This window comes from Pelophylax lessonae (genome assembly GCF_965119305.1).
Source record: "Pelophylax lessonae genome assembly, chromosome: 1".
Classification (NCBI taxonomy): Eukaryota; Metazoa; Chordata; class Amphibia; order Anura; family Ranidae; genus Pelophylax; species Pelophylax lessonae.
This window is the reverse complement of record NC_138768.1, coordinates 291,617,892-291,689,980: the sequence shown is the minus strand read 5'-3', so window position 1 is coordinate 291,689,980 and position 72,089 is coordinate 291,617,892. Positions and strand designations below refer to the sequence as shown.

The 72,089-nt window shown below is 42.0% G+C and overlaps 1 protein-coding gene across 1 annotated transcript; it reads left to right on the top strand.

Moving 5' to 3' along the window:
• Positions 1 to 31,132: 31,132 nt before the first annotated feature.
• Positions 31,133 to 60,603, top strand: CRYBA4 (crystallin beta A4; the record flags this gene model as incomplete). The annotated part of the gene is given in 7 exon segments (XM_082243370.1): positions 31,133 to 31,209; positions 31,211 to 31,223; positions 41,265 to 41,315; positions 46,453 to 46,571; positions 48,314 to 48,455; positions 59,205 to 59,347; positions 60,456 to 60,603. Coding segments are annotated over 7 exon segments (693 nt in total).
• Positions 60,604 to 72,089: the final 11,486 nt, after the last annotated feature.

Here is a 72,089-nt window from a genome sequence, read left to right as displayed (position 1 = left end):
AGGAGGAACACAGAATTGCCCAAACAGGATGCCCACAAGTTTGGATATGAAGTAGCAAAACGTCACTCCTCTCACAAATCTGAGGGTCCAAAAGATATCCACCATAAAGGAAAGGATAAAGGCTCCATAGCGTAAATCAGTAAAACAATTTATTAAATAAAAAGAAAGACACTTACAAATGCGTAGAAAGATATGCGCTTAAAATCAACAAAAGCCGGCCGGCTTCTTGCTCAGCTCGTCCTTCCAGGTTGCGTTGGTGACATCAGCACGCCGAGACCCGGCGCGTTTCGTCAAAACTGATGTCTTCCTGGGATGTGGACGGCGTGCTGACTCCCCAATATTTATAATAGACATAAGAACAAACTCCACCTCGGTCTGAACCGCGGAATTACTCGGCAACCGCCATGTTAGTAATGGGATCAGTTGCCAGTACTAAAGAAAACAAAGGAAACACAAAATACAAAAAGGCAGTGCTCCACTCCTAAACAGAAGAACTAGAGAACTAAAACCCCGTAATAGATTATCTTTAGGTGATTGACCCCAAAGGAATCAGTATGCTATTACTATGGCTAGCGAGATGTTACTAACAATACGCAGCCACTAAATAGCAGATTGCTCACCAAAATGTAAAAAAAAATATAAAAAATAAGATTAAGTATAAATCAAAGAGCCAAAGACTAACACTGCAGCAACAAACAGACTGCAACTATGGCTCTATCAATTATGGGATTATTCATGTAAAAAACAAAAAACAAAAAGGAAGCAAATCAACAACATGACTAATGTATGTAAATCCGCGGCTCAAACGGAGTTCACAAAAAATCAGATAATATAAAAAAATAAAATATAGAAAATATAATAAATAATAATGGATAAAATGAAAAAATAAAAACAGTATAAACTTCAATCAAGAATTATCGATAAAAGCGTTGACATCAACATCTACATTCAAACCAAAAGGCGCAAATGTTTTGACCCTATGGATCCAAGACATCTCAAGCCTGGACAACGCTCTCAGCAATATCCTGCCTATATAATGCAACCTGCAAGAACACTGCAGGAGATACACAACCCCTGCACTGGAGCAGGACAAAAAAGGCTTAATGGCGTGTACTGCACCAGTGCTGGTAGAGGTGAACGCTCTAATATTCCTGTTTGCACTTGTTGAGTAAATAAACCTGACATCTGTTACATCTATAATAACCAGTGAGGTTGAACTGAAAGCTAGGCTTAGCAACAGAGGGATCTAAAACATTAGGGGCCAACCTGTCGCGAAGAGTAGACGCTCCCCTAAAAATAACAAAAGGGTTTAGCAGGTAAAACCTTGTTTGAAATTCTATCATTACTCAAAATGTGCCAATGACGTTCAACCAAATGCTTAATACCTTTGTATTGAGTAGAGAAAGTGGTTATAAATGGTAATGTGGAAAAAGAGTTCTCATTAGTAGAGCACACTCTACTTTGGAGTAAGTCTGACCTATCAGTCCGTACAACCCCTTTAAGGGTGTTTCGCAGAAAAGTGTCATCATACCCTTTTTCCAAAAACCTACCAATAAGGGTTTGGGCTTGGGAAATGAAATCTTGAGAATCAGTGCAGTTCCTTTTGAGTCTTAAATATTGTCCCTTAGGGACCGCACGTGACAATGAATTACGGTGACAGCTGTCATTTGGAATATATGAATTTCTGTCTGTGGACTTAAAATATGTAGTGGTGGTAAATCTATCACCACTAATGGAAATAGTCAAGTCCAAAAAGTTAATGGTGACCTGACTGGCCTCATAATTAAGGCAAATGCCTCTGGTGTTGGAGTTAAGGTGTTCCATGAAGGATTCCAACTCTGTCTTGGCCCCATCCCAGAGGAGGAGGACGTCATTTATATACCTAGCCCACAATAGTATCTGGGGTCTGTCACGGGCATAGATGACGTCCTCCCCCCACTGGGCCATAAACAGATTTGCCAAGCTTGGGGCGTACTTCGCCCCCATGGCTACACCCCTGTCTTGGCAATAAAATTGGTCATTGAACCAGAAGTAATTATGTCTGGTTGCAAATTGTAAAAGTTCCATAATGAAAGATATTTGCAACCTTGGGACATCCAAATCTCTTTCTAGAAACAGTTTAACAGCTTCCAAACCCAACTCATGAGGAATTATAGTATAAAGCGATGTGACATCAGCTGTCACCATCCATAGTCCATCTGTAGGGATTATATTAGATAGTAAATTAATCACATGCCTGGTATCCTTAATATAGGATGGGGTTTGTTGAACCAGGGGCTGAAGGAAAGAGTCAATGTATTTCCCCACCCGGGAAGTCACAGAGTCAATGCCACTGACTATGGGACGACCCAGGGGGGGGAATCAGAATCTTGTGCACCTTGGGAAGGTAATAAATAATCAGTGTGCGGGGGCGTTTAGGCACCAAAAAATGTTTTTCTTTTTTATTTAGTATATTCAAATGGAAACCCTTAGTGACAATAGCTTCCAGTTCTTTTTTATATTGAAACATAGGATCACGTGAGAGGGGGGTATATGTATGTCTATTGTCCAGAATGCATTGCATTTCAGCTAGATAATTGCACCTGTCCAATATAACAATACCCCCCCACCTTCTTATCAGCAGGCCTGATAACCAGCTCCCTATTGTTACATATTATCTAGATCTCTCAAGACAACATCATGGAAAACTTTAAAGGATGGTGCCAAAGAGCCTGGAGGGTTAAAGAGTGACGTATTTGCCAATCCCGAGTGCTGAAACTCAGTGGAGATAATGCGATTACTGATCATATATCTCTTAATATCTAATTTTCTTACCAATTTGTGCGTGTCCATGTGTGTCTGAAATGTATTCAAACATCTTGGCGGCGCAAATTTTAGGCCTTTGTCAAGGATACGTTTCTCTGAGTCACTCAGAACAGTTTGGCTAAGATTGAAAAAATAAAAATTCAAAATATAGTGAATAAAATTAAAAAAAAATCAATCACACCCAATTAATGCCAATAAACAAGTGTAAAGCAGTGATAAGTAACACAGCCCACAAAAAATAAATTGATCAATTACAAACGTGAAAGTTATTTTTATAATAAAAACAATTATTAAATATTAAATAATATAATACTCGTGCACAATAATCACATACAATGTCCATGAATAAATAAACTCATATCTTGTGCACATTAACTATGTGAAAAAAGTCCATAGTGGAATGAATATAAATATAAATAATATATAAATCTTGTCATTTAATAAAGCATCCTTCCGTGCCGTGCAATATTACATATAAAGAGCTGGTGCTCCAATCCACACACAAGTGCTCCATGTGTTTCAAATCAGTGCTTACTAGCAACTCACCTTACTCCCTGATCCATATATTCCAATGAGTCAGATAAGCTGTTACACCCAATGGTGTTAAAAGTATATTGGAATGACCTTCTCCTCCTTCCTCCTTTAGGACTCAGGATGGTACAGGCATGGGTTCAGTTTAATATGTAAAAACAAGAAAGATTCCTCTAGTGCTCTCTGAATCAAATTTATTAAGCCAAGATATAACAATTACCAGACTCACAAATCCAGGCACTTCAGCAGTGCAGGCTTTGACAGGCTCGTCTGTCTAGGTCTTCTGACCATCAACCTGGATACAGCGTACGTGCACAGGCTCCGCTCCCATACAAGTTGCGTCACTCAAATGACTTAGTCAGCAGGGGTCATGTTAAAGCCCAACTCTGCAAATTGTATTTTCCATTAAAGAGGAAGTAAACCCTCCTCTGACACTTTTACCTATAGGTAAGCCTATGATAAGGCTTACCTATAGGTACTGTAAATATGTCCTAAACATGTACCGTTTAGGAGATATTTACCTTACATGCAGCCAGTGACGTCACTGGCGCATGCGCTCTGAAGGAACTGCCGCTGTGTGAGATACACCGTTTTGTAAAATTTGTCCTATTCCGCTATTCAATATACACCCTGTTTGAGTGTGAAAAATTAAATTGCGGGATAGTCTGTATCGGTACATGTGAGATACACCTTTTTAAATTAGTTTGGCGCATCTCCTTCCACCGCCGAGGATTGCAGGGCGCTTCAGTTTGCCTCCTGTTCCCAACTCCTCCTACTCCTCTTCCTCATCCTGCCTTTAGGGTACAAAAAATTGCCCCGTGCCGTGACTGTCGGCTCCTGCGCGCATGTGCGGGAGTGACGTCACCGCGGCTCCGGCCAATCAGATGGCCGGATGCCGCGATCCCAGAAGACGGGCGACTGGACATGTCGCCCGTCATAGAGGTGAGCGGACGGCGCGGCGGGGGCTCATTCTAAGGTAAGTATTTCATAATGAGCTAGTATGCGATGCATACTAGCTCATTATGTCTTTCTCTTTCAGCTTGTAAAAAAAAAAAAAAAAAATTACTGAGTTTACAACCTCTTTAAATAGTTTCCTTGCCAGCATAAAGAAAACCAAAAATTCAGTTCACCCACAGTAACCGGTAAGTTTTTGTGTGGAAAACATTATTAACGAATACATGCAAAGTGTACATATACTGTATAACTGTGCATGTGCTGGTACCAGTCTTGTGATTAAAATAGGCTTCTATATCACTGCTGTGAGCTGAAGACGGGCAGTTAATTATTCTAAATGGCCCCGTACATGGGTAGCTATGCAGTGGGTGCTGACTACTAGGAGAATTGTAACAGGCAATAAAAACGCATGGAGGTCTGCTTTTGAGGCCTGGCTAGCATTTAGAGGAATCAGTGCCTAGGTACCCTCACATACTGGGAAGTGCACTGATAATTTTCAAGAGGAATTCAGAGAAAAGGTGCTGCTTAGGCACAATTAACATTTTTTTTTATGTTACCTATAATAGAGCAAATCGTTAATTTTTATGTTCGGGACCATTTTAGCCACTTCACTACCACCCCATATTTAAAAATGGCGGAGTCGTAAATGTGGTGTTCTAAAGCACTTTTTACATCTTGTGCATGTTTCAGTCGTAGATCAAACACAATATTCACAGAATCAGAATTGTTTTATGCATTTTGATTGCTGTGTTGGCTAATTGTTAGAGTGCATTGTGCATGTAGTTTTGTACAACAATTACAGATATATTCTTCAGCCAGTAGATGGCATTGTTTATAGGTTTGTAGCTGCTCTATGGTTAAACTCTATGTCTTTTCTCTGTATAATAAAAGTCTCCTGATCCTGTCTGCAGTAAAGCAGCAAAGCCCATGTGGTCTGTGCAGTGGCGTCACTATTGTTGGTGTCACCTGGTGCGGTAAAACATGGTGTCAACCCCTCCCTATTTTCAGGCCAGCAGCCCAGCATTGGAGCTCGTTGGCATGTGTTGCAGTTGGTCAGTAAGGCCTGCAGGCAGTTATTAGGGCTGAAGAATAGCGGGTTAGACAGTTCCTAGTGGCCTAGTCCCTGGCTTAGTCCGTAAGAGCAGTAATGGATAATGGCCGACAGTTAAACTGTAGAAGTAATCCCTCAGGCTAGACGTTCGCTCACTCTGGGTTGCTCGGGGCGACTCTGGTCAGTAGTGTAGCACATCTGCACTCTGGCAGTGGCTCAGTCTTTCTCTCTATGGCAGTGCTGGGCAGCCTGGATCTCTCTCTGGTAGTGCTGGGCAGTGTGACTCTCTCTCTGGTGATACTGGGCAGTGGTGTGGCTTTCCCTCTGGTGTGCTAGGCAGTGTGGCTCTCTCTCTGTTGGTAATGGGCAGCAGCATGGTTCTCTCTCTGGTGGTGCTGGGCAGCTTGGCTCTCTTCCTGGTGGTATTTCCAAAAAGTGCAGCGCTACAAATACATGAAAAAATCTAGATATTTTTGAAACAAGTGGAAAAACCACAAAGCCGTAAAAGGGGTAGTGTCCAAAATAATGAATAAAGTCCCAGAAAATGGTGCAAATAAAATAAATCCACATGCAGGATGTTGGGAAAAATATTCCTTCCGGTGACACCAGGGAAAAGTGCAAAATGGGGACATGTGCATAAGTATGGCAAGCAGCTTACCAGAACTCCGTGGCTACTCAAATGAATGAGACAGCCTCTCTCAGCAAGTTGTTATACCAGTGTAGTCAGTAGATGTCAAACTCAGGCACTTCTTAGTTACTCCGTCATACATAAATGGATAAGTAGAAAGACATAGAGGCCCATAGCAGAACTCCGTGGCTACTCAAATGAATGAGACAGCCTCTCTCAGCAAGTTGTTATACCAGTGTAGTCAGTAGATGTCAAACTCAGGCACTTCTTAGTTACTCCGTCATACATAAATGGATATGTAGAAAGAAATAGAGGCCCATAGCGTAATCCCGTAAAACATATAGGTAAAATTTATTAAAAAGAACTACTCACAATATGAAGGCATATAACAGGCATAGACAATAGGCTGTTCATGGATCAAAATGCGACATCCCGCGGGTGTCCGAAACAGCGTGGAACAATAAGCAGCCGGCTCTGTAAGGGGGCGTGTGGACGTTACATCTGGAGTCACCAACGTTTCATCATCAAAAGACGTCGTCTGGGCGTGACGTCTCTTCCTGGTGGCACTAGGCAGCGTGGCTCTCTTTCTGGTAGCACATGGCAGCGTAGATTTCTTTCTAGTGACGCTGGGCAGCGTGGCCATCTTTCTGGTGGTGCTGGGCAGCATTACCCTCTTTCTGGTGGCACTGGGCAGCGTGGCTCTCTTTCTGGTGGCACTGGGCAGCGTGGCTTTCTTTCTGGTGATGCCGAGCAGCGTTGCTCCCTTTCTGGTGGTACTAGGCAGCGTTGCTCTCTTTTTGGTGATGCTGGGCAGCGTGGCTCTCTTTATGGTGCCACTGGTCAGCTTGGCTCTCTTTCTGGTGGCACTGGGCAGCATGACTCTCTTTTTTGTGGTGATGGGCCATGTTGCTCTCTTTTAGGTGGCACTGGATAGCATGGCTCTCTTTCTGGTGGCCCTGGGCAGGGTTGCTCTCTTTCTAGTGGCTCTGGGCAGCGTTGTTCTCTGGTGGCACTGGGCAGCATTGTTCTCTGGTGGCACTGGGCAGCATTGCTCTCTTTCTGGTTGCGGAAGGGCAGTGAGGCTCTCTTTCTGGTGATGCTGGGCAGCGTGGCTCTCTTTCTGGTGGCGTTGGGTAGCTTGGCTCTCTTTCTAGTGACACTGGGTAGCGTGGCTCTCTTTCTGGCTTCCATCCAGCACAGTCCTCTCTTTCTTTTTCCTGTAGCACTCACTCCCTCAGCTTTTTCCAGGGTTCCAGTCTCTCTCTCTCTCTCTTCCCAGCAGAGTGCATGCTGGGAGCTGTAGTCTGCTCCCTGTGGACAACAATGAGGCAACCAATCCTCCGGAACTATATGTCCAATGATGCTCCCATGGTCTCTTTTGATTGGCCCTCTGCTGTTGTCAAGGGGGAGGGGAATAGAGCGGTCAGGAAGCTGGACAAGGAACCTGATGAGAGCTGCTTTCACTTCTCCCACACTGCTGACTGGAGAAAGGGGTGGCGAGTGGGGGAAACACTCTGACAGCCCACAGCTCACCTCTTCCCTGTCACAGCGCCGCTGCTAAGTTTTCTGATGGACTGAGCGAGGGAAAAGAGCCTGCAGTCACCTTTCACTGGTGGGGGGCCCCGACAGTACCTTGATGGTGTCACCCCTCTGGCGGGTGTCACCCCGGTGCGGGCCGCACTCCCCCCCCAATAGTGACGCTACTGAGCCTGTGCAGTAACTATCTGTTCTGTAGGGCTATATACAGAATTTCTAACAGTTTATGGGCCCAGGCATAGCCCACACACCCACTCAGAGAAAAGCTGAAAATCCAGTCATAGCCCAGTTATAGCCAGCTACAGCAGATAAGAGCAAGATACAACAACATGAATAAGACTGCAAAAGAATAATAGATCCAATCCATACATTAATTATACAAATGTAAATATTATGAAATTAATAACATATCAAAACAAACCATCCGCAGCATGAAAGTCCATATATGTCGAGGGATGACCAAACACCGTGCTCCTTTACAAGCAATCAAATCCTCCAAATATTGTGCTCCACCAGATTAAAAAATGTATGTATATGTGCTCACCAGAACCTTTTGGCCACCAGGTGACCATCAAGCAGAAAATAAACAGAGTCTATTTCCTGATGACGTGTGCATGTGTGAAATGCATAGAAATACGAGCCTCTTACTAAATTTGCACAGATTTGTCCCAGAGTACCCAAATGGCGGAATATACGCTGGATTGTAGCACAACTAATGAACAGTGCGAAACTGCTGAGAGCTGCACATGCTGAACCTGTGATTTTTACTGCTAATATGTTAGTACATTTGCTTAACTTTAAATGTTTTTTTTTTACCATATTAAAGCATACTACACTATATATAACTCTCTTGTGGTCCCTCCTGGAGCATTTATTTTTGTGGTGGCCCAAATTGGGAGTGAGGAGAGAGAAGTTTGCTGGAGAAGTGAAAACTGTTCCATTGAGAAGTGGATCTGTTTATTTTTCTGCTTGATGGTCATCTGGTGGCCAAAAGGTTCTGGTGAGCACACACATATATATATATATATATATATATATATATATATATACTTTTTTAAATTCAGATCTTTGTGGCCCAATGGAAAAATTGACTCCAGGAAAGAAGAGGTATTTTATCACTCTGTGGAGGCCAGTCAACTTCTTCCACCCCAACTTTGCTCATCCATGTCTTTATGGACCTGGTCCAAATAATTTGGTGGAGGGGGGATTATGGTGTGGGGTTGTTTTTCAGGGATTGGGTTTGGCCCCTTAGTTTCAATGAAGGGAACTCTTAAGGCATCAGCAAAGCAAGACATTTTGGACAATTTCATGCTCCCAACTTCTTGGGAACAGTTTGGGGATGGCACCAGTGCACAAACAAGGTCCATAAAGACATGGATAAGCGAGTTTTGGGTGAAGAAACTTAACTGGCCTGCACAGAGTCCTGACCTCAACCTAATAGAACACCTTTACGATGAATTAGAGAGGCAACTGCGAGCCAGGCCATCTCGTCCAACATCAGTGCCTGACCTTACAAATGTGCTTCTGGAAGAATGGTCAAACATTCCCATAGAAAGACTCCTAAACCTTGTGGACAGCCTTCCCAGATGATTGGAAGCTGTTATAGCTGCAAAGGGTGGGCTAACTCAATATTGACCCTACGGATTAAGACTGGGATGCCATTTAAGTTCATGTGCATGTGAAGGCAGGCGTTCCAATAATTTTGGTAATATTGTGTATATATAAATCAACTCTCCAGGACCTTTCACCAAGCATCTTCTGTTCAAATCAAATTTGTAGGGTTTTTTCTTTTTTCCTTACATTTACACATCATATTAATCATGTAGTCGTTAAGGATTAATGTTTTTTCGGTCTGCTTGAGTTGTCCTCTGTGACCTGAATTTGGCATTTGAACCACTGACCTAGGTATTGTATGTAGCTCCGTATTGTTTAAATCCTGACTACAATAGCACATGCCTGTGTGTGTGTGTTTGTGTAGGAAGGATTTATTGGCCAAAGCAATGCATAGAGGAAACAGTGTTAAAGATACTGTTACAGATCCCAGGCAAACCAACATATAAAGAAAAAACACACAAGCAAAAGATCCACAGATCTAGGCAGATTAATATTCTAAACTCAAATTTTCTGTAAAGGTTGAGGCTTAGTGCCATCCTGCTTCCTGAGCCTTCCCATTGGTACTTTAAAGTGATTGGATGCTTCACTGGCCAATAGAGAGATTCAAGAGGTGGGCAATGGAAGATATAAAGCTTGCCTAGGTGCCCCTGGCAAAAGTTAAAGCTGAATTCCAAGTATGCATACTTTTGCAGTTACATTGGTCCAGCTTGGACAAATGGAAGTATGCATGTTCTATGCCTGGCCGAGTCCCTTGAAAGCCTGAAAATTACTGTAGTAGGCACTGCTACTACAGTGGTTACTACTAGCTTCCTAGGGGCTTTCCCTCTGCTTAGTGAGTACAGGAGCAGGGTAGCAGCTACAGTAGTAAATATTGCACAGATGATAACAACTCTCCGTTACCTTGCCACAAGTGATTACAAGAACAGATGCTGCAAATACTCTACACTAGTGATGGGCCGAACACCCCCCTGTTCGGTTCGCACCAGTACATCTCGAACAGGCGAAAAGTTTTAGGGAACATGCAAACCCTATCAAAGTCTATGGGACATGAACATGAAAAATCAAAAGTCCTCATTTCAAAGGCTTATAAGCAAGTTATTGCCATAAAAGTATATAGGGACCCGGGTACTGCCCTGGGGGACATGCATCAATGCAAAAAGATGTTTTTAATGTTTTTTTCCAGGAGCAGTGATTTTAATAATGCTTAAAGTAAACAATAAAATGAAAAATAACATCTTGCCTGGGGGGGTCCCCTTAGTCTGCCTGTAAAGTGGCGCATTGGTACCATGTATAGATCTTGCTGCATCAATACCGACATTTCTAAAGGAAAACATGTAATTTAAACTTGCTCGCAGCTGTAATGTATTGTCGGCTCCCGGCAATACAGATACAATTTTTTTTTTAAAAACGGCGTCGGGTCCCCCCCCCAGTCCATACCATGCCAAGTAAAAAAAAAAAAAAAAACGGCGTAGGGTCTCCCCCCTAAATCTATGCTAGACCCTTATCCGAGCACCCCTCCTGAACCATACCAGGCCACATGCCCTCAACATGGGGGGTGGGTGCTTTGGGGCAAGGAGTACTGCCCATTCTCTATATAAGGAAAGTCAAAATGTGAATAGCCGGTCTGTGGGAAGCATTTTTTTTCCTTTCTTTCTGGTTGACGGGTGCGGCGGGCGGTGTGATTGACGATGGATTTACATCGGGGAACACAATATTTAAATAAAAGATTTGTCAAAAACTGTCTTGAAAGATTATTTTTTGAACACTTTTTTGGTGAATGGGTAGGGGTATGATGTACCTGATATCCATTCACATGGGCGGGGGGGGGGAATCTGGGGGCCCTCTTGTTAAAGGGGGCTTTCAGATTCCGATAAGCCCCCACCCGCAGACCCCCACAACCACAGCCTATTGTTGTCGGGAAGAGGCCCTTGTTCTCATCAACATGGGGACAAGGTGCTTTGGGGGGCACCCCAAAGCATCCTCCCCATGTTCAGGGCAAGCGGCCTGGTATGGTTCAGGAGGGGGGGCACTAATTCGTTCCCCCCCTTTCCTGGCCTGCCAGGCTGCATGCTTCGATAAGGGTTTGGTATGGATTCTGGGGAGTTCCCCTTTAAATCTATACTAGATCCAAAGGGCCTGATATAGATTTTGGGGGGAACCCCACGCTGCTTTTATTCTTAATTCTGTCATGGGGTTCCCCATAAAAGCCATACAAGACCCAAAGAGTCCCCAAGCTGTTTTTAACCCAATTTTTTTTAATTTACATTTTCTTTTTACAATTATTTTTTTAAATTCAGCTCTCAGCAGGGAAGCCTTAACAACCTATTGACGGCGGGCGAACATCCCGCTAAGTGCCGAGAGAGTTCAGGTGTTAGGCGAGTACCTAAACGGGCAATGTTCAGGCCAAAGTTATGCTCAGCCCAAACTGTTCACCCATCCCTAGAGATGCCTAAACACTGTAACCCCTCACAGTTACTCTTGCTGAGGGCAGGAACAGGCCCTGCTGTTAAACATTAGAAACACAAATTGAAATTAAATGCACCTGTCATACAGGTGCATAAAAATTGGGCCTTGGGTGTTTGTGGTGCCTGAACACTGTAACCCTTCACAGTTACTCTTGCTGGGCAGAGGAAAGGGTCCTGTTGTTAAAAAAAAAAAAAAAAAAGAAAATGAAAAATTACATGTACTTGTCATACAGGTGCAGAAAAATTGGGCCTTGGGTGTTGATGGTGCCTGGACACTGTAACCCTTCACAATTACTCTTGTTGGGCACAGGAACAGGCCCTGCTATTAAAAATTAGAAACAAAAATTGAAATTACATTTACTTTTCATACAGGTGCAGACAAATTGGACCTTGGGTGTTGGTGGTGCCTGAACACTGTAACCCCTCACAGTTACTCTTGCTGGGCACAGGAACTGCCCCTGCTGTTAAAAGTTAGAAACACAAGTTGAAATTACATGCACTTGTCTTACAGGTGCAGAAAAATTGGGCCTTGGGTGTTGGTGGTGCCGGAACACTGTAACCCCTCACAGTTACTCTTGCTGGGCGCAGGAGCGGGCCCTGCTGTTAGAAATTAGAAACAACAATTGAAATGACATGCACCTGTGACCTGTGGGTGTTGGTGGTGTCGTAAACCAAAAACATTGTTGGAAGCTAGCATAATCAAGATTCAGGAATAGGATAGGCAGCATAGGCAATCTTCGAGGGATCTGGAAAGGTGATACACAAATTTTTCTTCAAGGCGTCCTGAAGATGTTTCATCCTCTGTTCCCTCTGCGAAGGCAAGATGAGCTCTGCAACTTTACCCTTGTAACGTGGATCAAGAAGGGTTGCCAACCAGTAATGATCCCTCTCCTTAATACCATGAATCCTTGGGTCCTTTTGCAGGCTTTGCAGCATCAGGGAGCCCATGCAGCGTATGTTTGAGGAGGCATGAGATTCTGAGTCCTCTGGGTCACTAGGGATGACATTGTCAGGAGCAACCTCTCCCCAGCCACGTATAACTCCTGGGGTTTCTGGGGAATGAAAACCATCCCTCGAAGACTGCTTTATGTTATCCTCTACATCCATGCTGCCGCAATCCTCCTCCTCCTCTTTCTCCTGTGTGTTTTGTGGCCCTGCAGGAATGTTATCTGCATAAAGGGGGCCTTCTGAAGAAAGGAAGTTCTCCTCTTCCTCCTGCTGTTCTGCCTTAAATGCCCTGTCCATGATTCCACGAAGCGTGTGCTCCAGCAGGAAGACTAGAGGGTTGTCGCGGCTCACCATTCTTGTGGCCTCCTCAAATGGTGACAGAATAGTGCATGCATCCTTTATTAGCAGCCACTGGCGTGGAGAAAAAAAAGCCAAGCTTCCCTGAGCCTGTCCTTGTGCCATACTCACACAGGTACTCATTGATGGCCCTCTGCTGTATGTGCAGCTGCTGTAGCATTGCCAGTGTTGAGTTCCACCTGGTGGGCATGCTACGAATGTGGCGGTTGGTGGGCAGGTTGAATTCCCATTGAATGTCAGCCAGCCGAGCACTGGCATTGTATGAAATGGCCACAGACTTTTCTGACTTGCCTCAGAAGATTTTGTAAGCCCGGGTACCTGTTCAAGAAACGCTGCACCACCAAATTCAGGACGTGCCAAGCATGGAACATGTGTCAAGTGTCCCTGTCGGAGAGCAGAGAAAAGGTTGATGCCATTGTCGCATACAACCATTCCTGGCTCAAGTCGCCATGGTGTCAACCACCTCTCAGCCTGCCCCTGCAGAGCTGACAGAATCTGTGGCCCGTGTGGCTCCTGTCCCCTAGACAGACCAACTGAAGCACTGCATGGCATCTTTTCGCCTGACTGCTTGCATAGCCCCTTGAGCTCTTAGGGAGCACTGCCGGTTCAGGGCAGGATATAGAGGAAGAAGAGGAGGAGGGGTGGAGTAGATAGATGTGGCAGAATCACCACCAATGTTTTGGACGCGTGGTGGCGGAACAAGCTCCAGCACTGTACCCTGTCCTGCATCCTTCCCAGCTGCCAGCAGAGTTACCCAGTGCGCCGTGAAGGAAATGTGACGTCCCTGACCATGCCTGCTGGACCATTAATCAGCAGTAATGTGAACCTTCCTGCTGACCGCTCTGTCCAATGAGGCCACAACATTGCCTTCCAAATGATGGAACAGAGCTGGAATGGCCTTACGTGAAAATACATTTCTTTTTGGAACCTTTCACTCACTGGGGTACAGCACATTCCACAAATTCACGAAAGGGGGCAGTGTATACTAGATGAAAAGGCAGCAGTTGTAGTTCCATCAATTTGTTCAAGCCAGCATTTAGATTAGCATGTTGTGGCCCAATAACACGGCCAGCACCGGAAAAAAAGGACAAGTTTGTCCCGCATGCAGAGGTGTCCGTGACCACCACTTTTCACTGTAGACACAGAGGTTACTTGCCCTCTTTTAATGGCCTGTGAGCGTCTGCCTCTCCTAATGCAGAAGGAATAGCACCTGCGATGCAGAAGGCGGGACAGTAATTATACCCTAAATTTATTCGTGCTGCTGTGGCACGAAAAAACAAACAAAAAAACCCCCACTGCTGATGCAGAAGGAATAGCACCTACGACACAAAAGGGAGGACAACAATTATGCCCTAAATAAAATTGGTGCTGCTGTACCACAGCAACAAAAAAAAATCACTGCTGACGCAGAAGTAATAGCACTTACGACACAAAAGGAGGATGGCAATTATACCCTAAATAAAATTAGAGCTGCTGCGCCACAAAAAAATAAATCACTGCTGACGGAGAAGTAATAGCACCTGCCATGCCAAAGGATGGACAGCAATTATGCCCTAAATATTATTAGTCCTGCCATGCCACGAAAAAAAATTAAAACAAGAAACCCATTGCTAACGCAGAAGGAATAGCACCTACGACACAAAAGGGGGGACAGCAATTATGCCCTAAATAAAATGAGTGCTGTTGCGCCACAAAAAAGAAAAATCACTGCTGATGCAGAAGTAATATCACCTGTGATGCAGAAGGGGGGACAGCAATTATGTCCTAAAAATGATTAGTCCTGCTGTGCCAGGAAAAAAAACCCCACTGCTGACACAGAAGGAATAGCACCTATGACGCAAAAGGAGGGGAAAGCAATTATGCCCTAAATAAAATTAGTGCTGCTGCGCCACAAGAAAAAATCACTGCTGATGCAGAAGTAAAAGCACCAGCGACACAGAAGGGGGAGTACTAATATTGCAGCAACAGAACCTGATGGTGCAAAAAAAAAAAAATTGAAAAGAAAAACAAATATCAATGAAAAAAAAAAGGGATCAGTGGGGTGACACAGACAAGTTGTATACTCCAACACTTCAGTGGCCCACTACAATGTGTTACACAAGAATCACAGCACAGCACTACACTGACTGCACTACACTGACTACACTGTGTTACACAAGAATCAGCACAGTACTACACTAACTGGCTGCAGTACACTGTGTTACACAAGATGAATCAGCCCTACACTACACTGCACTGACTGCATTAAACATCAAAGCACAAACCACTAACAACCCTGCCTAATCTCCACTCCTAACACACTTACACACAGCTGCAGTGTAAGCAGCCTTATATAGTGTGGGGCGTGGACATAGCTCCTGAGCCATGATTGGCTAAAGGCACCCTGCCTTTGGCCAATCATGGCTCTGACAGGACATTGTAATGTGATTGGCCGAAGCATACAGGTCAGGTGCATGCTTTGGCCAGTCACAAACACTTAATGCACTGCAATAGCACAGTGCATTATGGGACGCTCATCGGTGGCAAATTTCCCGCTGAGCACCCCATTTGTTTGTGTGTTCAGCAAACACACAAGCACCCAATGTTCAAGTCAAACTTACATTCGACTCGAAGGTTAAGCCCATCATTACTCTACACACAAACCTTAGATGAATAGCAGGGTGCTGGATTTACCCTACATGCTTCCCTTATGCCATCAGAAAGATGTTTGGTAATTTCTACGAATGTGTTGCAGGAAGTAAAAGGAGAAATGAAACCATGCTTTGTTTTGGACTCAAAGTAATTTTAAAAAATATTGCTGTAGAATAATGTTACTGCTTAACATGTTCCTTATGATTTTTCTGCACTAATCCTACAGTTATTTGCAATTCAGCAATGCAACAGCATAGCAATGTTATGTGTTGTTCACCAAAAAAAATATTTATATATTTTCTATATATTTTCTAAAAGCAGAGGCCCTGTAGGATAAAAAAAGGTTGTTTTTTTGCTGCACTATATTTGTGCAAGTGGATACTAAATCTTTATTTTCAAGCATTAAAATTAATTTAATCCCCATTTGTTGTACAAAATAAAAGATAAGGTTGCGTCAAATAGATTTCAAATATATCAGGCCTCAAAACCGAGTGCGCCTGCACAATGGCAAAAAATTACAATATCCAGGTTTATAAATAGGCAACGATTTAAATGTCTTTACAGCTCATCACTTTAGAGTTAATTGTAAATGAGGAACCACAAAATATTTCTCTCATTCTGGTATACCCAATATGAGTTTTGCGATTGTTGTTTATATATTTTATTATATTTAAATCTTCAAATAAAAGTTAATCTTATCATAAGGGGGTCAACAAGCCCCCTATGTAACAACATTAGGTAGGTGACAGGTACTCTTTATGCAGCTTCCCTGCAATCTGTTAACAGCACTGGATTTTGACAGCTTGGAACGGGAAGTGCTCACATTAATGGGTTCACACTGCGTAGATTAGATTCGTGAATCGATGTTCCCTGATCTTCTGATTGCCATCCTCATTTAATTTGTTTTGGTCCCAGGAGGAGGAGTAGAAAGAGCCCAGGAAGCACCCAGCAGTGGGGGGGAGGTGGCACCAATTAGTCATGTAAAAGTGATCGGGTAGCTCTACTTGTAGGCAGGTGCAGTCTACTTTCTCTACTGTAGGTGATGCTTGTCGACAGCGGCTTGGAAAGGTAGACAAACATGGTTCCTCTATGGTTTCCTGGTTCACTGGGGAAGCTCTCGGATTGGATGCTGCCACCCTATGTGACTCTAACAGCCATCTTGGGTCAGGCAGAGGCTTTTTAAGGTCCTGGCTCCCAGGCTTGGCACAAATTTCACATGTGGGTAGTGTAGGGACAGGTCACCTGTCTGACAGGGACATTGATTAGCAGCAGGGAGATGTTCTAGACAAGTAGGGAAAGGACAGGGACATGCTATCCTTCCTGGACACTTCACCATTTAGGTACAGACGAGCCAGGCTGCACATCTACCCTCAAGTCATTCAGTGGGTGTTCCCCCGTCAGGTGCCTTCCCACTGGGCTTGTTGTAACTGCCAAACTTTTACATCTATATATGTAAATCCTGTTCTTTTCAACTGGACTGCAACTGGTTCTTTTACTGCCACTGTACGACGCTGCACTTCTCCACACACTACTGCCCAAATCACTTTTACAGCAGAGATCACAGCCAAAAAAAAATCAAGGCTGTTATCTGGGACAATAGCTATGACCCCTTGAGAAAGGAGCTGCACTAGAGCAGTGTGAAGGTCCATCAATCTTTGAATGGTTGTTGGCAAGCTTGAGAACATGAAGCAGGGTTTGCACATAGACTAAAATTCCAGTATCCAGAGCCTGGATACAACATCGTAGGCCCAAATGTTTGAGTTGTCCTGGAACTAGATGGATGTGAAGGCAGATAGATCTCCCCCCCCCCACTCTGACTAGGCCCCGACATTGTGAGAATGACTTTCTTGAGTACTTGGGGGTCCAGGAGTTCAAGGCTTTATCTTGGACCCGGAGGCCTAAGAAAAATGAAAAGGACTCTTTTTAGCCTCAGGATTAGAGGGTTTCCCAGATGATAGTTTTGCCTTCTTTTTCTGTGGCTCCTCTTCCCCATAGTGACTTTCCTAATGATGTTGTCCAGAGATTTGCAATCAAATGGTATGTGCAAGAGACTGTTTAAGTATTGTGCTCCGAAGACCCACATTTGAGCCAAAGGATGTGTACTGAAAAGTAGGACCGTTCCAGATGACATCCGTCTTGCAACGAAACACTTTGGGTGGGGCCTGGCCTATAACATCATCACACCCACTGGCTGGATAGCAGTGGGGTGAAACATGCTCATTCTCTCTGTTACACACCATTTGTGGCCCTACATGCTGAAGGTGTGCACGCACATCAATATCAACACATATATTCCTTATAGAAATACTCAGCATTATCTCAAGCTTAAGGGTTGCTTTTATAGGAGGCTTTAATGGCTTTATCTTTGCTGGAACCCACACAATATGGAGTTAATGACTATCCCAAATATATTATAACGTTTGCCCATACATAAAAGGACATAAAGATTGTAATAAAAATTGTGTGTTTTTTTGTGCTTGGTGACCAAGTTGGAATCAACATTTGATATAGAGGGTGTTTATATTATTCTGATGGTCTTGCCTGGCCTTTTGGGAATTTTTTGCCTTCCCCCTGTGATCCCTGCCCAGAGCTAGACCTGGGTTCCCTGGTGTCTTTGGTGGAAAGGAGGTATTCAAGTACACCACATGCTATAAAATCTACAGTATCTCACAAAAATTAATACACCCCGCACATTTTTGTAAATAGTTTATTATATCTTTTCATGTGACAACATTGAAGAAATGCCACTTTGCTACAATGTAAAGTAGTGAGTGTAAAGCTTGTATAACAGTGTAAAATTGCTGTCCCCTCAAAATAACTCAACACACAGCCATTATTGTCTAAACCGCTGGCAACAAAAGGTGAGCACACCCCTAAGTGAAAATGTCCAAATTGAGCCCAATTAGCCATTTTACCTCTCCTGGGTTATGTGACTCCTTAGTGTTACAAGGTCTCAGGTGGGAATGGGGAGCAGGTGTGTTCAATTTGGTGTTATCGCTCTTACTCTCTCATACTGGTTACTGGAAGTTCAACATGGCACCTCATGGCAAAGAACTCTCTGAGGATTTGAAAAAATTATTGTTGATCTACATAAAGATTGCCTAGGCTAAAAGAAGATTGCAAAGACCCTGAAACTGAGCTGCAGCACAGTGGCCAAGATCATACAGCGGTTTACCAGGACAGGTTCCACTCAGAACAGGCCTCACCATGGACGACCAAAGAAGTTGAGTGCACGTGCTCAGCGTCATATCCAGAGGTAGTCTTTGGGAAATAGACATATGAGTGCTGTCAGAATTGCTGCAGAGGTTAAAGGGGTGGGGGGCAGCCTATCAGTGCTCAGACCATATGCTGCATCTGTCGTCCCAGATGGAAGCTTCTTCTAAAGATGATGCACAAGAAAGCCCACAAACAGTTTGCTGAAGACAAGCAGACTAAGGACATGGGTTACTGGAACCATGTCCTGTGGTCTGATGAGACCAAGATAAACTTATTTGGTTCAGATGGTGTCAAGCGTGTATGGCAGCAACCAAGTGAGAAGTACAAAGACAAGTGTGTCCTGCCTACAGTCAAGCATGGTGGTGGGAGTGTCATAGTTTGGGGCTGCCGGAACTAAGGAGCTACAGTTCATTGAGGGAACCATGAATGCCAATATGTACTGTGACATACTGAACCAGAGCATGATACCCTCCCTTCGGAGACTGGGCCACAGGGCAGTATCCCAACATGATAACAACCCAAAACACACCTCCAAGGCTAACACTGCCTTGCTAAAGAAGCTGAGGGTAAAGGTGGTGGACTGGCCAAGCATGTCTCCAGACCTAAATCCTATTGAGCATCTGTGGGGCAACCCTCAAACCGAAGGTGGAGTAACGCAAGGTCTCTAACATCCACCAGCTCTGTGATGTCGTCATGGAGGAGTGGAAGAGGACTCCAGTGGCAACCTGTGAAGCTCTGGTGAACTCAATGCCCAAGAGGGTTAAGGCAGTGCTGGAAAATAATGGTGGCCACACAAAACATTGACACTTTGGGCCCTATTTGGACATTTTCACTTAGGGGTGTACTCACTTTTGTTGCCAGCGGTTTAGACATTAATGGCTATGTGTTGAATTATTTTGAGGGGACAGCAAATTTACACTGTTATACAAGCTGTACACTCACTACTTTACATTGTAGCAAAGTGTCATTTCTTCAGTTTTGTCACATGAAAAGATATAATAAAATATTTACAATAATCCGAGAAACGGGTTGAGCTTTACAATTGTACCAGCATCAAGAGAGTCTAAGAAAATACATACAGGTGTATAGGATAAGTTTGTTCACATGTAAACTGCTCTACTCTAGGCAGGTGATAGTTGATGTGAAGGGGGTCATGTTTTTAACAATCTTTTAAATACATTTGTAGTTTTGTACAACTTTGCATTTGATAACAGATGTATCGATAAAAATGTGTTTTTTGAAAAATTGGTGTTGCATAGTGCCCTTAAAGGTCCTGTCATTTTCTTATATTACTAGTTAGATGCTCTCAAAAAGGGATAAAGAACAATCTTCAACATCCTTAGCTGACTGTGCAGAAGCAATTGCAGCTTCAGCGAATTTAGGGACAAAATATGGAGGAGAAGGAGTGGAACTACACTTGCAGCCCCTGCATTCTGAGTCAGCTATCAAGGCTGCATTTATGTCCATGAACTCAGTCGCAGTAGCTGAGAATTTTTCCATAGAGAGTAATGAGGAAGAGGAAGAAATGAAGAAAGCAAGCCTCAGGGAAGTGCTGCGACTCAGGCAAGGGACAATGATCCCAGCTATCAGTATCAGGCCAAAATGAGGGGACAGCTTCTATGTATAAAACAAGATCTATGAATGAAGGAGGAACCGATAAATCATGTGCCCTTTCTTCATTTTTAGATCATATTTCACTCATAGAAGCTGTAGTACCGCTTATGATTGGCGGAGCTACGTCAAAAGGACGGACATAGTTGGGCTGTCTTGTTGAGAGCCTGCGACAACCCCTTATTTGTATTAATCCCCGGTGCACCAGAGGGGTGGGGATGGGGGTGGACATGGATAGGGGAGGATTTTAGCTAAAAGGAGGAAGCATTAGCAGAAGGGAGGCATCCTACTGACTGTAAGTAATGTCTCTTTTACTGATTTTTCTTTTGCCCTTTGGCTTTATTTTAAGGGTTTCAGCTAATTTCATTTTGGCATAATGTTTACTTTTCTGTTAGATCGTAGTTCCTCTCTAATATGTAGCACCCTCCTAGGTTGGTAAAAGCTTAGCGGTTCTAAATGCTTATCAGGGGAACCTGGTTGTTAGTTTTGCCTGTTGCATGTGTCCATGTTTGATTTGTCTGGTCTGAGGGAGTGTCCCCACTGTATCCAATAGGGGAGCATGTTGGACAGTGGAGGAAACCCAGCCAGTGACACACAGGCTTTTGTAGCTGTCCCAGTGGGTTGGCACAGAGAGTGGTGCATCCTGGGATTGGCTATAAAAGCCAGGGGCACATGTGACAGGGCGTCTTTGGGTGGGAAGCCTGGTCCCTGGAGGAGAGTGAGGGCTGTCTCTCCTCCTGTCAGCAAGTAAGGTGGTCACAGGCAGTCGGCCTAGTGGACCAAGTGTGTGATGCTGAGCCAGGAGGTCCAGGATACTAACGAGTGGAGCTGAAGGCAGAGCAACCCAGGGAAAAACAGTGTCCGTGAGTACTGGGAAGCTTGCCAGGAAGGGCACCACTCCAGTAGAGAGTCAGTGGACAAGGGCTAGCATGCATGGGAAGTGAGAAAGGGGGTGCCAGGTTAGGACCCTGAAGAGGAATTCATTCAGGAACATATCTGCTAATTCAGGAACATATCTTCTACTTCACTTCAGTGACAAATTAAAGCAGCGGCCTTGCCGCACACACTACAGTCAGTTGTCCTCAGAAATTGTGCATAGTTCAAGTTAGAGTATCCCACTCATCCCTTCTCCCATCCAAGTGCTAAAATAAAACACAAAAACCAAATCCCCTGGACTGTTCATTGTCTGAGCCAAGTCTTAAAACTGATAAGTTTTTCAGACTGTTGCTATGGGTAACCCAGGGGAATCCACACTCAGCAGCTCCCTAGGGGGCAGTGCTACAAATATATTCCTATTAAAGACCAATCAACTATCACTGTTCTGTCTCCTCTAAGCTGATGAAATTTGAAAGACTGATTGAGGAACTTAAAGCTTTATTAGCTAGAGTTTAGGAAACATTAAAGGGGTTGCAAAACCCTCTCTTTTTTTTTTTTTTTTAACAAAAATACCGAACATGCTCATACCTATCTGCTCTGTGCAATCATTTTGCACAGAGCAGCCCGATCCTCTTCTTCTGGGGTGCCCTGTTGGTGATCCAGGCCCCTCCTGGATCCAGAAGCCTAAAGCCTAACATGTTAGCTGGTGATGCTGTTCCCCTCTATTTGTGTTTTTGGACATGTTTTTATGGACTTCCTGTAATAAAGGTGATTTTACTGGACGAGCGGCCAACCAGAATTTTTTTTTGCTCATTGGAATCTGTGATGGACAGGGCCAGCACCTGGTCTGTGTGGTAGTGGAGATGGAGATGTCCCCACTGGAAAATGCATCCCTGGATCTCCTGCGAGACCATTTTTTGTCAGGTTCCTCAATTACAGGGACAGGATTCTGGTTGATGCCTGGCAGCACCCTACCTTGCCATATGAAAATACTGCGGTCCATCTGTATCCGGACTTCTAGGCGGAATTACAGAAGAAACGCAAGTCGATGTCCGATGGAGGCTCTGAGAGCACGGGGTGCAATATGGTATGTTGTACCCCAGTCGGCTCCGAGTTGCTCATAGGGGAGTGGTGCGCTTCTTTACGCCCCGGTTCACATTTGTGCGAGTGCCGGGTTCGCATGTAATATCGGAGCGCACTGCTCCGACATTACATGCGATCAGCTGTGCGGTGCGAGTTTAGCCATACAGTTTGTATGGCTAAATTCGCATCGCACCCGGAGCAAACACGCACAGGAGGCATTTTTGCAGCCGCATCAGGATCGGATCGCACAGCGGTTCACACTTGTGCGATCCGCTCCTGTGCGAACTGCACGATCGCACTGCGATATGCGATCAAACTGGGGGTGTCGTTAAGATTACATTGACACCCCCAGCGTATCGCATATGGCAGTGTGCCGGGGGTGCGTGTGCGATGCGGGAACAGGCTGCGAATTCGCAGCCTTCCCGCATCGCATAAATGTGAACCGAGCCTCAACCTGTTTTACCCTTAGCTCTCTTATGCCACAGCAAAGTACACCATTTCCAAATGTTCTGCTATTCGCTGTTCTTGACAGTTTTTCTATATGAGAGATAGATCTCACGGCCTAATCATACTCCTGTTCTTTTTTTTTTTGACATGTTAATTTTTCCCCATGGTGATCCAGCCTGGGAGCCCTATACTCCTGAGTGTGTTAGTTGAAAAGCATGCAAATCCTTTTATATGGTACAGTTCCCTTCAAGACTCAGAAGTTCTACAGTTCATTGAAACGACATCCCCCCTAGTTTTTACACTGCTGTCGATGGACTGTTGAGGCCTTTTTGGAAGAAGAGGACCTGCTGGTTGCCCATCGACTGTACTGAAGAGCTTTGGTTATGCTTTGGGAATTAAATTGCCTTAGCCGGGTTGTATTGGGATTTTGGCTAGGCGATAGGGCGTTAAACTGTTATACTAGTTAGGCACTTGCTCAGCTGCTCTTTTCTTATGGTACAAGGTCTTTATATGGTTATGGAACATCACTTTTATGGGCGGCGGGAGGGGGGTGGTCACTTCCTAGTCGTTATCCCCGCTTACTGGAGACATCAGTAGCGGGGAAAACGATCCGGTGTTCCGTGAAAAAACCATACCCGTGAAGAAACCATACCCTCGTCACTTCCGGTTCAGCTACGGAGGGTATGGATTTCTCACGGTACTTACACTTGCCGCCGTTACATGAAAACAGCTCCACTGCAACATCAATCATCTGCGCTCCTTCCCCTGTCACTTCCCTGCTCTCAGCTAATAAATATAAAAGCGGATCACGGAGCCGGTCATTTACACCTCATACACCCGCCGCCGCTTTTATATTTATTAGGGGAGATCAGGGCAGTGACAGCGATAGGAGAGCAGATGTTTGAAGTTGCAGCCAAACTGTTTTAATTATACCGCCGCAAGTATTACATTTCACACAGTGCCGTGATTATTTCCTACCTTCTGAGCATGCGCACTTGTGATATTCTTTGCTGTTCAGTTACGTCTCCGGGGCTCTGAGCATGCGCACTGCTGCTGTTTCACACAGGAAGTGACGAGGGTATGGTCTCTTCACGGGGTATGGTTTTTTAACGTTACACCGGTCCTTCAGTGTCCCAAGCAGGAAGTCAAGTGAGGGCAAGATGGCCCCCACTCGACTTGGAGGACCGGAACAACGTCATTTGTCGCTTCCTCCCAACGGCCTTTAAGGGCCCATTTTTTTTCTTATTACATTACATATTTTCTAATTACTTTTTTTTTTTTTTTTTTTTGCTTTTAGGATAGATGTGAGATCTGAGGGTTTTTTTTACCCAAAATCTCACATTAAAAAGGACCTGTCCTACTTACTGTATTTCTATTACAAGGGATGTTTACATTCCTTGTAATAGTAAGAAAAGTGATAAAACATTTTTTTTTTTTTAAAGGGAGAGTGTAAAAAAAAAAAAACAAAAGATAAGAAAAAAATAAATTAAAGCACCCTGTTTCTCCGAACTTGCGGGCATACGCAAGTCGCACCCACATATGTAAATGGTGTTCAAACCACACATGTGAGATATCGCCGCGATTGTTAGAGCGAGAGCAATAATTCTAGCCCTAGACCTCCTCTGTAACTCTAAACTGGTAACCTGTAAAAAGTTTTAAAGAGTCGCCTGTGGAGATTTTTACCAATGTTTGTCACCATTCCACGAGCTTGCGCAATTTTGAAGTGTTTAATCAGCCACAGAACCTGTGTAATTAATATGTGTTCAGGTTTAAAGAGATGAAGTGACAACCCTATCAGTGACAGTACAGGGCAGTATAGGACTTTCGTACTTGTGACAAAAGCACCAAAGTAGCTTTTGCACCTTTTCTTTACGACGAGCCTCACACGTTTTTGCGATGTGTATTTTGTTGCACGACTGGTAGCCGCTTAGGGGCGCCTTTTGTAATTAATGACACTGCAAATGTTATTCGTGTTTTGACACATTTCTAGCGTTTCTGCCCACTTTCCCGGATCACAAAGGTGTGATTGGGGTCTTAAGCAGTATGACAATGTATTACAAATGATGTCAAGTAAAATTTGTTTACACATCAACATTTAGAATGTGCCTGGAGCTTTAATGAATTGGTACAAGTGTGAAAGAGATCAGGTTTATGTAAACAGTCTTTGGTAAGGCCCCTTTCACACCAGGTGTGCTGGGACTGAGTGGATTGTGCTCCTGACTTTTATACAGTATCCCAGAATGCACCATGACAGCCAATCTCTGCCAATCACCGGGACTGTATCAAAGCCTGTGTACCCATTGGTCAGGTTTCCTCCCACTGTCCAACATTGGACCAGTGTGAAACACTATCCAGACCCAATGAATCACACACTGAGCACACAGAGCAGACCTAATGCACAGATTCTGCTCTCTGGTAGGCAGAAAGCAATATAGATTTGCCTGCTGCTCCACTGATAGGCAGACAGAGCCAAAAACGATACTCTCCCACTAGCACCTACCTAGGAGGGTGCTACATTAAGAAAATAAAAAATTACCTTCAATTCAGAGATTGAAGTATTTTTTTCCTCCAGATTTCCTCAATCTGATGACCAGCATCATTCAAGCCACTTCCTCTGAGCCCAGGCATCCTGGACCAATGCCAGCCAGTGACTGAACAGTGAAATGAGAAGCAGCACAGTGATATGTTCATGTCTGTCACTCTGCTTTCTCTTTCAATGTATAGGCAGGGGCAGGAGTAGTGTGATGGGGTGGTTGTCATGTCCTCAATGTTTCCATTCTCGTTGGGTGCCAAGCAAGGGTCACATGAGAGGCCTACCCCAGGTTGGGTTCTTCTGGGCTACACTAGGCACTTTGAATAGGGTCAGTGTATTACTCATGGGGTATCTTGACTGGAACAGACAACTGAATTGAAATAAACTCTCTTGATGTACTAAATACAGGGCCGGCCTTAGGTGTTCAGGCGCCCTGTGCGAGCTAATCCTGTGGCGCCCCTCCACGCGCATTTTCTTGCACCTTTTTTGCACTTTGACTTTTCTTTTTTATGATCACTAACTTAGCCCCCTTACATCAGAGACCCCCCACACAGAGCCCCCCTTACATCAGAGACCCCCCACACAAAGCCCCCTTCTTAATTTAGAGCCCCCCTTCACCCCTTACATCAGAGACCCCCCCACAGAAAGCCCCCCTTACATCAGAGACCCCCCACATCAGAGACCCCCTTACATCAGAGAGCCCCCCTTGCATCACAGACCCTCCACACAAAGCCCCCTTACATCAGAGCCCCCCCCCACAAAGCCCCCTTACATCAGAGCCGCCCCCCACACACAGAGCCCCCCCACATCAGAGAGCCCCCTTACATCACAGACCCCCCACACAAAGCCCCCTTACATCAGAGCCCCCCCCACACACAGAGCCCCCCTTACATCAGAGAGCCCCCCTTACATCACAGACCCCCCACACAAAGCCCCCTTTCATCAAACCCCCCCACACAAAGCCCCCCTTACATCAGAGAGCCCCCCCACAAAAAGCCCCCCTTACATCAGAGAGCCCCCCTTACATCACAGACCCCCTCACATCAGAGACCCCCCACACAAAGCCCCCCTAACATCAGAGACCCCCCACACAGAGCCCCCCTCACATCAGAGACCCCCAACACAAAGCCCACTAACATCAGAGACCCCCCTACACACACACACAAAGCCCGCCTTACATCAGAGACCCCCCACACAAAGCCCCCCTTACATCAGAGACCCCCTTACATCAGAGAGCCCCCCTTACATCACAGAGCCCCACACAAACCCCGCTTACATCAGAGCCCCCCCCCACACAAAGCCCCCCTTACATCAGAGGCCCCCCACACAGAGCCCCCCTTACATCAGAGAGCCCCCTTACATCACAGACCCCCCACACAAAGCCCCCTTACATCAGAGACCCCCCCACACAGAGCCCCCCACATCAGATAGCCCCCCTTACATCACAGACCCCACACACAAAGCCCCCTTACATCAGAGCCCCCCACATCAGAGAGCCCCCCTTACATCACAGACCCCCCTCACATCAGAGCCCCACACAGAGCCCCCCACTTTAGAGACCCCCACACATCCCCAGGGAGTGTGGGCGGGGCGGGAGGAGGAGGAGAAGGGACGGGAGGAGGAGGAGCTGACGATCTCTCCTCTGGCGTCCCTGCAGGGAGGAGGGATCTGTCAGCGTGGATTTGAGGCTGAGCTGTGCGTGATACACAGCTCGCCTCAGACTGCAGCAGTAGGAGACCGAGGCACAGCCACACAGTGGGAGGTAAGCGGCAGCCGCGGCCTGTGTTACCCCTGTCCAGGCCGCGGTCGCCACTTTTCTCCTGCTGCGCGGCCTGAATCGCCTGATCTTCTATGAGCTGTGATGGCCGCACGGCGCCCTTGTTGCCCATGGCGCCCTGTGCGGCCGCACAGCTCGCACACCCCAAAGGCCGGCCCTGACTAAACATCACAACAGTTACATGTGTAATTAGGAGGGACACGCTGAGCCCTTTCCCTCTCCAACTGTTCAGCTTTTTACCGCTACCTCACTCCCAGTAACAGTATGGGGTCCCACCAATGTGGACTCCATGCGTGCACTCCACTCAACTCTTGCTTTTCCATACCTGTGCACAATAGGGTTGCTACATCATCCCTTTAAACCAGGACACATATTAAATACACAGGTTCTAAGGCTAATTTAATGCATATAAGGCACTAAGTGAGTTTAATTACCAACCTAATCAGCCACAGAACCTGTGTAATTAACGTGTGTCCTGGTTTAAAGGGATTAGGTGGCACCTTTGGTGCACTGGCTGAGTTCAGATCTGCACCCGTTGCTATAAGAGACAGATTACTGCAGAAGGAGTGCCAACGACATCTCCCTCGCTGCAAGAGGCTATCTCACCTGTCACATGTACTTGTTTATGACAGGCTGCTAGAGAAACCTTTGTTACCCCTGGTAACCACTCGTGTCTTCATACAACAACAACCGGTACCGTTATCTTCATGTGCCAATGTGTGTAGTGACCCAAGCTGTAACTGTAAGGGACAGTTACTTGCAGTACACCCCTTTAGTAACTTCAGACCAGGCAAAGTTTCAAATTTTTTTTAAAAATAATTCGGTATTAGGAGATTTACAAGACAACAGTTCAACATAAAGTGCAGTCTTTTCCTACATACCTAGTCCCTAACTTTAAGCTTGTGGCTGCCCCAGCATACCTACCTGCACAGGATCAAAAAAAATACATACTTGGTAGAGTCTACAATAGGTTTCTTCAAGGAGCACTGCAAGTGCAAGTTCCACCAGTCTCCCCTAACAGTGGGAACTCTGATCCCCACATGATACTGGCAATCCAAGTTTCGTGACAAGAAGCACATCTCCCGGGCTCAAAACCTTGGGCCCCTCGGGGCACTCTAGGTGCAGACCCCCTGTTATTTTTATAACACGCAGAACCAATGGGTTGGACCCAGCAAAGCTTGCCAGAGGAAAAACCCATAATTACCTATACCCTTCCCAACTAAGGCAGCTTTAACCTCTACCTGCGTACTAATTGGTCCTCTTCTTCACAGTACATTAACCACCTAAGGTCCCTCCTATAGCAGTTTTACTGCTACAGGGCAGAACCTCTGCGCCGGTTCAGGTATATGTACACGCTCTGGCTCTTCCAGGTACAGGGCGCACATGCGTGCCGCCAATGGCTCCCCCTAGCTGTGATCACGCACAGTGGCAGCCCAATGGTGGGTACTGCATACTCTATCTCCGCCAGTGTCCGTAGATCATTCAGCAGAAGGGCAGGATGGCTGTCTGCTTATGCAAGCAAGGCAGAAAGCTGTTCTGACAGGAGGGAAGGCATGGATCCTGTGTCTGCAAAGCAGCGGCAAGGATCCATGTCTTCCCTTAGTAAAATCAGTTTAAAGCGCCTCCAACAGTACTTATGGTTAGGCACACAGCTAACCCTTTGATCTCCCCTGATGTTAACCTCTTCCCAGCCAGTGTCATTAGTACAGTGACAGTGCATATTTTTTAGCACTCATCACAGTGTTAGTGTCACTGGTTCCCAAAAAGTGTCAAAAGTGTTAGTTAGTGTCAGAATGTCCACCGCAATATCACTTTCCCGCTATAAGTCGCTGATTGCCGCCATTACTAATAAAAAATAAAGTAAAAAAATATCCCATAAGTTGTAGACGCTATAGCTTTTGCGCAAACCAATCAATATACACTTATTGGGATTTGTTTTACCAAAAATATGTAGCAGAATACATATTAGCCTAAATTTATGAAGAAATTTGATTTTTAAAATTATTTTATAGGATAGGTTTTATAGCAGAAAGTAAAACATATTGTTTTTTTTTTTTTTTTTTTTTTTGGTGATCAAATTCCACCAAAACAAAGCTCTATTAGTGGGAAAAAAAGGCCATACATTTTATTTAGCTACAGTGCATCACGACCACGTAATTGTCAGTTAAAGTAACACAGTGCTGTATCGCAAAAAAAGGGCTGGTCATAAGGGGGGTAAATCTTCCAGAGGTCAAGTGGTTAAAGTGTTTGTTACCCCAGCATTTCAGATTGCTTCTTTTGTGTAAAAATCCCTGCTGCACCTGCCAGTCCCTCTGTTTTCCTGTTAAAAACTGACCACACAAGGCATGTGAGTTACCCATGGAGAGTTCTCTAGCTGTGCTGGGAACTTAACCTGCTCCTCTCCAATGATCAGACTTGTCCTGACACCCCCCCCCCACCCCTGCACAGCCTTTTACTGGGAAGATCAGCATGCTGTTGCTTCCCCCCCCCCCCCCCCCCAGCTCTTATGCATCTGAGAACCGAGGGAATGTGATCACTTATAAAAAAGGGGAAAAAAAAGGTATTTATGTTTTTTTTTTTTTTTAATATCTTTACACAAATATTTGCCTTTCATTTCATTTTTAGGCTGGGTTCACACATATGCGATGTGGGAACCAGCGTGATTCCAATGTGGGTTCCCACATTGCATGTCTCTTGCAGGCAGTTCACACTTCCCTATGCCAGATCGTGAAGATGTGAACACCAGTACGGACCAAAAAAAAGGGTCCTGCACTATTTTGATTTGAATGCAATGCCAATTTAGTCATACAATCTGTATGGCTGAATTTGCATGACACATTCTGCACAGCAATGCGGTGCAAATCACATGCAATGTCTGACACCACAATAGTGTGTAAACTGAATGGGTTGTTTTACAAGGTGATTGTTTACGATCACTTTAATGCTATTTTAATGATTACAGAGCTGCATTCGTGTGTGTCTTTTATAACTGCTTAGAGACCATCGTTAATGCTAACATGTGCCCTATTGATTAATGTAAAGAGTGTATTTTAACTACAGGCCCAGTTAGTTTGTTTTACATTCATTCCTATCATTAGAATGCACTTTTATGGACATTGAAAACTTCCTCTTTATTTATTTCTAATGGTCAGCTCACAACTGCTCTTCAAGTCTTTATTGGTCAGTTTTATAATGTTTTATGTTCTTATTCAGTCCTTTATGGATAATTAACACATTTCAGAATTCATGATCATGCCATTATCATAGATAAAGCTGCGTGCAATCAACCATTCCTACATTTTGAAACTGCGAGCTGCACTGATGTGGATGTTAAGTTGTTTAATTTTTGTTTGTTTAAATTTGTAAAATATAGCATTGATAATATTTCTAGATTGTAAGCTCTAACGAGCAAGGCCCTCTAATTCCTCCTGTATTGAATAGTATTGTAACTGTATCGTCTTCCCTCATATTGTAAAGCGCTGCGCAAACGGTTGGCGCTATATAAATCCTGTATAATAATAATAATAATATTGACATTAATATCTTTACAAGGTTAGGATGCTTGACATTTATTACAAAGGAATGATGATAATTCTTTCCCCTATAGCTGTCTTTTGGTGTTTTACTTTCCTCTGAAATCTTACCTCTTAGTGGCACTAGAGGTCTGCTGCTTAGCTTTAGTCATTTGTTCAGTTTCATCCCTAAATAATATGTTTCGGATCGATGCTGTGTGAAAAATAAGTAGTTCCCTACCTATGGCATTCTATCAGTATCAGAAATATTTCGATTGATTGATATCACATAGCTAATAGCCATATAAGTCGTGCTGGTATGATCTGCATGGGGTTAGGTTATTTTAATCTGTGCATTAAGTCATATATGGATATTTACAAATCCTGTGGAGCAAATTATATATGGCTGTCTCAATGTAAATGTGATGGGCTTGCACTTCTATACATTAGCACCTCCTGTATAGATTATATTCATTGTTCAGACTGCAGAGGTCCTAAACGAGGCCTCCCTGCATGTGCTGACTGAGGGGTTTCAGTAAAGCTGTCTCTATCTGCCTATGACCCATTCGGCAGGCTATATAAACCCCAACAGATCAACCACTCAGCACGTTGCCTACAGCGGACTCCCAGCTGCTTGATCTCAGCAAGGTAAGGTCCATATTTCCATGGACGGAAAAAGAAGCAATTCTTAGTAAGAGTTTGGCCAATTCTGTTATAGGGTTCATAGAAGAGAGAGGTAAAAGTTTTCTAAGGTTATGTAATGCGTACTGGGCTGCAAGAGCACAGCCTTCGTAGATAGACAATCCTTCTAAATAGCTAAAAATACCTTTTTTTTAAACCACAAACATACAAAATTATTAGTTAATATAAGTAGTTAGCAAAAAGCTGTTCAGTTGCACAACGCATGTGGTTTTCATGAGAAAACGTTAGAGAATTTTTGTTGACATGCATAGGCTTTCTCACGCACTGTAAAGAACAGGAATGATATGCAAAGTGCAATAATGTAAATCAGCCAATCAGAATGCATCTTTTATCTGATCTGATTTTGGTAAAGTAAAAAGCTAGGTCATTTCTGTACTGACGTTACTGAACTTTACATGCTATCATCGCTCCTTACTAAAAATGAATGTCACAATAACGACTGAAGATGAGTGTTGATGTGGTAATTCGCTTTCATACAAAGAAGGGCATTGAGGATTGAAGGCCAATATAACGTGTTCCAGACTTGTATCCCTATCAGTATTAATATGTGGGTGCCAATTCCTTCATTCAAAAATCAAGTGTGCAAATCAGGGAATCCTGGCTCAATCCTTATCTAGCTAATTTGATTTGGGCATCTAAAAACAAGGGCCACCAAGTATTTCAAGTTTACTGTAACCACTGCTTATATTTGGCCAGTAAACATTATCAGAAGAGTATGGTATTAGAAGATGGTTTATTATTATTATATAGGATTTATATAGCGCCAACAGTTTATGCAGCTCTTTACAACTTGAGGGTAGACAGTACAAATACAATACACTTTAATACAGTAGGAATCAGAGGGCCCAGCTCGGTAGAGCTTACAATCTAATGCCCCGTACACACGCGTCGATAGTTGGCCGGGAATTTTCGGCCAACGTCCGATCGGCCGATTTTCGGCTTGTTAGTATAATGCTTTCGACAACCGACTCCGACTTTTCGGCCAAATAAAATCTGGTGTGCAGGCTATAAAATTTTTGTTGGCCGTCAACATAACGCCCGATTTTCCGTCAGTCAGTACAGATTTCGGCAGACAAAAATCAGATGAGCAAGACTGGGCATGCTCAGAGAAGAAAAAACACACGGAAAGTAAACCAGCACATGACATCACTTCTGAAGTTGATTTTTGTTGGCCGAGAAAATTCATGTGCAGTCTAGGCACATTCCAACCAACACAACAACACTGGACAAAAGACGGCCGATCGGTCGGCCGATAATCGTTGCGTGTGTACGAGGCATAAGAGATCTGGTCTCCAAATCCATATTAAGCAATCAATTACAACTAAACCTATTACTATATATTGTTATAGAAAAAGAGACACTGTTATTTTGTCAACTTGTTATAAAGCATCCAGTTAGTGTGATGTATTTATGAGGCAGGCTGTAAAAAAATATATTTGGGGGTAAAAATATAAAACATATAAAAAAGAAAATAGGATAAATAGCAAGCAAAATCAAATTATACTGCATTATAATACGCTGGTGTTTCTGGCAAGACTGAGTAACTAAAATAAGTTAGGAGTAAGAATAAGTTATCAGAGAATATTCTGACTTGTGTCCATTTATAGGACATTTTTCTAGGAGAGTGGCATTAGCATATCAATCATTCTCTCCAGCCAGTCAAATTACAATGCCCAGACAAACATTCTGACATGAGAAATAGCCTGATTTGCTCAAGTACAGATGACGGAATACGCTTACAGCAACAGATCTGTCAGCTGCTTAAAATATATCCGTTTCTCCTTGATTTTATGGCTTCAGTCAGAATATGCGCTGCACTTGTTCGGTATGAGATTATATAACATTTGTCAGAGTTGGGTGTTTGAAAAGCTAATCACTGATGGGAAATTAGATGGCGTTATATCATGATGTACCAACTTTTAATCTGGAAAAATGCAGATGATGTTTTTAATTTTGATATCGACTTAATTAAAACCGCACCATTTATTTTCAATTTTGTATATATCTTGTGGGATGGCAGTGACAGTCTATCCAGATTAAAGCTTCCATTGCACAGTCTACAAATGCAGCAGCAGATATAAGCCACCCTGGTTGAAGGCCAGGGGTATTAAACAATAGATGGAAACTACATTGAATTTTTTATTTGGATTTTTTTTTGTTAAAGACTAACAAATTTTATTTTATAAAATTGCTTCATATTATTTGTAAAACAATCTTATTTTATAAATCAGCACTTAGGCATGCTTCTATGCTTTATTCTGTACAGGTCATTTTAAGCTTATAAGGAAGTCCAGCATTAGCACTGCAATTGTAAACTGCTCCTGACACTTAACACTGAGTAGAACTGTCTCTGCTTGAAGAGGAGGATAGGAGCATGTCCCTCCTCTGACTCGTTTAGAGGCAGAGACGTAACTACAACCTTCAGGGCCCCGGTGCAAGAAACCATTAGCCCCCGTTCACATTAGGTCGCTCCGACTTCGGGGGCGACCTGTGAAGTCGCGTGCAGCGTGACTTCGGCGCGACTTGCACCGACTTCACATAATGGAAGTCAATGCAAGTCGCCTCCAGGTCGCCCCGAAGTAGTACAGGACCCTTTTTCTAAGTCGGAGCGACTTGTGTCGCTCCTATTAGAACGGGTCCTGTACTACACAGTGGGAGCGACGGTGAACGACTTGTCAGGCTGACCAAGTCGCCTGACAAGTCGTGCCAGAGTGAATGGACTCTTAAGGGCCTGGGGATCTTCCCACTAATCCTGGGGCCCATTACTCTCATTGCGGTGACCTTTATTACCTTTCACAAATTACCCTTCCTGGTTCTCTATTGTGACACATCCCCTGCAACAGCCGGCAGGAGAGGGGAGGGAGCATGGGGGGGGGGGGGACCAGGGGAGCACACAGGGGCCCAGAGACAGCAGAACACAAGTGAACTGGATAGGAGGAGTGGTGGGGAGACATACAGAGGAACCAATCTCCTCCATTTTCCTCCTGCAGCTACAGTAGGAAAAAGGAGGACAGTGATTTCTCTACATGTTGCCCCCGCCGTCCCTCCTATCCAGGTGTACAGGGGAGCTGCACAGGCCTCCTGGAGCATGGGGCCCGGTTGCAATTGCAATCCCTGCAACCCCTGTAGTTATGCCCCTATTTAGAGGACTCATTAAACTGGTCAATACAGGACAGCAGTAAATAGTTATCTGTACTAGACTTAAGTCTGGTACACTCAATAAGATTATCGGACAAATGATCTGTTTTTTGCATGCTAGTCTCCATATTAAAAATGAAGAGGTTATCTGGCCATAGATGGATCGATTTTCAGCCAGGTCCGCAGTTGATTTAATCCTTTGCACCCTGCTTTACAACCTTTCATATTCCTAGCAGACTTTTGCATAAATCAGGGATTTTGTTTCGCATATATTGCAATACATGTTGAGGTTGCCACCTGCAGGTTGCCAATCAAAATAAGAAGTTAAATATTTCACTGCATTAGTTGGCAGTCACCTCTCTTTTCTAAAAAAAAATATAAAAAAACAATTATAATTATTTACTCTATTGAAGAGATCATTGCATCTGCCTTCCCAACTCTGACTTATGCCACATCCATTATGAGCGGTTCACATCTTTCTAGTTGAATTCATATTTTATGATACTCAATGGAGATTGCTGCGGGAGTATTGAAACACTGTCCGTCAAAGAAAAAGTGCAACTTCCTTCCTGAAAAACAGTCAGAGACACCCCCGCAAGTATATCATGCCACCAGTTTTCACCCACAAGACAAATAATAATTTGAGATGTTTAACTATTCAATAAATGTCCTTTTCACCCATGTACATGCATGAAGAATCTGCAGCAACTTCCCTCGAAAGACAATAGTTGCAAAGCCAGACAGACATCTCAATGCAAATGAAAGCTGATTTGTGATTGGTTACTATGGGTCAGTGCGCATCATTGCTTTGGCACAAGATAACTGAAACAGTATTTTATTTTCTCTTGCAATATAGCCTTTATCTTTATCCCATCAATGCTGTGCTGCTAAAAATGAATTGTGCTTGAATAATAATTTATAACATGACTGGCAAAGCTGGCACACTTCTTAATAATCACTTATATAGAGCAAGGGCATAACTCGGACAAGATGAAATATAAAAGATGCCACATTTTTCAATGACTTCATATAAAAAAAAAAACAACATATTGTTTTACCAAGAGTAATGTATTCCAAACAGACATATTTACTGCAGATCTATTTCATAATGCTGAAACATTTCCAAATGTATCCAGCTTTTGTATATTCAGAGATAAGAATCATTGTTCCTTCCGGTGAATTTGAGTTAACAGTTGTACCAATACACATAGATCTTTAATCTGTCTTAGTATATGTACATACAGTGAGTCATGACAATCCATATCATAAACTTGGCCACTTGTGAACATAAATATAGAAATAGCTAAAGTAAAATGGGGACAGCTACCATCACTTTGTTGGAGTGCATAATAAGACAGAAACTAAGATACGATTCTTAAAACATATGCAAACTTTTAGTCTTCTATTCAAATGCATTGCAAGATTTGCATTACTGTGCCAAATAACATAAATTGGCTATGGCTAATGTTAAAGCTACACCAGTGGTGGAGCTAGACTATTAAAACAGGGGTGGCAAAGGGATGGCAAGGTATTATTTTGGAGGGTCAATATAACAAGTGTCCCCTTCAATGCAGAGACCAGCGTGCCATGCCCCCTTCAATGCAGTGACCAGCGTGCCATGCCCCCATCAATGCAGTGACCAGCATGCCGTGCCCCCATCAATGCAGAGAGACTTACCTGCAGCCGCAGCTTCTCCTCAGTCCCCCAGGGTCTCCTGGAGTCCTCCCGCCTCCTCCTCGGCGGCTCGGCCAATGGCCTCTGGCTCTAATCATGTGACAAAAAAAAATCCCATTGAACTTTATGCGTCCGGCGCCCCGCTTGCAGATTAGGGGGCCGGACGCATGGATGGGGGGGTGGCGCCCCTGCGCCCCCAACACACCGGCCGCCATTGTCAAACTGTGTAATGTTTTCAGCCGGGTGGCAACAGGGGTGGCAAGGACTTCGTCTGGGGTGGCAATTGCCACCCCAGCTAGCCCTCTGGCTCCGCCACTGAAAGTGAACCCGTGTCCTAATTTTTTGAAGCCAGTTCTCCAGGGTGTTCAGGAACCCCCAATTTCAGACTTTGTTAGATAATTATTAAACAAATGGATTCTTGGCGAAAAGCTGGTTGGAAATCTCCCTCCCCCTGCACTTCCAAATGGTATCTCAATGTGGCTACTATTCTTACTGGAAAACAGAAAGATGCAGGAGTGCGAAGAGATGGTCCATGAATTGTCCATGAATCCATGCAGTCAACAGAGCATAAGGATTTGTGGATGCCTAGATAAATAAGCTGATGGTCAGGCACTAGGGGGTTTATTTACTAAAGCTAGAGAGGGCAAAATTAGTCACAATTCTGCAGAGAAACCAATCATCTTCCAGGTTTTATTGCTAAAGCGTAATTAAGCAAGCTGAGGTTAGAAGCTGATTGGTTTCTCTGCAGAATTGTGACTAATTTTTCCCTCTCTAGCTTTGGTAAAAAAAAAAAAAAAAACCTAGGTGTCTGTTTTATGATCATGATGCTATCTTACAAAGTATGGTAAAGCCCAAAGGTTGTGTAGTGTATTTAATATACTTAAAAAGAAGCTCCAGTCTCCCCCCAAAAAAATTTTTAAGTCAGCAGCTACTAATATTGTAATTGCTAACTTTATATATAAGGACACTTATATGCCCCTGGATCTAGTGCTGTCCTCATCCAAGCCAATTCTTCAATTGGCTTTGGGTGCAGGCACGGGCATCTTCACAAAGGGGAAACCAGCAGTGAAGCTTTGTGGCTTCACAGACAGCTTCCAACTGTGCATGCGTGAGCCATGCTGGGCTTTGTGATGTGCCCCAGAAGGCTGCGGGGGGAAGGAGAGGGAATAAAATGTCCTCTTAGAACGATGTGGCGATATGACTGGAAGTGGCAGAGCTTGTACCTGTCAAAATCAGGTACCTGCTCCCCCCCCCCCCAAAAAAAAGTGACAAATGTAAAGGAGAAGGAGGAGTGGAACTTCCCCTTTTGGGTGAAGTTCTGCTTTAAAGTATACTTTCTTTGTTTATGTGTAAGATTCTCAAGAAAAAAAATCCCAAACTTTAAAAATGGTAAATATGAAATATTGCATATCAGCATTCACATTTACTTGTTCTAGCCAGCAGTTGGAGAGTTTAAAGGTTTTAGAATTTTGTTTTTACTTACTGCTCTGCAAGCAGATTTTAAAGTTAAACACATGGCTGAATGAGTGAAATTGTGAAATGAATGATTTCGAGGGGAGATGTAACCTGCTTTTCTCCTAATATATATTGTACTTTCCATCTGCAAGCACATACAACAAATGCAGAGCTAGTGCTGGGCTTTCCTACTAGAAATCCCCATCTACTCTGAAAGCAGTGTAGATAAAAGCACCATATATGTAATAGCATATGAGTAACATTACTTTGCTTACAGAGTTGTATAAAGTACTCGAAACCCATACTTGAGTAAAAGTACAAGTGCTCGATCAAAAAGTGACTTGAGTAGAAGTACTAAAGTATTCAACATTTTTTGTACTTATGTATTGAAGTAGTTTTTTTAAAAATTTTGCTACTCAAGTACTGAAAGTAAAAGTACCAGTACAGTAAAACCTTGGATTGCGAGCATAATTCGTTCCGGAAGCATGCTTGTAATCCAAAGCACTCTTATATCAAAGCGAATTTCCCCATAAGAAATAATGGAAACTCAGATGATTCGTTCCACAACCATTTATTCATAAATCCTTCAATTTATAGTCCATATAAAAAGATTATAGCATTGCGATAGGTTGTGTAACCATAAAATGTCCATTCACAAATAGCCGCTTCCACAAGGGGATTAGAAGCAAAATCCAGCAGGAGCTACAGGGTAGCAATATGGTTCCATTTAATGAAGGTACAACATTTAGCAACTCACATGGTTGATGAATAAAACAGGCACATCTAAGTATGCAGGCATCCAGGGTAAAGCTGTCCACATAGACTATCTTCTGCACAGCCGACTGCTAGTCTGTGATCCTGACCGGGAAGACCACCCTGCAGTAAAGCGATCTGAAAGCGAGGTGCAGCATGGAAAGGATGACGTAGATGACGGTGCGGAGGATGGTCCTATGTGGACCGCTTTAGCTTGGATGCCTGCATCCTTAGATGTGCCTGTTCCAATCATCAACCATGTGAGTTGCTAAATGTTGTACCTTCATTAAATTTAACCATATTGCTACACTTAGAGGCGCCTCTCTTCTCTTTTATACTCAGCTGTGACTTGAGGCTACTTGTATATCAAGACATTGCTTGTATATCAAGTCAAAATTTATTTGAAAATTTTGCTTGTCTTGCAAAGCGCTCTTAAACCAAGTTACTCTCAAACCAAGGTTTTACTGTAGTTTTGAAAAAAAAAATTGATACTCAAGTACTGAAAGTAAAAGTACAAGTACTGTGTTATGTAGTTATTAAAGAAAGAAGTCAAAAGTTTGAACATCATATTGTTTTTTATTATTTCAAATGCAGCTTTTATTTATACATACAGTAGCTTTTATTTTAGTATGCGCTGATAATACACATGTTTTGAACTTCATGAAACCTGCCATCTACTGTTCTGGCAGTGGTAATTTTTATAATTGTAACGAGTAACTATGCAGCACAAAAAAAAAAAAATATCGGAGTAGAAGTATTGAAATCATTGAAAAAATTTAGTGAAGTAAAAGTGGAAGTAGGAGAAAAAAATTTTACTCTAGGAAAGTACAGATACCGCCTTTCGGTACTTAAGTACAGTAGTGAAGTAGTTCTACTTAGTTACTATACATCTCTGTTTGCTTATGAAAGTTTATATGGAATTGCAAAAGCAGAGCAAAGAGGGACCATGTCCCACATACTCCTAAACAGTGATTTTTTTTTCCAACATAGTCAGAAGTTAAGGTTAGCCCAAGAATCAGGTGAAAAGGAGTCTGGACTTCTACTTTCTGGCTTCAAAGAGTATAAAATATTCATGTGTAATTATTATTATAAAAAAAATAACAATTAAAGCAGAGTTCCAGACATTTTTTTTGTTTATTAAAAGTCAGCAGCTACAAAAAGTATAGCTGCTGACTTTTAATAAAGAGCCACTTACCTGTCCCACGATCCAGAGGTGTACTCACACCAGCCGTGTTTGTCCCATGTCCTCCCTTGGCGGCGGCGGCATCTCTACTATGGTCACCTGGCTGTGAGAGCTTGCGGCTTCACAGCCGGGTGCCCACTGCGCATGTGCGATCAGTGCTGCGCTCTGTAACTTGTCCCGAAGTCTTATAGGACCTAGTAGATACATATTCACCAGCACACCAAGGATCTTGCAAAAGCAGTCCAAAAACTTTATTCCAGATAAGATCACATCAGAAGAAAATAGTGCAACGTTTCGGAGCCGCACAGGACCCTTTCGTCAGACATGCCTGACGAAGGGGTCCTGTGTGGCTCCGAAACGTTGCACTATTTTTTTCTGATGTGATCTTATCTGGAAAAAGTTTTTGGACTGCTTTTGCAAGATCCTTGGTGTGCTGGCGAATATGTATCTACTTGTAACTGATCCAGTTGCCAACTGGTGATCGCTTCAGCACCCAGTACACACGAGCCTACAAACCAGGAAGGTGTGCGATAGGAATATGAACTATACTATGTCTTCTAGGACCTGTCATGTGCCCCAGAAGACTTTGGGAAGGAGAACTTCCGCTTCCGATCACCTAAGGTGACCAGAGCGGAAGTGGGAGCAGGCACCTATCAAAATCGTGTACCTGAACCCCCCCCCCCACCTCCTCCCCAAAAGCTCAGTTTCACAAACAGGAGCGGGGGAGGAGACCTTAAAGCGGAAGTTCCACTTTAGGTAAAAAAAAATCCAAAAACATTTCCTATTTTTATATGAATAAAATTCCAGAATTTTGCATCTACAATAAAATTCACATTATATTCTAAGTGTAATGGTCTAAGTTTTGAATCAACATTAAAAAACAATCAATATGATCCTATTTTAAAGACACTTTTAACTTGCCGCAACAAATCTGCACAGGAATCCTGAAATGTTACCAATTTTTTTTGTATTACCTAAGATTGCTATCACACCAGGCTAGTCCTTAGTTGATCTGGGAGTCATTATTGAACAGTACATTTCTGCGCCGGCTGGAAATGTAACTACATAGTGTTACCACTTTTAAGTGAGATCCTTTGATGTTTTGTATTTACTTCATACCTTGCCATGAGAAGATTTTGCTTTATAGGTTTTTTTTTTTGCTTTCCTCTGGATTATTTGTGGGTACAGGGCTCTGTTATATAAAGGTTTTCTACTTATTTATTCTTTATTTTTTTTTTTTTTTTATTTGTTAAACTAGATTGACTTTTTTTCAGCCTAGCTATGTAACTAATACTAGCACTAGATGAACAATTACATTACCCAACTATTATCAACAATGCTTCACTATCAAATTTTAGGTGTGGTAATTGCTTTTGTGGATTCATTTCCTGCCAGTTGCTGATAAATATGCAAAAAAGAATTTTATGAACAATAAACTGTTTATTTACTGAAGCTAGAGAGACAAACAGGATACTATTATAAAAAAATGTATTTAGTTCATTTTCACAAAGCCAGGGAAGGGTACCATCATTCAAAGACTTGGAAGCAATACAAAGCAATGCAATATATATATATATATATATATATATATATACATATACATATATATTTATATATATATATATATATATATATATATATATATATACATACATACATATATATATATTAATTTCCTAACTATGCATTGTTTTTATAAGCACATAAATGTTAAAATATATATATATATATATATTAGCAATTTTAGCAATTTGTATATAATGTGTATCTTTTTTTCTCCACAGGACAGAGCCACTATGACCCAACATTGTACTAAATTTGCTGGCCACTGGAAGGTATTTCTTCTCTGTATTGATGGTGCTTAAAATACAAATCTTTTTGTTTTAAAGTTAAACCTAAATTCCTGAGTATTATATATCTAGGATTTCACTGAAGCACTACATGCAATAGCATACCATACAATAACAGAAACACCAACACTTTTCCGAAACTGGTCTTGAATTAGGACCCCCCATATGGAGTTAGTCTCTGCATATACATTCTTTTGCTAAATGGCAATTGAAAAATAAATAAACATGAAAGAGAATTTCAGTGTTGGCTGAAGTCAACTGGTTAAACAAAGTTTAGAAATCTAATCACAACTTTTCATTGCTTCAGTAAATGGAGATTTGGATACAGGAGGTGCTCATAACATGTACAATTCGTTATAGGTGAAGTTAAAGGTGATAGGAATGACCTCTAAGGTGTTATCAGGCAGACTGGGAACCTCAGCCAAGGGATCTCAGTGTCCACCCAAAGCTAAACCTTCAGTAGTGCAATAACTTAGCTATTAGCTGTTCACCAAAAAAAAAATCTGATTTGTTGTAGCCTGTAGATAGCCAAAATTAGTTCACGTCTAACACATTCATAATGGGATATCCAAGCATTCAGCACTGGATGGAAATCTACAGCCATATAACAACAAGCAACATTTCTAATTTTAAACTAAGTTTGTAATAATTGGGTCAGTTTTGATCTCCTGAGAGATGTAATCTCCAGAGGGAATTCTCCTTGCAAGTTGGCCTGATAGAATAGTATTATATGAAAGTACTATATTTGTACTGGGGTTTGAATAACTTGGTAGATATCCCCTCATTCACAGTTTAGCAGCAATTTGCCTGTCTTTAGCTACCCTTAGACTGTGAATAAACTCCTGAATAACTAGTATGTAACATTTAGTAGTCTTAATATAAAATACCAGGTAGCAATAAGAACTTTGAAAGCTGCAAGTTCACTCGTATTCTCCATTTGGTGTCAAGTCTAAGTTTTTAGTCCCACCGCCGCCATTATTTCTTTTTGGTAGACTGGAATGGTCAGTGAGATTCCATTGATTGTGGCGTACAGATGGAAGATCCTAGGACTGTTCGCTTGGGAGACAGGGGTTGAATACATACTATACTAGGAATAGAACAGAAGTCAGGGGAACAAGATGGACAGACAGGATCAAAAACAAGGTTCAGGATTATAAACAAGATAAAGAAAGGGGAAGCGGGCATTTAAATGAGGTTACAAGGATTGTTTGTATCTCCTAATATCCCTAATATTAGCATAAAAAGTGGGGGGGGGGAGTTTGGGACTTTAAATGAGGCGTGTGGTCATGACCATAAACTATACAAAAAAATATATATATGTATATAACAAAGCCATATGTGCATTTACATTGGAATAATGAAGATGAAAGAGATCTTCACATATACCTGTAGGTAAGTTTATTAACCACTTGCCGTCTGCTCACTCGAGCACTACTGCGGCAAAGTGGCTCGATAACGTCTGACGACGTAGACCTACGTCGCCAGACATTCCCCTTTCCCCTATTCAGTCACAGCGGGAGTTGGGCCAAGGGAGGAGCGGCGGCGATCGCCGCCGCTCTTCCCCGATCGTCGGGGAATGGAGTCTGGAGATCCGCCCGCTTGTGTAAACAGAGCGGGCGGATCTCCTCAGTGACAGGCAGGGACAGATTGCAGGGTTCAGCATAGCTGAACATGCGATCTGTCCTTCTGTCACTCAGTCACCTCCCCCCACACATGTTAGTAAGCACCAGGCATACATTAACCCCTCCCTCTCGAATAAAATTAACCCCTTCCCTGCCAGTGTCATTTTTACAGTAACAGTGCATATGTATAGCACTGATTACTGTAGTAATGTCACTGGTACCCCCAAAAGTGTCAAAAATGTCAGTCAAGGGTCCGATCTGTCCGCCGCAATGTCGCAGTCCTGCAAAAAAAAAAAAATCGCAGATCGCCACCATTACTCGTTAAAAAAAAACCACCAAAAATGACAGAAATCTTTCTCTTAGTTAGTAAACGCAATAACTTTTGCGCAAACCAATCAAAATACGCTTATTGTGATTTTTTTTTTACAAAACATAGGTAGCAGAAAACAAATTGGCCAAAAATGTAAAAAAATTTAGATTTTTACATTTTTTTGGGGGGGAATTTCATATAAAAAAATGTGAAAAATATTGTTATTTTTGCAAAATTGTCGCTCTTTTTTTGATTATAGCGCATGATCAAAAAATTTCACAGGTGATCAAATACCACCAAAAGAAAGCTCTGTTTGTGGGAAAAAAAGGACGTAAATTTTGTTTGGGTACGGCGTTGCATGACCGCGCAATTGTCAGTTAAAGTCGCACAGTGCCAAATCGCAAAAAGTGGCCCAGACGTAAGACAGCAAAATCCTCTAGTGGTAAAGTGGTTAATATGCACAGATAATAACAACATAAAAACAGTGGGTACCATACATGTAATTCCAATGACCAAAACATGTCGGGAGATATACACTTGCATGTCAAAAAGATGTAAAAAATGATTGTAACAACAAGAAACATTGTGTAACAAGATAAATACATAATCCATAGAATTGCATCATAAATTCTCTACGCGTTTCGTGTATGTAACACTTCCTCAGGAGCTGGTGCAACTGATTGACTATAGAAAAGGAAATATAACGAGAATCACAATGTATGTAAAAATATGTAAACACCTATCTAGGGCAAATTAGTAAATATATGGGATTGCTTACAATAAAATTGGAGCTGTTACCTCTGGTCACTCGCTGTGGAAGAACCTCTATACCATCCGCCCCGGGAGCTGAGGGAGCAATGCCAGGCGCGCATGGGGGTAAACCAAGAAAGTAAGATAAAGGAGTCATATTGGCTGGGAGAAATATCATCATCTCAATAGTCCATTCGATATGGTTTCTAAAAGTAGATTGGAATGGGTATATTATAATGGAGTATATTGAAGAAATGGTGAAATAGTTCAAAAGTAGGTAAAGGAATTTGGTAGACTCCCAAAGCCAAAAGAAGAACCAGACTGGACATGTCAAGATATACTTCTTTTATCAGCCTATTCTGTCTCGCTCTGTGGGACTGTGGCACCTGATCTTCTCAGAGCTGAAAAGATGTCTATTCACATGTTATCCTCAACAGTTCAGTAGTCAATGGTAACAACAGATTGCATGTATGAAACACACAGAAGAGGACAGACACTGAACTAGGACATAGAGAGGGGGAAAAACATGTAGGAAGAAGAAAGTAACCATAGGAACACTAGACTGCTATCACTGCAAAGGGGAAAGAAGTAACAGTAAGGGACAAAGAATTAGGAAGAGCAGAGTTGCAAACAAACTGAGAAGTGGTACTATGAACAACACAGACCAGACAGGTCTTGGAGCAAGAGAGGCAAAAAGGCTTGTCCCACAGGAATTCAATAGACAAGGAAAACAATAAACATATACAAATGAAAAGAAAGGCTTAAATGGGACGAATGCAAGTGCCAGAACAGAGCAGTACAAATACAAGAAGCACAAATCAAACAGAGCTTACTTTTGATCCCAGGTAGTGTCAAACACACATGCTTGTTAGTTACATTTCCCACTGCTTCTTTATGTCTGTCAAGAGGCGTTGGGGGAGACAGACAGCACATTTAAAACAAATCAACAATAACAGTCTCATTTTTATAACCTAAAATTTTATTTTATATATTCAGAAGAACTCCATATTTCAGCCCATCTTCCCTTGTCAATTTTCTAAATATAATGAAAGGCCACTGATGCAGATTTATGTTCTCATTGCCAGAAGCCAGTGTGCATTTGCAGTACCAGTCCAGCTTCTTCTAAAATATTTCACATGCATTGGGCATAGCCATGAAAATAACATTTGTATTAATTTCCAAGTCAGTTCATGCACTCAGAATGGTCACTATTCTCTAAAGCCATCCCCAACACATGGTTAACATTTTAGAAGCCACTGGTAACATTGCCTTGTTTTGGTGAGAACAAAGCCAGGAACCATGGCTGGAGGGTATTGCCACTAGATTCCTTCAAATATATAAAATCTAATGGTTGTTTTAATTTTTGATGGAGTCTACTGAGATAAACTTGTAGGCTGAACACTTTTCTCATGCTGTCTTTGGCTTCTACACTTTTATATTGGGCAAACCTCAAAATTCCTAATCTAAATACTTGTATGAAGTATTTGGACTTAAAGTCAAAAAGCCTTCAATATAACAGCCAGGCAATTACCATTTTCTGTATAAGTTTTTGTTGTGGTCACTTACATTGACTGACCATACAAGTCATAACATTTGAGATATGGAGTACAGTATACTGTATATATATATATATATATATATATATATATATATATATATACACACACACACACACAGTGTAACCGGCTACGTGAGATTGTGGACCCCAAATAACCAGACTGAGTTTAGACGACAAGGTGTGCAAGCTAAAATCTGCAGGCCATAAGTGTCATAGTGTTTATTTAAAATGATTTCCCTTTTGAAAAGAAATCCTCACTACTCCCAATGGCATAATAACAGAGTGTCAGGTCATTTAGGTATTGTCCAATTAAAAGGAGCAAATGACACATTTCACACTTTCCCTGCGGGATAAAGTCATACATTTATCCTGATCAGTTTTAATGCTGTTTTTATATTTTAAACACTGTATAGAGACCTATGCTTCATTTTAACCATAACTATATAGAAAGTACTTGCCACATACATAATTTACTAGGTCAGCTATCATTACCCATAATTCTTAGCCAACAACATTGCGATTTCAGATAAACAGGCTGCTGTAAACCATTACTCTATGCAGACATCTATTCCCTGAGGTCTGCCTTAGATTTATATCTCCAAAAGCATTATGTTCTGCTCAATAAAAGTCCGAGGAAAATGAAAAAGCTGATAGCCCGAACTACCCTCCAGACTCACCATGACATAAGGCTTAATTAGACCAACTGTACAAATGATATTACTGGCTATGCACTGGTGTTTTTCTTCTGTCATTCAGGAGCATCACTGGGGAAATCTTATATACCTCTCTCACTGCCCTCATCTTGCTCTGTGGCTGTCTGTCACTTGTGTCCTTGTGTCATCATGTGACTCATGCTTGGACTTCTAACTGCTTCCATTTCAGATTATTGTCTGGGATGAAGAATCTTTCCAGGGCCGCAGACACGAGTTTACATCTGAATGCTATAACATCATGGAATATGGATTTGAAACTGTTCGCTCATTTAAAATAGAGAGTGGAGCGTAAGTATGAATACAGGTCAAACAAGTTTTAAATTGAACTGTGGCCAAGCTATGAACATTCAAATATTTACAGTACATTTAAAAAAAAAACCAGTAAATAAGCTTTAAAATAAACCTCACTAACCTCTGCAGCTGTATCAATATGGGTCAATTCATCCTCAAAATTTACAATAAAAGTGGTGAACTTGTTCAGATTTACAGTACTTTTCTCTCCCTCCTTCTCCTGTCCACCTGCTCTGTGTTCTCCATGAGAGGTTGGAAGGCTGGCAGGTGCCAAGTCATTGCTGACAGGTGGCAGCAAACTGAGATACTGAGGAACAATGAAAGTGAAACATGTTTTACTGTAAATTTTGAGGACAAATATGCCACAGTGCCTGCAGCTTCATAGAACAGTGAGGACTTGTTTTTAAAGCTTATTTTCTGCCAAATTAGAATACGTAAATATTTAGATACCCATAGACTCTTCTATAAAGAAAAGCAGAGTACTCCTTTTCCTGTAATAAGATTAGTAAAACACGAAACTGGTTGTGATATATTATGACACTTTGTGCAGTCAGTGCATTTGCATTCTCTCAATAGATGATCCCCCAGTTGGACTGGGCAAGCACTCTACATTGCTCTAGTTCAGTGGTTCTCAACTCCGGTCCTTGGGACCCACTAACAGGCTAGATTTTAAGTATTACCTTGGGGAATGCAGACTAGAATGCTGCAATCATTGAGCAGCAAATGAGATCACCTGTGATGTAATTTAGTTATCTTGCAAACCTGGCCTGTTTGTGGGTCCCGAGGACCGGAGTTGAGAACCACTGCTCTAGTTGGTAATGCATGATGATGAAAAAAAACCTGACCTCTGCCAAACAATCTTGAAGAGGGTTCAGTTAGAGCTAGGCAGTTAGCATCTCTGCCTGAACACTGATTTCTGCCTTCGGTAGTTGGACATTTATAATGCCATAATGGCTTTACTAAAATACAGGTGTTACACTGCAACCACTGTGCTGATAAAAAGAAAGGTTTGTTAAATCTATAGTACCCTGGTGGAAGATGATACAATTAATGTATTTATGTTGCTAATTACGAAATACATAATATAGCATATTTCCAAATCATTTGTCTTGAGAACTTTAAATAGTTCATTTAACAAGTGGGTATGTGTTATTAGCTTCGGCAAAGCCATACTTGTTAATCCATATTAGTAATCTAATTTATTTTACTTTGCCTTGCATATTTAGTTTAAGAATGACAAACATGAGATAAGCCCGCCAGATTAAAATACAGAAAGGCTTGCTTCTGCATATTATTTTTCCTGTTTGATACAAATGCGCAGCACAAAACCATTCTGTGTTGCATGATCTGCAAAGTCCCTTACAGGAACTCACCCCTTACAATGTATATCAGGTCGTTTTTCTTAAAAAAACATTTTTCAGTTTACAATAAAACTGAGACGTACAGCCTGTGGAGACAGAAGAAAGACTCAATGTGTTATTTCTTTATTCCTATTATAGTGATTTTTGCTTGATAATATTACAAAAATGATATATTCAGTTACACACATCACAACTAATGGCAAACTCTTAACAATTTACCAACTCCTGAGAATTAAACATTAAAAATAAAACATTAGGTAAAAAAAAATGTAAAATTCAAAACACATACAGTAAAATGTTAGTCTTGGCTTACCCTGCAAGATAATACAGGTTCCTAACACATGCAATGTAATCACAGTCTGCACTCTATTCCCACAGCTGGGTCGGATATGAGCACTTAGGATTCCAAGGTCAGCAATTTGTGCTGGAGAGAGGAGAGTACCCCCGCTGGGAGGCCTGGAGTGGCAGCAACGCTTACCATGTCGAGAGAATGACCTCCTTCCGACCAATTGCTTGTGCTGTAAGTACACAATCCATAGCAGTCCACAGGGGGCCTTTAATAATAGTTTTCACTTACACATGACAGGATAGAGTGTAGTTCATACCACCTAACAATAATAGCCTATGCACATTATTGTATTTAAAAGATGCGCATTATCTTTTAATACCAAAATGTCTAGAATTTCTACGTATCCTAGAATAGAGTTTACAGCTGTTACAAGGGCCAGTTATGAATATTGGAGACTTTGTATAAGCCTTGCTCTGTATTCCAGAGATAAGACTATAATCCTTCCACTTTATAAAACTCTGGTTCCGACCGCATCTGGAGTATTCTGTCCAGTTCTGGTCGCCAGTCCTCAGGAGGGATGTGTTGGAGCTGGAGAGAGTCCAGAGAAGGGCAACAAAACTGATTAGGGGATTGAAGGACCTTAATTATGAAGAGCAGGGGCGTAACTACAGGGGTTGCAGGGGTTGCAATCGCAACCGGGCCCCATGCTCAAGGAGGCCCATGTGGCTCCCCTGTACACCTGAATAGGAGGGGCGGCGGGGGCAGCATGTAGAGAAATCACTGTCCTCCTTTTTTCCTTTTGTAGCTGCAGGAGGAAAATGGAGGAGATTGGTTTCTCTGTACACTGCTCCCCGCCACTTCTCCTATCCAGTATACTTGTGTTCTGCTGTCTCTGGGCCCCTGTGTTCTCCCCTGCCTCCCCCCTTCTGTGCTGCCCCCCCCCTTCAGAATGCTCCCTTCACAATAGAGAACCAGAAAGGGGTCGGTAAATATGTAATTTACAAGCTCCTTCCTTTTCTGAATGGACAGAGTCATAGTCAGTGACATTGTAAAAAAAATAAATAAAATGATAAAAATAATAAAATTAAAATACCAAAAAAAAAAACTACTGACACCAGTGGGTGAACTTCCAGGATTGCAAAGGTCACACTTGCGACAGGGCCCTGGCATTCCACCACCGTGAGTAGGCCCCAAGATGGCAGGAAGGGGGCCCACTGCAGAACTCGTGAAAGGGTCCCGCTGCGGGACCGTAATAAAGGGCCCGGCAACTAGAGTAAAGGGCGCCAGGGGTCCAGGGGGCCCTTCATGGTTTCTTGCACCGGGGCCCTGAAGGTTCTAGTTACGCCTCTGATGAAGAGCGCCTGCAATCGCTTGATTTATTCTCCCTGGAGAAGAGACGCCTGAGGGGGGACATGATAACAATTTATAAATATCTCAATGGGGATCTCAGCTTAGAAAAAAAGCTATTCAGTCGAAGGGAATGCATAAGGACTCGAGGGCATACAATGCGATTAGAGGAGAAGCGTTTTAACCTCAGGCAACATGGGGGGTTCTTTACTGTTAGGGCTACAAGATTGTGGAATTATCTACCACAAGAGTTGGTGTCTTTCAAAAGACTCTTAGACGTACATCTCAAGGATCAGAACATTCAGGGCTATGTGAGATGATTACAGCCACACACACCTACACAGGTTGAACTGGATGGACTATTGTCTTTATTCAACCTCACCTACTATGTAACTATGTAACTCGTATTAACTTACATCTTCTAGCTTGGAGCAAACTATATAACAGCTATACGCTGGCTGGCTGCTCTGTTTGCCCTAAAATTAATAACGGAGCATGCCTGCCAAAATGTTATAAGATGCCAGTGTAATATGGAACAGACTGTTCAAAATATAAGTAACACTATCAAATAATTGTAAAAAAAAAAATATGTGAAGTTCTGCTTTTGTCAACACATATGATAGTTCCTTATTTTTCAGTGGGCACCATACATTTATATATCTATAGAACAAAAACATCCCCCTTTTTAAGTGCTAAAGTAAGCAGGGAGACCACAGTGTAAGCTTTGTATGTGACATTGAGAAATCAAACAAAAATAATAAAACAATCAACTTTTAGTCCATAAAGAAACAGCAAAGTACAAAAACACCATTAAAAGCAATACATTCAGATATACAGTTTGTCTTGCAGTAATAACACATACAGGATCAATGCGTTTTGCGAAGAGTTTACTTATTCAACAAGATCTATGCCTTATCGCATATTCTATAATGTGAATTGTACATTCTTCAAGCACCAATTGTAGATCTCATTCTTCAGAAAATTTTATATAGACATGAATGTTCTGTCAACGACATATATGAAATAACAGTGGCCATCATCTCTATGGGGGTCACCAACAGAGCTCATTCAAAAAGGCTCCTACTATATTGCCATATCCCTATATTCTGCAGTATATGGATGCTCACCTGTCCTATGTTAACTGCCTCAATACAAAACCACTTTTATGAAAACCGCATCCATGTCATCGGGAAAAGCACATGTCCGATTCCAATATGGTGCCAGTATGGCGAGTAGCTGTCCTGATGTCATGGATGTGGTTTTTCATGAAAGTGGTTTTATATTGAGACAGGAGAGCATCCATATAGGACATAGGGATATGGAACATAGGTGAAGTCAGGGGCTGACTGGCAACATTTGGCCCAGGGGGCAAATACAAACCAAAAGACCACGGTACACCGTTCCCACTATCCCTCTTCCCAGCATCCTCCTGACCCCCATTCCAGGCTGAAGCTCTGCCTTAGGTAGTCTCTACTCACTGGCAAAATCTGGGTTCCTGGCCTGACCCGCAGGGGGCGGTTGGGGAGAGCTTGGACAGCTCGATCGGGGCTGGCCAGGGGAGGAGAGTTTCCAGTAGTGCATGGAACTGGCCTCTGTTCAGACACAGTTTACACCATCCATACTGGGGGGAGGCCTGTGCTCTGTCCTTGTCTTTATCCTGCACTCAGTAGGTCAGCGGTGGAGACTTTTTACTTCTCTTCACCAGGAATCCTTTAGGCATGTCTGTGGCAGAAGCAGTGCAGCCTTTTTTATTGGGCATTAGAGAGGCCCGGGGGCAATTTCCCCCCTGCCCCCTGGCCCAGTCCTCCCCTGGTTGAAGCCTTTTGGATTGAGCCCTGTTAGAGTTGATGATCACTGCTTTTTATATATATCATTGAAAAAACATTCATGTCTATATATGATGTTCTGAAGAATGAGATCTACAATTCAATTCAGGATATAGAATATACAATTCAGGCATGGATCCAGAAGAAGGGAACTCTTTGCAAAATGCATTGGTCCTGTACTACTTAATACTTGCAAGATGAACTGTATATATAAATGTATTACTTTTAATGGTGTTTTGTACTTTACTGTTTGTATCTTTATGGAATAATAAATTATTGTTTTATTATTTTTTTGTGATTTCTCACACACACATACAAAGTCTCACCCATGGTCTCCCTGCCTCATTTGGCACTTAAAAAGGGGAAAATGTTTGTTCTATTAACACTATCAAATAACTCAGTTCGGAGATACAGTCCCACATTGTTATTTGGTACATATAGGGCCATTTTAATGGGATCAGTGGTTACAGTTATAGAAAAAGCAAAAACCAAAGATTTATGGTTCATTTTCCTATAGCATTTATCTACTATAAATATTTAAAGAAAATATTCAGTGCATACAAGACTTTTGAGTCTTTTGGTTTCTAGTCTGCAGAGCTTTTCTGTGCTTCGTAGAGATCTTTTCTTGAGGGCTTATAGTATTTATTCATGGCATTTAGACAGTGCCAACATACTCTACTGCTCTACAGAGACCCATAGAGAATACCGTCCAATGTCCTAAGCACTCATATATATTCAAGAGCTAATTTATAACAGAGTCCAGTTAATCTGCCAAAATGGTGCTAGAATGTGAAAGAAAGAGAAACAGTCATAGGAAACACATAAAGATAGAAGAACCTAGACTCTAGGGAAGTAGGTCCTTGCTGGACCCAAACTAGTGTATCAGTAGTAATGAGAAATGAAATAAATTATGTGAAATATTCTCCTTCAATACTTGCCTGAACACTTTGCGTGGTACAAAAAGTCAATCCAAATATTTGTTTTGCTTGTCTATTTATTAGAAATAGAAAAAAAAAAAAGCTGTACCCACATCATTCCAACACCAAAAATGTGTACACCAAGAAATCCATGAGTTAAATTGTATGGGCAAAATTAAAACAAAAATATTCAGTACATCTTGGCAATATATGCGCATTTTTCCCATTTATGTTATGCCTTTAAAACAGTTCACATATAGAAAAATACTTGTTAATCTGCCAGAAATCCAGTGAGGTAGTATCTTCCTGTTTAAACTGACAACACAATTAATCTGTTGCATAATACCTCAAGCTGTGTTGCCAAACCTGCATAGTTCCTTCTGCTGGACTACATACATCACCTTCTCCTCTTTTCTATAACATAAAGGGAAGGTGTTCTGTAGTTCAGCAGAAGAGAACCAAGACAAAGCTGAGAACATTGCTTGGAATGTCAGTGCAGCAGATGAAGATATATCAGTGAAAACAGGAAGTTCGGAGCTTACTGGATTCCTGGCAGATCAACAGGTACTTTTCTTTACTTGCAGTGTGTTTCAGGAGATAAAACATGGGGAAATGTACATGTGTTCCAGAAATGTACTAAATATATTTTATTGTATTTTGGCAAGACATACAGTTTGACTTACACATCTCTTGGAGTGCATATACTAGTACATGTGCCTGGTATGTTGGGGTCCTTAGACAGGGGCACATAAAGCAAACCTCCCAACATTTTAACTTCGGAATGAGGGACACTGGAAGCGTAGCACACCGCAGTAAAATGTGGGCGTGACCAATCACTTAGCAGTGGGAGGAGCATAAGGGATAAGGTTAAAAAAAACCAGGCTTCCGTGTACCCATAAAATATGCTTTGATTGCTTTGTCTAAGCCTACCTTAACCTCCCTGGCGGTATGATTATGTCAGGAATTATATACCAAAAGCGGTACAATTTTTTTCATGGAAATTTGGCGTTATGTATTATAGGCCTACAATTCTTAGTAATTACTGACTTAAACCTGACCAAAACAAGACTCTAGTAGACATCCCAGATGTGATAAATTTGAAACACAAACGCATGAATTACAATCGAATCAATAATATAATTTTATTATTTAATATATAATATATATAATAAAATTATATTATTGATTCGATTATAATTATATATTTTATATATATATATATATATATATATATATATATATATATGTGTGTGTGTGTGTGTATATATATATATATATATATATACACACACACACACACACACACACACATATATATATATATATATAAAATATATAATTATAATTGAATCAATAATATAATTATATATATATATATATACGTGTGTATATAGTGTATATAGGTATATGTATATATATAAATATATATATATATATATGTGTGTGTGTGTATATATATATATATATATATATATATATATATATATATACATATATACACATATATACATATATATATGCATATATATATATATATATATAATATAAAATGTGTTATGTGTTTGTGTTTTGTGCAACGTTTTTTGAATCTCCCTCCCTAGTTCCGCTTCCATGCAGCATTGCTGCTGCAGGGAACGGAACTAGGAAGTCATCACACCGACGGAGGACGGACTCTCGGCGGGACTCTCGGCTGGCGGTCACAGCAATGAGAGATCATCGCTGGATCGCCAGGAGAAGGTAAGAGACACCGCTGCGCTCTCTGCACATTCACCCCGAGCGTGACTCGGGGATACCGATCCTGCACTAAAAAATCCACCCCGAGTCACGCTCGGGATTACCGCCAGGGGGGTTAAAGAAGAACTTCATTAAAATAGTCAGGGACTGCATAGCATCCAGCAACTGTTGAGACAAGGAAGACTTTGGTGAGAAGTATATAATGTACAGTATTGTGTATATAGTGCAGGAGTATGTAATGTACAGAATGCAGGGGACAGGAGTATGCAATGTACAGGATGCAGGGGACAATCCCGTCTCCAATCCATCCCCTGATCATGGGATCCCAACTCTATTCGTTCCCCGATCTCATCCCAGCTCCCTCTTTCCCCCCATCCCATCCCATCTCCATCTGTCCCCTGATCCCATTCTGGCTCCATTCAGCCCCCGATCCCATCCCGTCTCCATACTTCCCCCCGATACCATTCCAGCTCCATCCTTCCCCTGATCCCATCCTGGCTCCATCCATCCCCCCAGCCCATTCCGGCTCCGTCCATCTGCCCCGATCCCATTCTGGCACCGTCCACCCCCCCAATCCTATCCTGGCTCCGTTCATCGCCCCGATCCCATCCCAGCTCCATTCTTCCCCCTGATCCCATACCAGCTCCATCCATCCCCCACACCCATCCTGGCTCTATCCATCCCCCTGATCCCATCCCGGCTCCATCTATCCCCCACACCCATACCAGCTCCATCTATCCTCCACACCCATTCCAGCTTTATCCTTTGCCCTGATCCCATACCAGCACCATCCATCCCCCACACCCATCACAGCTCCATCCATCCCCCTGATCCTATACCAGCTCCATCCATCCCCCATGCTCATCCCAGCTCCATCCACCCCCCCACACCCATTTCAGCTCCATTTACCCCCCACACCCATCCCAGCTCCTTTCATGCCAACCTACCATCCCAGCTCCATCCATACCAAACACCCATCCCAGCTCCATCCATCCCCCACACCCATTCCAGTTCCATCCACCCCAAACACCCATCCCAACTCCATCCACCCCAAACACCCACCCCAGCTCCATCCATCCCAAAAACCCACCCCAGCTCCATCAATCCCAAACACCCATCCCAGTTCCATCCACCCCCCTCCTCCTCTTCCCCATGTTTTCCTCCTCTGCAAGTTAGCGTAGAAGTAAAAATCACAGACCTCAGATCAGCTGTGTTGTGGCAGAGTGGTGTTCTGCTCCCCTCCACTGTGTACAGGAAAGCACAGGAAGGAGGAGGGGCGGATTCAGTGGACTCCACTCTCTGCACTGTGTGTCAGAGGCAGCCAGGGAGAGATGCTGGCTGCCATGTGTTGCTTGCGGCGTGCGGTAACCAAGCCGCCCGCACCACTGTGGGCATTCACGGTGGAGCTCAGCCCTGATTCGCTGGGACTCCTGGACATGGACCATTTTCTGGGATGGTCCCGGCGAATCAGGGACAGTTGGGAGGTATGCATAAAGCAATAAATATCTGACAGTAGTTCTAGCTCCTTGCCACTCTATCCAAACCTAAAAAAAGTTTTTTCTTTAGTTATACAATGATGATGTGGAATCTTGTTATTATTTACAGATGTATGAAACAAGGTGGAGACCCATGTTAATATATTAAATTACAGGGTGTAACTGCTAGGCATACAAACATTTTCAGCACTTACACTGGAAGTGTATAATTGTTATTCTGTCTGATTATTAGTCTCTTTACTTAGCAAGAGAGTAGACAAACAAAAAGGCAGAACTTTATTCAATCAAAGGCTGACAAGCACATTATTCTTTAAATAATATCCTACCTTTATTATTACCTAACACAAATAGAAAGGGTTCTAATGCATGGTTATCAAAGGGACCCCTGTGATGGTTATCCTCTGACTTTGGACACCATCGTAAACACAAAGGCATTTCTGCATAAAAATAAAGTTACCAATTTGTTTATGAGTTGGAACTGCTAGGCTGTCACTGTCTGACATTTTGTATGTCTCAGGGGCTCAGACAGAGTCACTTTTTTTGCTCCAATCTTCTTATCACTTTCTTTTGTTCCATAACAGTAGAAGTCATAGTAAAACTTCTCTATTACATAATATTAAAGTGGAAATTTAGTTCAAAAATTAAGTTGTGCTTGATCACTTCAGGCTGGCCCATTCTGCAGGTAAAGTACAGCTATGTAAAACTTTAAAAATAAAGGCCTATACTGTTTAAAATCCAGGAATACACCATCTTATCTTACTCTGCACATGCTCAGTTGCTCTTTATTTTTCGGCACTGTGCCTAAAATCAGAGCCACTAGAGGCTGATCTGCTAACAGCCTAAAGGTTTATCAAGCTATTATGGGTAAAATTACGCTTTAATAAAAGGGCCAACAGTAAGACTGCGTTTCCCTGTGCACTGACCACAGCAGGTAGATGGTCCTGGGAACTCAAATAAAAAGATCTCCTCACTAGACATTATGAAAAATAAAGAGCAGTGGGCACAACTGACCCCAACAGCATCCACTCATAAATATTAGTCTTGGGCTGATTAACTCTAAGAATTAATTTGATTAATTATTGAATTGAATGTGAACTTGTGGAATTTTAACAACACCCTGCCCTATGCCTCCTTCTGCAGGAGCCTGACAAAATAACAGGCAGCTATGACAGTGGTAATAGGTAAGACAGAAAATGCACATCAACAATAACTAGAAAAAAAAGTTTGAGACAAACTTTAAGTTGGCTTGAAAAAGCCTGACCAGAAAGTTTGAAAAGTTTAGATCGATCGATCGATAGAAAAGGTTTGAAGATCGATCGATAGAAAGAAAAGGTTTGAAGATCGATCGATAGATAGAAAAGGTTTGAAGATCGATCGATAGATAGAAAAGGTTTGAAGATCGATCAATAGAAAAGGTCTGAAGATCGATCGATCGAAAAGGATTGAAGATCGATCGATCGATCGAAAAGGTTTGAAGATCGATCGATCGAAAAGGTTTGAAGATCGATCGATCTAAAAGGTTTGAAGATCGATCGATAGATAGATTAGATGAGTTTGAATGAGTTTACATTGATTAGCATCAAAGCTTGATTGAGTCTAATGGGATTTGGAGCTTGGGTCATCTGAACATCCTGTCAATGAAAGTCTATGGGCATTTTTTGGGTTTTTAATTTTAATTTTTAGGAAAACCGTAGCTCAAACCAGTCTGAAAAGATATAGCACACCGAGTCAGAACAGTATGAAGGTCTGTGTCGAGTTTGGAGTATGTAGCTTGAACGGTCTAGGAGGAGTTAGTGTCCAAAAATTTTGCGGCCAGAAAAATAAAAGAGAAGAAGAAGAAGAAGAAGAAGAAGAAGAAGAATAAGTTTAAATACAATATTAGAAAGTTGGCTTTTGCAAGCCAACTTAATAATAGAACAGCATCCTCTGCTGCAGCCTTTTTCGACCAATGTTCCGTAGAATTTTGGTGTTCTTCCAGAGGTTCCTTATGCAGTGGTGGATTGATCTTCCATCTACACCGACCATATATAAATGTAAGGGGGCAGTTTTCCACTGACTGCCAAAGTAAGATGGCACTACTCCAATGACCAACAATGTAAGAGGGCACTTTTCCACCGACCTCTAGTGTAATAGATGAACTACACCAGCCACTATTGGCAGTGGGGTACTTTTTCACTGATCATAAATATATGTGGGCAAGACACCCACTACTAATGTAAGGGGAAACTTCTCCACTGACGACCAATGTAATGGGGCACCACATTAACCACTAATGTAGGTAGGAGGGCACCACTCCAACCACCACTCCTACAACTCTCTGCTTGCTATATTACCAATCAGATTCAAATTTCCAGGGCAGGTTTGGATCTGACTGATGACTAGAAAATAACCTATTTGAACTGACCCTTTGATTCATCTGACTATTTGTATGAGAAGCAACTATGTCTGCAGTGGGTCTGTGTGAGAATACTTATCCTGCATTAAAAACAGGTAAGCAAATAGTAGTCCCAAATTACCACATCACTGACCAAAAAAATTAGGTGGACTGGTTTAGTATACTGCTGGTTAAAAAAAAAAAGCCTTTTCAATTTGAATTCAGATTACAATTTAAATGCATATTTAAAAAAAAATGAAATCCAAGGGAAATCCCTATGTAATGAAGATTTTTATAAATGTACCACCTATTACACTAGGGTACTTTGTGCTGTGCTCTGTCCAGAAATGCTTTAGCTAGTTGACAGTTGATGACAGTTTGAGGTTACTTTGTTGTGCAGGAAAACACACAGTAAAAAATGACTGCAGTAAAGGGAATTTTATTTGGTTACTATTGATCAGGGGTCTCCAAACTTTCTAAACAAAGGTCTAGTTTACTGTCCTTTAGACTTTAGGGAGGCCAGACTGTGGCCAGTGGGAGTAGAAAATGTCCTGGTGTCCATTGGGAGTAAACAATGCCCCATGTTTGGCATCAGTGGAAGGAATAGTGTCCCATCGATGGTATCAGTTGAGGGAATAGTGCCCCATCATTGGTGTCAGTGGGAGGAATAGTGGCCCATTTGTTGGGATCAGTGTTAGGAGTAGTGCCCCATCGTTGGTGTCAGTGGGAGGAATAGTGCCCCAATGTTGGTGTCAGTGGGAGGAATGATTCCCCAATGTTGGTATCAGTGGGAGGAGTAGTGCCCCCATCGCTGGTGTCAGTGGGAGAAGTAGTGCCCCACTCTTGATGTCAGCAACAGGAATTATGCCCCATTTTTAGTGTCAGTGGGAGGAATAGTGCCTGCATTGTTGGTGTCAGTGGGAGGAATAGTGCCCAATTGTTGGTGTCAGCAACAGGAATTATGCCCCATTTTTAGTGTCAGTGGGAGGAATAGTGCCTGCATTGTTGGTGTCAGTGGGAGGAATAGTGCCCAATTTTTGGTGTCAGCGACAGGAATTATGCCCCATTTTGGTGGCAGTGAATAAAATAGTGCCCCAAGGGCTGGGTAAAGGCAAGCAAGGGCCGCATCTGACCCCTGGGCCACAGTTTGGAGACCACTGCTACAGATCACTGCTATTTGTAATGAACATTTGCCTTCTTATGCTCTTCTTTGTGTCTCTTATGCCCTTCGTTGTGTTCATTAAATGTTTTTCTGGTAACAAAAAGTTTCTGTATTACTCCCTTAGAACCATCGTGATTGCAAGCTGACCATCTTTGAGAAGGAAAACTTCCTGGGAAGAAAAGGAGAGTTGAGCGATGACTATCCCTCCCTGCAGGCCATGGGCTGGTCTAACAATGAAGTTGGCTCTTTCCGTGTTCAGTCTGGCGCGTAAGTCATATGTGAAAATAGCACGTTATATGGTTAGAAAGTTAAAATGTATGTCAGGGTAGAATATTTGTACATCTCTGCAATACATGTACATTTCGGCATGATTTATCCCTGTAAAAATGCTGCAATGACAGAATAATACCTTTTGGTGTGCCAAAAATCGAATGTGCTCCTAAATTCCTGTTTGGGCTGGCAACACAATGTCTTTGCCGCAATGAAATTCCAACCAGTTTGGTCAGTACCCCACTCCCCCTCCACATGCACACATTGACTTACTCCAGCAAAATAATACTGCTGCCTTGGTTCCCAAAAGCCCCTCCACACACTGTGTGTAGGGAAAGGACTTTTGAAAAATGTAGTTCTGATGGGGAGGGAATTAGCCTATATGAGTAGGAACTGATGTACTGCAGGTGTCCTTGAAAGAATTTTACAGACCTAACCATTATATGCAAGCTATTTTTCACTCCAGAAATAAAGTAAAAAGAAAAAAATGAAATGCTGGCACATGCTCTGGAGGGGAAAAGGGAGGTTTGGGGGTAAATCTGGGTACTGAACATGCATTTTAAGGCTTATATTTCAGTTCTATGAAAGTCTTACTAGGAACACATATGCAGCTTGCAGAACAGGTTTCGGCACCACGCAGCACTTAACCACAAATTTGTATAGCACAGACATAGAAAGTAAGTGTAATTACCATATCCATAAATAGAGTAGATGAACATCTCTACATACTCTTAGCGTTACACTAATCACCCAGTGCTAAATGTGCAACAATAAATAACACCACTGTGAAAATATTATTATAATTTATTAATATATTATCATTTTCACAGTGGTGATATTTATTATTACACATTTAGCGCTGGGTAAATAGTGCTTGCAAAATTAAGTGTAGCACTACCTAAGAGGGTATGTTCATATACTCTATTTATGGTTATGATTTTTTATATTAAGATGGCAGCACACGGTACACTTAGAATATTTATTTGATTTAAGTTAGTCCTAAATGCAGGGTACAAGGTTTAAGTAAGTGTAAATTACCAAGTTACACTCACAGAGGACAGAGAAACACATTAATCAGTTTTTTTTTTTTTTACTTACTCTACAGTTGGGTATGCTACCAGTATCCCGGTTACCGCGGCTTCCAGTACATCCTGGAGTGTGACCGTCATTCAGGAGAGTACAAGCACTGGAGAGAGTGGGGATCTCATGCACAGACCTTCCAAATCCAATCCATCCGCAGAATTCAGCAGTAACCACCTTTTACATGGAGATACAGATTTTAACCTAAAACAAATGAAACGATGCTTAACGTCAATAAAAAGTTTGTTTCTTTTGTGTATCATCTTATAAAGTCATAGTAATTTTTTTTTTGTCTGGAATTTCATTATTAGACTTATAATGCAAGTAAGCTCATTACATTGAATAGAAAGCTTTTTACCTAAGGGGGGTAACCTTTCCTACTCATAGAAGCCTTCCTCTTTAAGTGTAAGATTAATGAGGGATCATTCAGTTGGCTGAAAAGCACATACAGTAGGTATGCATTCAATTCCTAATAACGTACGTGTCTTTGTGCTCACCAACATAGTATTATTATGGGAGAACAAAAACATCTTGCCAAAAATCAGCCCAGTCAATAGACTTTGTCCCTTGAGATCTCTTGGTGTCTGCTAAGCTCTGTGGTTAGCCTCAGATGTTCCACATTTGGCCCAACTGTTATTATTTTTGCAGAATCGGAAGAGATTCATCTAACCCTAATATGGCAACCTTTAGACCTGAAATTAATAAATGAACAACTTAAAGGAACTATAAATGTCAGGGAAATATAATTATACATTCATTATTTCCTTTATGTGAAGTATTTAAGCTACTGAAAGACAAAACTCTGCCATACATAGGCTGAAATTTGGCCAGTTCAGCAGGGACTGCCCACATTTCAACCCATGTATGAACACCCTGGTGGTACTCAATTGAATCTATCTATTAACTTGTGTACCATCAGCCTATCGGGTTTTATAGCTAGTAACACCCGTCATTGTGTTCTGCCAGTAGGGAAGTCTCCCCACACTCTCAACTGTCAGAAAACAATAGCACTGCGGGAGGGAATCCCCGTTGTGGTTGGAAGAAAAAAAATGCATAATCTATGGTCTGCCTAAGAAACACTAGTGTACTTGCACAAGGTACTGATGTTTGAACATCAACAGTCCTGGCTGAAATTTCTTGCATTTATTTTGCACATATTTGTGTGTATTTGAGCACGTATTTGCAAATACATGAGTAAAATAAATTCTATCTCCCAAAATACAATGTTAACCTCTTTAAAATTAACTTTTTACTTATGTACATGAGTAAAATACTGACCGACAACTCCGATTTCTGCATTTTTTTTTTTTTTACTCATCTATGCTTACTCGCCTGTGGGTACAGGAGCAATGAAAACAATGTGCAACATTTAGATCAGTGAGAAAACTCCTGTACTCCTAAAGCTGAGTTTTTAGGCAGCAGTGTGCATGAGGCCTAATCGTGGGTTCTGTAAATAACTGCAGGTAAAGTAAACCCAAAATCTATATTTTGGTATGCTTGGCATCATACCTCACCATATACAGTTTTCTTAAGCTGCCAAAGTGCTAAAAACCTTCAGGGTCTCTGTGCTTCATGGAAAGAGCAGGGGAGCACAGTCAGTCATTGGACAAGGTGGATACAATACTGCTGCATATTGCTTCCCGTACTTGATACCACTGATGTTCATGCATACAGAGGGACAGTCCAGTAAAGGCTCCTTTACACTAGTGATGTCCCCGAAAAAACTATTTATGGTGGATTGTTTCTCAGAGGTTGTTTGACAGGTGGTGAGGAGGTGTTATATGGTAATTACAGCACGGCCCTATTCAGTAAAATAGGTTGCATTCAACAGGCAGTATTGGCTGCCAAACACAACATGAGGGATAATTTTTTGCCGCACAGAGATGCAAATCATCACGCCAGCGGCATGTGTACACCCCTATCCACTGCAGTTTATGGGGGAAACGTTGAAGGGCAGTGGCTCAACTGCATATTTTTTACGGTCACCCAACTACAAGTGTAAATGAGGCCTAACTGCTCGCGCTACTGTTAGTAGACAGATAAAACTGATCACAAATAGAGATGAGTAAATGTGCCTGGATAAATCCCACTGAAATCTATAGGGGATGAATCCTGTCTGAAAACTTCTGAAACTAGACAAGTGATTCTCAAAAAATGCATGGGAAACTGGGCTCTGCCACAAAGGTCATGTGTCAGTTCAAAAAAAAAAGTAAAAAAAAACCACAGCGAATACTTTCGAAAGTGACATTGAAAATATACATATTCTTAAACCTACAGGCTTGGGAGATGTCTTAGGTTTGTACATGGCTAAATACAGTACAAGGCTAAGCCCACATTTATAAAAGAAAAAGAGCACAGGTAGATGTTTTACTACAATAATGCAGCTGACAAGTGTAAAATTGGAGACAGGAGAATTTTTTTTTTTTTTATATTTAAACTTTATTTGATTTTCCATATAAAAAGATAACACCATAATAAACACAATATACAGAAAAAAAACATCCATGCAATCTTCCTATATTCACCCTTTTTTCTTCCCCCACCTTGCCCTCCCACTTTTCTACCTCCTGCCCTTCTCCTGACTCCCCACTCCATTTTACTTCTTCCTTACCTATTCTATCTTTATATCCACATATTTATCGGTTTTCTTGAATTGGATCCATTTATCCCATGTACCGGCAAATCTTTCAGCCTGATCCTCTTCCCTACTACTCAAATACTCCATTTTATATATGTACTCAATCCTTTTAAACCAATCTCTAATTGTGGGTTTTTCTGGGTCCTGCCATTTTTTTGATATTACTCCCTTTTCTGCGTTTATTAAATATGGCACGACTGTACTTTTATATTGTTTTTTAGCAATGCTCATATGGAATAAAGAAAACCATGGGTCATCAAGGATCTCCATTCCTGTTATTTCCTCTATGACCATTGTACCTCCTGCCAATATTCCCGTATCTTCCTACAATTCCACCAAAGATGTGCCATGGTATACTTTATCAATATTTTGTGTGGCCACCATTATTTTCCAGCACTGCCTTAACCCTCTTGGGCGTGGAGTTCACCAGAGCTTCACAGGTTGCCACTGGAGTCCTCTTCCACTTCTCCATGACATCATCACGGAGCTGGTAGATGTTAGAGACCTTGCGGTCCTACACCTTCTCTTTGAGGATGCCCCACAGATGCTCAATAGGGTTTAGGTCTGGAGACATGCTCGGCCAGTCCATTACCTTTACCCTCAGCTTTTTTAGCAAGGCATTGGTTGTCTTGGAGGTGTGTTTGGGGTTGTTATCATGTTGGAGTACTGCCCTGCAGCCCAGTCTTTAGTATGTTACAGTACATGTTTGCATTCATGGTTTCCTCAATGAACTGTAGCTCCCCAGCGCCGGCAGCACTCATGAAGCCCCAGACCATGACACTCCCACCACCATGCTTGACTGTAGGCAAGACACACTTGTCTTCGTACTCCTCACCTGGTTGCCGTCACACACGCTTGACACTATCTGAACCAAATACGTTTATCTTGATCTCATTAGCCAATTTATTGGTTTGCGCAAAAGTTATATCGTCTACAAACTAGGGGAAAGATTTATGCCATATTTATTTATTTTTTTACTAGTAATGGCGGTGATCAGTGATTTTTAGCGGGACTGCGACATTGCGGCGGACAGATTGGACACCTAACTGACATTTTTGACACTTTTGGGGGGACCAGTGACATTACTACAGTAGACAGTGCTATAAATATGCACTGTTACTGTAATAATGACACTGGCAGGGAAGGGGTTATCACCAGGGGCGATCAAAGGGTTAAATGTGTTTCAGCGGATGCTTTCTAACTGTGTGGGGGATGGGCTTGCTGCATGAACACAGGGACCTGTGTTCCTAAATAAGAAGAACACAGGATCCCTGTGTTCATTACTGACAGAACAGTGGTCTGCCATGTTTACAACGGCTGACAGCCATTCTGTCTCCATGGGGAGCGTTTGCGGGTGCCCGGCAGCAATTGTGGCCACCAGACCTGCTGATTGGCTCCCCCTGTACTCCCCCCCCCAGCGGTCCCACAAAGTGATGTACAGGTACGTCGTTTTGCGGGACAGAGCCGACCTGTACAACTACGGCGGCTGGTTGGCAAGCACTTAAACATGTGTTGTTACATATGCAGGTACATGTCAACTTGAAGTGGTAGTAAACTCTTGTTCATTTTTACCTACAGGTAAGCTTAAAATAAAGCTTACCTGTAGGTAAAATGAATATGTCCTACACGTGCACCGTTTAGGAGATATTCTAGCGAGCAGCAGCCAGTGAGGTCACCAATGCATGCGTTCTGAAGTAATGACATACCCGTGCTGTTTCTTCAGAGATGTGTTCCAAAGCCGAGACTCCCACACACATGCGTGGGAGTGACGTCATCGCGGCTCGGCCTGTCAGATGGCTGGAGTCCACGAATCCAGAAGGAAGACCAGGTGAAGATGGAGGCCTCTGCAGCAGTGACAAAGCACCACTGGAGGGCTTAGTTTTAAGGTATGTCTTTCATAATGTGCTAGTATGCGGTGCATACTAGCATATTTTGATATTGCCTTGCAGGGGGAAACTTTTTTTTTTCATAGACTTTACTACTGCTTTAAGGGTATGATTACAGTATCACCAAACATGTATCCAGGTAGTACCTTTGTGGCGGCGTGAAGATATCACTACACTCCACCCCGGTGCGTTTCGTCACTTTCTGTCACTTCTTCTAAAGGACAGCATCCTTCCAAAGGGGGCTGCGCAGAGTTTTTTTTATTTATTAATGAAGTAGCATTGATCTTTTTTTTGTCAGCAAATGTGCACTGTGGTAGAGCACTGATGCTTCGTCTTCCAGTCTATTGGTATACGGTACAGTAAAGTATAGAATTCTCCTATCAAGACAGATATAAGTACTTACATTTGAATTTACAGTTAAATTTAAAATACATTTATTGATTTTTTAAATAAATGTATAACTGCATCAAATGACATTTTTCTATCCGCAGGGTCCTAGCTTTATTTCCTTCACAGTGTGCTGTTAGCTTAATCCGTTTCAGGGACCCATGATTCTCACTAATCACTGTGCAATGCTGCAATAACCAGTGGTTCTTATTATTATTATCATTATGTTACAAACCCTGAGAAAAGTCAGGGAAGAGAGGTGATATTTTTTGCTTGCATATGAGTGTAATCAAAAATCACTCATGTAGCAAAGCTTTTAATCACAGGAGATCTAAAGCAGATGCAGAATTTCAGTAAACGATTATTAATAATACTTCAAATATAGTCTTCAACAGTTAACGTAAGAAAAAAAGAGTGCTGCCAAATCACAGAACTGCTAACTCTGACTTATTTTGCTTCTAGCACATTTGAAGAGGCAAACTCAGGAGGCTTCATGGTTGACTGTGCAAACAAGAAAATCAAGAGTGACGTTAATAGAAAACCACTTCTGACTGGCTCCCTTACAACTTCCTCTTGCTGAGTTCACCTGGGGGGTCTCAATGATTTCATATACCAAACAACGTGTTTTTTTTTTTTTGCTATAATAAAACTCACTTTGATCACAAAATAATCCATCTGACAAGTACACTAAGTTCTACCTAATAGGTTTATCTTCAGAGTGTTATTATATTCAATATGATTAGACAGGAATGTCACGGCAAGGTCTTCAGCTCATTTCGATTCCACGTTACCTGCCCTTTGTTAAACCACGAAAATTAAAAACACAGCCTATGGATCGTTGAGACAAAGTTCAATACGTCCCTGCTTGAAGTGGCAGCTGGCCCAATTGACTTTGAGATGCCCTTTTAACAGTTCTTAACCTGTAATTCTCAGCCTTCCGTTGATTGATGCTCCACTGCTCCTGGCTCAGCAAACCACTTTGAGAAAGGAGAAGAAAGGGTAGGAGGGAAGATTATTGTGCAATAAATAACACACAAGAGGCAGGTAGAAATGAGAATGCTATCTACCATTTGGGAAACAAAGCGTTCTTATGTATGATGAAGATGTCTTTTTTCCCATTAGGTTACTGAATATAAACTACTATAATGTCAAAGAACAAATAAATTGCGCATTTATATATATATAGTACATATTACAACTAGTTGTTTGTGTATTTTATAATCGTACGTATTGCTGCAGAGCAGTTTATTCACTGTTCCATAGCAACTCTTTATATACAGGGTTATTTAAAGTGAGTTTGGCAAATTAACACAGGGAATACCTAGTATGTACTTAGGCTTAAAAAAATGTGCATGCTCTTCGTAAATCAGTACCTTTTTCTATACCAGCCTTTTTCAACTAGGGTGCCTTGAGGTTTCTTCAGGGGTGCCATGGCAAAATGCCTAAAAATTGCCCAAAAATAGTATACAAGATGGCATGTTGATTAAGGCTGCCTTTTCAGTTACACTAAGTCACAGGTTTTCATTGTGCACCATTACAACCTTCTAGCTATCAGCATCCTAATGACCAATGGTGTCATCAGTTGATATGGAGGATGTCAGTTGCCTGCCTAGCATCCTTGTTTGACTCTCCCCTGTCCCTCTCCATCAGCATTGGGGTCACATTAGCTGAGTGATGGAGAAAAATTGAGGAAGAAGAGAAACATTGGAATGCTAATTAGTACTAGTTTGCAAAAGTATATTTGCTTTGGAAGAATAAATCACCTCATGTTGGGTGTCCTACTTGGACTTATGGATATTGCTTCATTATGTAAAACTATTAGAATAGCTTTTACATTTTAGAATGGGGTGCCTCTAGACTGTCCATAATTTTTAAAGGGTGCCTTGACTGAAAAAAGGTTGAGAAACACTGTTCCATACCATGAGATGTGCGTGATACTAGTATTGAGGGGGTCTGGGTTCGCTGCTACTGCAGGTTTGCGGTGAATCCTGCAGGTTTGAAATCTGCTGCCAAATTGTTTTCTTTTTTAACCATAATTAAAGGCCAAAAAAAGAGTCTTTTGGATAAGCTCACTATAAAAGAGGGGGCCTTGAGCAGTCATAGTCTATTAAAGCTGCTGTAGATAAAGGACAGGGAAAGCTCACAAACTTCATAGGTTAAGTTCAGGCTCAATGAGAAAACTGTACTTTTATTCTGATTGCTAGCTGTTTGGGCTCTTTTTTGTACTTAGGGTGTTTTTGTCTTTAATTTCAGCTTGTGGTTGATTGGAGGGCAGGGGTCACATTTAGCTGCTGTCCCATTCATAGTGTAGCCACCTTGTCTTAAACAGGGGCTACTAGTACATTTATCTATGCTAGGTTATAGTTAAACTGGCTGGTTTGTAGTCTTTATGATCATTTGGGTATTCTCCTAAGCCTGGAGTAGTTGTAGTTCCTTCCTTTTGTCAGTAGGTGGCACTGTTACCTTTAGCACTTTAGCATTAGTATGATGAGCTACAGTAAAGCTAGGTTTTGAACATGCATACTTCTCACAGCCAATCAGTAGGAGTTTCATGGCCACTGCTGCATGCTGGGAGAGTGTGTATGTGTCTATATATATATATATATATATATATATATATATATATATATATATATATATATATATAGGGAAGTGATCAGGGTCCTTGGTCTGATGTGGTTGTGTGAGGAACAGCTGTGTTGGGCAAGCCTGGGGCCTAAGGTCTAGCCATGTGCTGAAGGCTCTGCAAGGGAGAGCCTGTTTGTTGCCTGGAGACATAAAGAAAGGGATGGAGCTTTGAGATGAAGTAATAGAGGTGTCTCTTCCACGAGCCTGGGAAAGCATCAAGACAGAGTCATCCAAAGAATCCCTGCAAGGTGCTGTGAGTTTTTGGTTGCTATAGAAGACAGCAGTTGGTACATAAGTACAGAACGTTGGGTGTTGGCCTAAGGCCCTTGTTCTGTACTGTTGTCTACCTGGCTGTTTTTTTTTGTCTTTTGAGTCTGCTAGTCTGTTTGCCTACTGTCCTAGGGTACCTTGTGCCGTAACCCTCTCTCCCTACATTTTATCATTGTGAACAATAAACTCACTTTTGTTTAGCCTAAAAGTAACTAGCACCCATTTTTCTGCAACTGTTGATGACCACAATGCCTAGGAACCAGCACCCTGAGGTGAAATGTCAGCTCTCTCTGATGCCGGGGGTCCAGGGAGAGCTATAAAAGCAAAAGCATTTTTTTTAGGTTTCCCTTCAAATAGTGGGCTTTCTTTTCAGAAGGGTGATATTTTAGGTGTTTTTATTTCTTTTGAGGGTATATTAATTTTTGTCAGCAGGGCCTTTTTATAGGGTTGTGATGCTCAAAGCGCAGAATTTACTTCTCGCTTACCATCTCTTCTTGGAGAAAATGTGTTCTTGGACAGACCACATGCACATCACCCAACAAGAAACAATTGAAACTGCTATACATGAAGGGTTTCTGGGAGAGAAGGGGCTATAGTGCCTACATGCAGCACAGCCAGTGATCACCCCGAAGTACTGTTCCCTCTCCAGTCCAGGGGCTAATATCACCTTCCAGGTCCAGCTGCAATATCATCCTATACCCCAATCTGCCAGCATACTGCCACCGCAGAGTGCTGAGAGCATTTACAATGCTCACTGCCCAGACATTGGAAGTAGGTTGCCTCAACTGAGTATCTATCTGAGACTTAACCTATACATGAAGAATAGACTTCACCTCAGATAGGTACTCAGTTAAGGCAGCCTACTTCAGTTCATTGAGGAAAAACCTAAAATAATGGTGGGTAACTTAATTAGAGAAGGCCTCACATGTGGTATCCGTCCCTTTCGTGTAGCTTTTCCATGAGATAGCCACTGCTCTTGCCTGTAATGCACTACACTATATTTGGTGTGTAGGGCATATGGTTTCTTAAGGTGGACCTTCACTCAAATATGAAGCACCTAACATAACTGAAAACCACCCCCTTTACCCTAACACTCTTTGCCTCCATGTTTGCCCAGGAAAGAATGACATGTACCCTGCCCCTGAAGCCTCCTGGGATATTTGACATGTATCAACTTCCACACAATGGCTGGAAGAGGGTGCATTGGTGGCACAATAACGGGGGCCATCTGTAAGTATCAGAAAGAGACTGCTGGCTCCCAAAAACATCACAAAGGAAGATGTTTGAGAGGGACCCAGCATGCAGCAGTGGATTGCTGGATCATAGCAGGACAAAACTAGATTAGCTGGGTGTGTATGTACAGGGGCATCTCATAAAATTAGACTATCATCAAAAAGTTAATTTATTTCAGTAATTCAATTAAAAAAGTGAAACTCATATATTTTATATAGATGTGTTACACGCAGAGTGATATATTTAAAGCATTTCTTTCTTTTAATTTGGATGATTGGCTTACAGCTAGTGACAACCCAAAATTTAATATCTCGGAAAATTAGAATATTACATCAGACCAATAAAAAAAAAAAAAAGGATTTTTAATACAGAAATGTTGGCTTACTGAAAAGTATGTCAATGTACGGTATAGTATGCACTCAATACTTGGTCAGGGCTCCTTTTGCATGTATTACTGCATCAATGCGGTGTGGCATGGAAGCGATCAGCCTGTGGCACTGCTGAGGTGTTATGGAAGCCCAGGTTGCTTTGATAGCAGCCTTCAGCTCGTCTGCATTGTTGGGTCTGGTGTCTCTCATCTTCCTCTTGACAATACCCCACAGAATCTCTATGGGGTTTAGGTCAGGCGAGTTTGCTGGCCAATTAAGCACAGTGATACCATGATCATTAAACCAGGTATTGGTACCCTTGGCAGTGTGGGCAGGTGCCAAGTCCTGCTGGAACATTAGGTCAGCATCCCCATAAAGCTGGTAAGCAGAGGGGAGCATGAAATACTCTAGAATTTCCTGCTAGAGGGCTTCGCTGACTTTGGAATTGATAAAACACAGTGAACCTACACCAGCAGATGACATGGCTCCCCAAATCATCACTGACTGTGGAAACTTCACACTTGACCACATGCACCTTGGACTCTGTGCATTTTCACTCTTCCTCCAGACTCTAGGACCTTGATTTACAAATGAAATGCTAAATTTTCTACAGTCCGTGATGATTTGGGGAGCCATGTCATGTGCTGGTGTTGGCCCACTGTGTTTTATCAAGTTCAAAGTCAGCGCAGCCCTCTAGCAGGAAATTCTAGAGCGTTTTATGCTTCCCTCTGCTGACCAGCATCATGGAGATGCTGATTTTATTTTCCAACAGGAGTTGGCACCTGTCCACACTGCCAAAACTACTAATACTTGGTTTAATGATCATGGTATCACTGTGCTTGATTGGCCAGCAAAGTGGCCGGACCTAAGCCCCATAGAGAATCTGTGGGGTATTGTCAAGAGGAAGATGAGAGAAACTATCAAAGCAACCTGGGCTTCCATAATACCTCAGAAGTACATGGACATACTTTTCAGTAAGCCAACATTTCTGTATTAAAAGTTCTTTTTTTTTATTGGTCTTATGTAATATTCTCATTTTCTGAGATACTGAATTTTGGGTTTTCACTAGCTGTAAGCCATAATCATCAAAACTAAAAGAAATAAATGCTTGAAACATATCACTCTTTGTGTAACACAACTATATAAAATATATGAGTTTCACTTTTTGAATTGAATTACTGAAAAAAATTAACTTTTAAATGATGTCCGAATTTATTATTTAATTATTATTCAATTATTATTTATTATGTTTTTTGTGTATAACCAAAAAGGTAATAGGTGATCTAAAAGAAAAGAAAAACAGACAACACAAGGAAGAGGGGTGAGGGGGGTGAAGTTGTTCTTTAACTAATGCTTGTTTAATTTTTGTACGGAAGGGTGTACAGCATCCAAAAGCAACCAGAAATCAACTTCCACAAATCTGATCATTTTAAAGCTGAAACAAAGCAAACCTTTTTTTCATGTTGGACAAAATAAGGGATGTCTATGTGTCTTTGGGGGATGTATCTCTTTACTTTCTGCCCCATGGCCAAAACAGAAAATGAGAGGAAATCCATCCACATCCACTGGTGTCCCCAAAGTTTTCCTCTAATTCCTGATTTGGTGACAGCCCAAAATTTGATATTTTTCTTTCAATTTCAATCCTGTGATAACAGTAAAAAGGACAAATGGAGAGGGCGAACCTCCCTAATGGGGACACAGACAACAATAAAAACCTGACAGCTGTTTTAGCCCCCTATCCAAAACTATAGGCTGCAGAAGGCTGATTTTAAAGTACACACATGTGACCTCTGCACTAAAATTAAAACCCTAAAATGTAATTTCTAAAAGTGATTATTTCTACATCCTGTTGTTCTAATATAGTCTGAAAAATGAGACAAATAGATACTGTCAAAATATGCTTTCATATTTTATAATTAATGGCTTTACTTCAAAGCTGCCTATTGCCACCTGGTGGTGAGAACTTGTATTGTAAGAACTAGTGGGAACTTCTTTCCAAGCAGTTGGCTTGCCAAACACTTAATTAAAGTGTTTAAGATTACTTTTCTATGCAACTAGTCCTTTCTTCTGTTCTGTTAGGAGTTTTCATGCAATATGGCTGATTTACCCACCACAGTAAGAATGCATTTTCTGAGTCAGTAAATCACGTCATTCTGTATTCTGTGCCTAGTTATGATCTAAGGGGAATATTTCATTTTAGGACTCTGACTGTGCAGACAACTAGAAAAAGCTTCTGTATTTCTATTTCT